The 67,219-nt window shown below is 41.5% G+C and overlaps 8 protein-coding genes across 9 annotated transcripts; 6 read left to right on the forward strand and 2 right to left on the reverse strand.

The window, feature by feature from the left end:
- The first annotated feature begins 1,205 nt into the window (after nucleotides 1-1,205).
- Nucleotides 1,206-2,620, forward strand: LOC139666788 (mpv17-like protein). The gene is made up of 5 exons (XM_071546105.1): nucleotides 1,206-1,289; nucleotides 1,611-1,969; nucleotides 2,113-2,183; nucleotides 2,298-2,327; nucleotides 2,486-2,620. Exons 2-5 carry the CDS (start codon nucleotides 1,618-1,620, stop codon nucleotides 2,618-2,620), a joined length of 588 nt encoding a protein of 195 aa, XP_071402206.1. The 5' UTR covers nucleotides 1,206-1,289; nucleotides 1,611-1,617.
- A 668-nt stretch (nucleotides 2,621-3,288) lies between these two features.
- Nucleotides 3,289-9,090, forward strand: rpl18 (ribosomal protein L18). Its single transcript, XM_071546110.1, has 7 exons — nucleotides 3,289-3,336; nucleotides 4,001-4,087; nucleotides 4,233-4,340; nucleotides 5,004-5,102; nucleotides 5,266-5,389; nucleotides 8,165-8,234; nucleotides 8,956-9,090. Exons 1-7 carry the CDS (start codon nucleotides 3,334-3,336, stop codon nucleotides 9,029-9,031), a joined length of 567 nt encoding a protein of 188 aa, XP_071402211.1. The 5' UTR covers nucleotides 3,289-3,333; the 3' UTR covers nucleotides 9,032-9,090.
- Nucleotides 9,091-9,468: 378 nt separating this feature from the next.
- Nucleotides 9,469-21,896, forward strand: LOC139666796 (sphingosine kinase 2-like). The gene is made up of 8 exons (XM_071546114.1): nucleotides 9,469-9,557; nucleotides 11,678-13,323; nucleotides 15,205-15,354; nucleotides 15,473-15,567; nucleotides 15,724-15,839; nucleotides 16,710-16,913; nucleotides 17,069-18,665; nucleotides 19,325-21,896. Exons 2-8 carry the CDS (start codon nucleotides 12,861-12,863, stop codon nucleotides 19,385-19,387), a joined length of 2,688 nt encoding a protein of 895 aa, XP_071402215.1. The 5' UTR covers nucleotides 9,469-9,557; nucleotides 11,678-12,860; the 3' UTR covers nucleotides 19,388-21,896.
- A 1,388-nt stretch (nucleotides 21,897-23,284) lies between these two features.
- LOC139666790 (cytohesin-2) lies at nucleotides 23,285-31,921 on the forward strand. 2 transcript variants are annotated; one of them, XM_071546109.1, is made up of 13 exons: nucleotides 23,285-23,458; nucleotides 25,351-25,501; nucleotides 26,219-26,285; nucleotides 26,366-26,484; nucleotides 26,574-26,654; nucleotides 26,849-26,961; nucleotides 27,068-27,216; nucleotides 27,369-27,480; nucleotides 27,998-28,000; nucleotides 28,155-28,231; nucleotides 28,411-28,482; nucleotides 28,577-28,731; nucleotides 29,105-31,921. In XM_071546109.1, the coding sequence occupies exons 1-13, from the start codon at nucleotides 23,392-23,394 to the stop codon at nucleotides 29,190-29,192; spliced, it is 1,254 nt and encodes a 417-aa protein (XP_071402210.1). In that variant the 5' UTR covers nucleotides 23,285-23,391; the 3' UTR covers nucleotides 29,193-31,921. The 2 variants fall into 2 exon arrangements, with proteins under 2 accessions (XP_071402210.1, XP_071402209.1); XM_071546108.1 differs by lacking the exon at nucleotides 27,998-28,000.
- Nucleotides 31,922-33,509: 1,588 nt separating this feature from the next.
- LOC139666789 (neuronal pentraxin-2-like) lies at nucleotides 33,510-38,500 on the reverse strand. The gene is made up of 5 exons (XM_071546107.1): nucleotides 37,802-38,500; nucleotides 36,270-36,708; nucleotides 35,464-35,717; nucleotides 34,068-34,247; nucleotides 33,510-33,719 (listed from the first exon to the last, which is right to left on the reverse strand). Exons 1-5 carry the CDS (start codon nucleotides 38,498-38,500, stop codon nucleotides 33,510-33,512), a joined length of 1,782 nt encoding a protein of 593 aa, XP_071402208.1.
- An 11,498-nt stretch (nucleotides 38,501-49,998) lies between these two features.
- Nucleotides 49,999-56,293, forward strand: LOC139666792 (BAR/IMD domain-containing adapter protein 2-like). The gene is made up of 14 exons (XM_071546111.1): nucleotides 49,999-50,081; nucleotides 50,276-50,351; nucleotides 50,749-50,835; nucleotides 51,534-51,595; nucleotides 51,710-51,781; nucleotides 51,917-52,054; nucleotides 52,771-52,923; nucleotides 53,029-53,205; nucleotides 53,661-54,309; nucleotides 54,727-54,925; nucleotides 55,017-55,082; nucleotides 55,598-55,766; nucleotides 55,936-55,976; nucleotides 56,221-56,293. Exons 1-14 carry the CDS (start codon nucleotides 50,034-50,036, stop codon nucleotides 56,291-56,293), a joined length of 2,010 nt encoding a protein of 669 aa, XP_071402212.1. The 5' UTR covers nucleotides 49,999-50,033.
- Nucleotides 56,294-60,928: 4,635 nt separating this feature from the next.
- On the reverse strand, nucleotides 60,929-62,125 carry LOC139666794 (NADH dehydrogenase [ubiquinone] 1 alpha subcomplex subunit 3-like). Its single transcript, XM_071546113.1, has 4 exons — nucleotides 62,083-62,125; nucleotides 61,733-61,807; nucleotides 61,276-61,353; nucleotides 60,929-61,127 (listed from the first exon to the last, which is right to left on the reverse strand). The coding sequence occupies exons 1-4, from the start codon at nucleotides 62,123-62,125 to the stop codon at nucleotides 61,036-61,038; spliced, it is 288 nt and encodes a 95-aa protein (XP_071402214.1). The 3' UTR covers nucleotides 60,929-61,035.
- Nucleotides 62,126-62,213: 88 nt separating this feature from the next.
- Nucleotides 62,214-66,356, forward strand: LOC139666793 (TCF3 fusion partner homolog). The gene is made up of 7 exons (XM_071546112.1): nucleotides 62,214-62,385; nucleotides 62,791-62,892; nucleotides 64,011-64,133; nucleotides 64,265-64,335; nucleotides 64,419-64,488; nucleotides 64,868-65,026; nucleotides 65,330-66,356. Exons 2-7 carry the CDS (start codon nucleotides 62,791-62,793, stop codon nucleotides 65,402-65,404), a joined length of 600 nt encoding a protein of 199 aa, XP_071402213.1. The 5' UTR covers nucleotides 62,214-62,385; the 3' UTR covers nucleotides 65,405-66,356.
- Nucleotides 66,357-67,219: the final 863 nt, after the last annotated feature.

Consider the following 67,219-nt stretch of genomic DNA (forward strand, 5'->3'; position numbering starts at 1 on the left):
AAGTGTGGGCACACGTCTCCATTGTGTGGCACACTAAAGGCAGCTTGTTAAATACTAGACACAAACGCACCAGTTGAGGCAGTTAACAAGCCCTTAATTGATCAGCTTAAACTCTGGCCCTAATTATCACATTCTCAGAGCGAAGAGCCAAGATGGTTGCTAGTGGCTTTAATTGCCCTTTGCAATTCTATGGCACACCTTCCAAGTACAGAATTTTACATATCTATGGCAGCAGATGGGTGAATAGGAGAGAGAGAGAGCAAGAGAGAGAGAAATGGAACAATGGACCAATTTATTTATTTATTGTTAACTTTTGCTACTTTTTTTAGTTTTTACTGTGGATGTTCAAACTGACCCAAACCTGATTTTTAAAGGAGCCTCGTTTTTGTCATACACATTGAGATGATCTTGCATGATTGATATCCTACTTATTGTTATTGATTTATATTTTGGTGCAAGGCTTGCAGCTGTGAATAGATCTTATCCAGACACTAAATCTCAATCAGCTTTATGATCCTGTGCTGGCCTGTCTTTACACTAATACATATAAAATTTTACTCATCTTAGTATGCCAAGCTTAATGTTGAATGAGAAAACTAATCAAAGGAAGGAAGCTTTGCTGCAGGAGTGGCATCTATTTATAGTGACAGCACATGTGCTTCAGACCAGGGGGCTGTACAGCTAACATTCTGGTGCACTTTCGCCTTTAACACTTCACTCATTGGGGCAAATTATCTGTGGTAAGTGACAACAACCGCTTTATACATGTTACACAGCCAGGAGGAGAAAATACTCACGCACATTTTCATTTACATAGGAAGGTATAAGACTAAAATATTTAAGCATAAATGCCTAAACTCATAATAACAATATCATACCTTCTGAGTGTGATGTTTCATGTGTACTGCTATTGGAGCTTCAGCCAATTATACTGGCCTAAATCTACATAAATCAAGGATAATAGAAGCTACAACAGTTTGCAGGCTGCTGTTTCTTTCATATCAGTTCTCAACAGTCTTCTGGAGATTATTGCTTTGTGGGTCATTCCTCACATGTGGTATTTTCTCAGATTCTTCTCCACTGGGCTGATAAAGCCTTATCACACATTCTCCGGCACAGTGGCAGAACTTTGACCGGCTGAGAAAACCTCCTTCACCTCTGGATTCATCTCTAACTGGCTGAGAGTTACTCAGCCCCTCCTCACCATCAAACTGAGCCAATCCGAAAACGGCTTGTGTCTCTGTGGCTTTGGTCATTTAAGAAGGGAGTGAGAAGAGCTGGGCTGAAAGGTAAGTTTAACTACTTCTTGGATGAAACAATGAGTTAGGGCAGCAGTTATAATTTTTCACATTTTATTCAGAATCTATGATGATATGCATCAACTTATGTCCCTCATGTATAAATACCTTGTTTTAGATTTTCTCTTGCATCAGAAAATTAATATATCAGTTTTATTTTTAACATTATTTTAAAAATCCTCCTCACTTCCAAATTTCGTATCGTAAAGCAGTGACACCTAGTGGCTTTATTATGAATGAACGAAGCAGAAGCACTCAGTGGTTTATGATCAATATTCCTTCTAACATTTTACGTCCCTCATTGATCAATAGTTCCAGCATGAACCGAGCCTGGGCCTTGTTCAAGGCTCACCCATACATCAGTAATGTGGCAGGATACACGGCGCTGTTTGCCTCTGCCGACCTCATACAGCAGAGCATGCTGGGAGGGAAACCTGCTGAAGGCTCCAGATCAGAGGATTCACCACAGCTGTATAGAGCAGCTGGCATTGACTGGAGTCAGACGGCTAGAGTGGCATTTGTTGGACTCTGTTTCCATGCCAACTTCAACTACCACTGGCTGAGGGGGCTGGAGAGGATGCTGCCGGGGGGCGGAGTCAAGACAATTACAGGGAAAGTTGTGCTGGATCAGGTGATTGCAGCTCCTGCCACCATCAGTGCCTTTTTCATAGGTGAGTGTGTTACAAGGCCCATACAACAAATCTGTTGTGGATATACTGAGCTGCTGTGGCTTTCTTTTCATTCTCACTGGGAAGCTTCGCTGCTGTCTGTTGTGCTGTTATTTTAACTGGATGTTACTGTCTCTCTCTCTGAGGTCTGAGTGTATTAGAGAACAAAGAGGATCCATTAGAAGACTGGCAGCAGAAATTCTGGCCTTCATACAAGGTACAGACAGCCACAGGTAGTCTAATTGGATTACATGCAACAGATGGTTACGTGTTCATAAAATGCCATGTAATAAGTTCTCTCTCTCTCTCTCTCTCTCTCTCGATGCAACAGACTGGAGTGGTTTATTGGTCTACAATGCAGGTGAGATATTCTTGTACATCCCATCATTCATCAGTTTCTGCATGCACACAGAGTCAGACAGACAGTCAGATGGACAGACAGTCAAACAGACAGACAGACAGACAGACAGATACAGATGCACAATGCAATATCCTTTTTGATCTCTCCCACTGTCTCAGGCTGTGAATTTTGCCCTGGTCCCCCCTGTGGCGCGGACAGTGTTTGTTGGAGGCATCGCACTGGTTTGGACCGTCTTCCTGTGTCACTTCAGACAGCAGGGGGGCCACAGTTCCCCAGGACCTTCATCTCAATGATACAAGCTATTGAACTGGACCAGAATGATTGTGATTTCAATAAAAACGTGTTGTTATTTGGGTGTGCATTTCATTTGAAAATAATCTAGAATATTTTCCATTAGGTGGGACTTCTTTGAAGGCAGACTCTAGTTATCACTTTTACTCAAGAAACAAGAAACATAATTTTTTTTAGGCAAAATGTACAAGCACAAGTACAGGCATTTACACAAGTAAATAAATTAATAATAATAACAAAAAAGAAAACAAAACAACCCCCCCCAAAAAAGCAGGTTATAGTCATGCAACAAGTCTGAGAGAGCATTCCTACTCTTCATAAACTAAAAGGATGAAAAGTAATGACAAAGTTCTTCATGGAATGTATTGAATGAAAGCTTCATCTTCGACCATTTAGCCCTATGAATGAAGAATTTACCCAAAATAAGTAAAATACTGACCAGAAAATCATCCTGTTTCTCATCTAGAATAACTCAGGTGATGTTATCCCTTGTGAACTCTGATTCTTGAATAAGATAATGGCCAGGTCCCAAAGGTCTTGACTGGTGTTTGTCGTGTCTGCCACTAGAGGTGCTATCTCAAATAGTCAAGCCCACAATCTGACCCCGGCGTGTTGGAAGTGCATGCTGTGCAGCCAATCAGAAGCCCGTGATTTCAGTGAATTGTTTATCGCGAGACCACGGCTCTTCCTTTTCCCTTTTCGCTCTGAGCCCAAGATGGTAGGTGAAGCTACTGGCATTTTTAAAATATGATAGCTTGACTATCCGCGATCATCCTCTCTGTTACACATTGTTATTCTCAAAATAGCAACATTTACTAGTTCACAACACCATCTACTTCGGATTCCCGTCATGATTTCGTGTTATTTGACCATATAAACCATGTTAGCTTACCTCTCTGCCGTCGGCGTCAGTGCTCTCTAGACAGCCGGTTCATGCCTTGAGGTTAATAATAGACGAATTCTGAAAACCTGTACAGAATGCGGACTGTTATTCCACATAATAAACGTTTCACATAAAATCCTGTGTTCACGAATTATTAACTTAATCATACACACAAGCTGTTAGCCCTCCTTGCTTGATCGTCAATGCTAGCTGCCTTGCTAAAGGCGGTGTGTCAACGTGTTAACTGGCCCATGTTAAATGTTCTGCTTATTAATTTAGATGTTAAGCACCTAATTTTCTCAACGATACTTCTAATTTTGCTGATAGTCCATGTCAGTTCCCGCTTGGCAACAGTAAATATGATTGGATGAAGCGAGCAGAAGAGCCCTAAAGTGTTAGGTGTAATCACAGCGTTATACTAAATATGCGACTCGTGCTGAAACCAAATGAAAGCCACTGGGCGATGTAGTGATGTTTTTGTGTTTGTTCACTTGTGAAGGGAGTTGACATCAGACACAACAAGGACCGCAAGGTGCACAGGAAGGAGCCAAAGAGCCAGGATATTTATCTGAGGCTCCTGGTCAAGGTGAGTACAGTTCACGTACCACAAGTATGCATTTCCTTGTTCTTTGTCGTGGTTAATTTTAACATGGAAAACGTGGTAATCTGCACTATCAAGCCAGTGTCTTAAATCTTCACTGATATGTAACCGTACTGCTATATCCTCTCAGTTGTACAGGTTCCTGGCCCGTCGCTCCAATGCTCCCTTCAACAAGGTTGTCCTGAGGAGGCTCTTCATGAGCAGGACCAACAGGCCTCCCATCTCCATCTCCCGCCTGGTCAGTCTCATTCCTCTCTTTCTCTATTCACTACATCAAACACCACATGATTCCTCCTCCATCCCCTTTCTTTTTACTGTTTGAGCAAGCTGCAGTATGTAGCATCTGTTTTGCGTTCAGACTTGAATACATTTTGGACAAACTGCATTGATTAGACATAAGTTGTTCTTGTTGGATTCCTCCCCTTCTTTCCAGTTGGTTTGGGTTTTGCGATGTAATTGACTGCATTTGTAAAGCTGAGTTTTGTAACTTTGATTAGTGTATTTGCAATTTGGTTTGGTTTTTTTTCATTGCCTCTCAACACTGATATTGGAAATGTATGGAAAACGAATTTGATCATTGGAACAGTTTGAAAAAGTATGTGCGGTAGTAGTCCTGGCGGCATGACCACACACTTGATGTTTTTGAAGACCCCACTGTAATTTCATGTTGACATATGTAGAATAAGCTTAATTTATATCCGTCATCCTAGTTGATTGTCATGTTGCTGGCATACACCATATTGAACAGCACACTAGCCAAAATCTTACTAGTCAAGAAATTAAGATCAGGGAAAAGTATGGAATTTTATCATTTAAACTATAGGAACCCTGTGGTAAGTTGTCTAGTCAGACATTTTCTTTTGATCACTTCCTTTCTGACTTTGCTTCTCCTGCCAACCAGATCCGCAAGATGAAGTTGCCCGGCCGTGAGAGCAGAACCGCCGTTGTTGTGGGAACAGTCACTGATGATGTCAGGATTCAGGAGATCCCCAAGCTCAAGGTAATCCTTCGTTTGTAGAATAGTACAATTCACCTATTAATTTTTTTTTGTTGGCTCAATGCAGAGATGTGGAATTATGGCTCTGTGCAGCATTTCTGCTCAAAACTACTAGGCAGTTTGCTTACTGAGGCAGTGTCATTATGTCCTGTTTCTTGTCCCTCAGATTTGTGCTCTGAAGGTGACTGACGGTGCCCGCCGTAGGATCCTGAAGGCAGGAGGTCAGGTGATGACCTTTGACCAGCTGGCATTGGCCGCCCCCAAAGGACACGGCACAGTGCTGCTGTCAGGTAACTGTCTTCACATTACAGTACAACCATGTAACAGGCTTTGTTGGTTTTAATGGATACTGTACTTTATTTTCCTGGGTAGATTTTAGGGCTGCACCAATTGCTCAGACACTTATCATAATCAACTGCTAAACGTTTTAAATAATTCAATTGGCAATCAGATTGGTTAAAAAATTGGCAATTGGAATCAGTCACAGAAAACCTGATTGGTGCATCCCTAGTAGATTTATACAAGTCTGTATTGAGTTTAGCTGATGAGGCTTTGCTCTAGCCTGACTGAACAAACCGATGGCTAAGAATCAACTAAATTCCATATTCGCATGCTTCAGTAGTTTAAATAAATAAATAAATAAATTATTTAGGCCATATAATCACTCTATCAAGGTAGAAGCGGCCAACATCTGGTAGGACTGCAGCACTGGAAAAGCAGACATGGGGTTGCACTGTTGTACTCATCTGAACCTGTAAATATTTCAACTGATCCTCGATATGAGAGGGGGGTATATAATATATTTCTACTGTGGTCCTGTAGCACAGTTAGTTGAGCATAGCACTAACTCGGCCAGAGTCACGGTTTTGATTCCCACTGGAACCACTCAAGCTAAAGTATGCACTGATGGTACTGTGAGGCACTTTGGATAGGTGCCCACAAAGATGGCAACGATAATGAATATATATTGGTGCTATTTTTTTTGCTTGAAAAGCTGTTTGGGAGCAGGAATGGCCCTTAGTCCAATTTACTGATGCCATTTCCACACCTGCATTGTTCAGTTGCTTTGGGAAGCTGATAACACCACAATCAAACATGAATGTCCACCAAAAACTGCTCCCTGGTGTACTTGAAGGATGTGCTGTTTCCAAGTGCAGTAGAGTGTTTCGTGTTGAGTAAAAATGCTATAGGTGAGGAGACAAGCTGTTAGGAATAGACAAGCAGCATTTCCTCTTTATTCTACCCTGGACGTGGGCAATTCACCACTTCCTATTAGGGCTGCACGATTCTGGTTAAAATGAGAATCTTGATTTTCTTGCTTAGAATTGAGATCATGATTCTCTCTCACGATTCTTAAGCAAAACATTTTTTTATATCAATTTTTACTGCACTCTTTTGCCTGATACAGACAAACAACAAAAAATATAATGACTGTAATGGGACTGTCACATCAACTTTGCGGGTCAAATGGGCTACACACAGTAGCCTACACACACAATGTAATTATAGACTAAATTCCAATGAAATTTAATTAACGGAATAAACTTCAACTGGTTTATCCCGCCATCCACATTCTGTGCACAGTGCAGCATTAAGTATAGCCTCAGTTACACAAGTCTTTGGAAAATTACCTGCCTTCCTGAATCTTGTTTTCGTGTTGCGGATCGTTTTCAGGTCTTTGTTTTATGTGTATGAAAATGGGTCGGGTGGGTCCGTTCTGTCTCTCTGGAGTTGTTTTCCTTTCTGCCGGTTTCTGCCCACTTTGCATGTGCGCATTGCGTGTTGTCACTTGTTAGGAGTGCTTGGTCCCTAATGAATCCAATGCAGAATCGTTGTCATTGAGGAATGAGATCGCATAGAGGTATGAATCGAGATCGCAATTTTAATATGATTAATCGTGCAGCCCTACTTCCTATACATTGATATTTCACATTTTGATTCATCTGTAGGCCTTTTGCACCTCACTTTTTTTTATTTTTGAGCACCTTCAGCCACTGTTTGTCAAGCCTAAGAGATCAAATTGCTCCAACTATTGCTGCATTGTATGGCTGGTGTATGCCTTTTCGTTCAAATAATTTTGTTCCCTCCATCATTTTAATTGAGCAGTGCTGCCTTGCTGCTTGTAGGCAAAGCATTCCAATTGTATGCTTTGTATTAAGTATGGGTTTCTGTTCAGCTCGTGTGCGATTAAAGGTAATGTACAATTAGATGTACAAGCTACCCGGCAATGGAAGAAATGTGTTTTGTGTGTAAATAAGATGCAACTTGTACAAGGTTTCCGAGAATTAATCTGTGCCTTGTACTGTACTGGGCACTGCAAGAGGAGGAGGAGCATCTGGTGCTTGCTGGTGTCAGTCAGACCATTGTATTGTCAGGCATTGGCCCATTGTATTGTCAGCTGTTGAAACACATTTTGGTGTTTTCCAACAAACAAAACCCAAAATATGAACCTTTTAAGCACGAGCCAGCTCACACATTGTAGGATCTGCACATGCGCATGGTTCTTCCATGAGGCAGATTGCAATTTAATTGTTAGGGTCACAAGTAAGAAAACTAAATTTAAACATTTTAAACTTTCACTCTACACATTAGTTGAGGTTTTAGAATTTCTTGTCATCTGGTGAACTATTTCCTGTTAGTGACACTGACATCGTCCTCAGTCACCCATAGCCACTCTGTTTAGGTCCATAAACTGTAGTAAGGGTAGAAATAAGCAATACAACTTAGAAGACTTGAATTTTATGGAGTGGTTTGTTTCCCATTTGATTTGCATTAGCACTGAATTAAATGTCTGCCACAACCAGCTACAAGCACTCAAATTGGGCCTTTTTAGATGTAGCAGCTTTGTCTCAACTTTAAGTGAATGGAGGCTACATTCATTAGACTGGAACTGGGCTGATGAGCTTTTTAGCCATTTAGGTTTGTGAAGGGGCTGCTGCATCTGGATTTCCAGGTTGTCTGACTAAAGTTTAATGTCCCAAAAGCACAAAAATATTGAAGCATGCTAGTCTGCTAGTGATCAGTTTTAAGCTGTGTGCCGTAACATTTACTTCTTTGTTCTCCAGGACCCCGCAAGGGCAGAGAGGTGTACAGGCACTTTGGAAAAGCCCCTGGAACCCCTCACAGCCACACCAAGTACGTGCCAAGTTCTTTTCTAGTAAACCATTGATGTGTTTCATTGAGCTCTTGCACACAGAAAAACTGAACAAAATGTAAACAAGTGTTGGAGCCAGCAGTGCTAAAGCTGTTTTCCACAAATGATTATGATGTTGTTGAACCAAATACTTAATCTATCTGATGCCAGGCTAATATGCCAGTGAATATATCAGTGAATTAAACAGAAAGTAGTACCCTCCATTTTTTTCTGTTAAATGATACTGAAAATATTACAGATAATTTACATCACAAAATTATAACTTACATTATTTGAGATCAAGTCTTAAATTGTCTGTGCAAAGATGTCTCCCGCTTTACAATTTTCTTTAGAATCCGGTAACAGTTCAGTTGTGAAATTAAAAGAAAGTATGACTCACAGTACTTAACAGTTGTACTCAATCAGCAAAAAAATTGATTGGTGCACCTCTAGGCATTGGAATTTGGACAAGGATAATTTAAAAGGAAATCTGGCTGCCACTGGATGCACTCTCCCCACATGTAGCTGAAACAGCTTTACAACAGCGCTTGAGTTCTGGTTTTAAATTGGCACATTATAATTCACTCTACAGTCATTGCACCTGTTAACCCTTTCAGAGTTGAGTGCTAGTATCATGTCAAATTTGAGATTTTCTTTTTTTTTTAGATTTCTAAATGTGTGTTCCTGTCAATTTTATACTAAACTATTGTTTCTACTCTCCAGGCCCTACATCCGCTCCAAGGGCAGGAAGTTCGAAAGAGCTCGTGGTCGCAGAGCCAGCCGTGGCTACAAGAACTAGTCTGTCTTTTTGTTTTCCATGCAATCTGATACAAATAAAGATTGGCGATACAAAATGAATTGTCTAGTGTTTTTGTGTTCATCTGATGGCTCACAAAAAATACTCTTCAAAATACATCTGTATTACATTGCCATTGTTGGAAAAGATGAGAAAACTTGTTAAAAGCAGCAGGTGACCTGCCTATTCACAACAGAAAAGTGACTGAGATAAAACAAATTCCTTTTTGCAGCCTGTGCCATTTACTATAATGTGAACATGTGACATGAATCTGTTGAGCAGTATAGATTTATTCCATGTAGCTATGTATTCCTCAACACGTTTTACCTCGGCCAGGAAGTGATACTCTGTCAATGATTGGAGAATGTCGGTGGGTGTTGCAAAGTTTTCCTTATCACCATTGGATTTCCTCTTCGCCGCTCAAAACTGCTGCGCCTCCAGTCTCGGACACTTCCTGGACGGACCCAGAGCTTTCAGAGCGAGGGGAGTACAAGCGACTTTTTGTCGTCGTGGGGGGAGACAAGATGAGGTAATGTCAAGTTCTCCGTTTGTTGATTGATGTATTATATTCAACTTTGTTTCTTGCAATGGTTGTAGTTAATTTTACACCATTTATAAAGAAACTCAGACTCGTATTACTCCGCCACACGCGCTTGTTGGAATTGTAACGCCCGTTAACGACAGCTAGCTAACAATATCATTTATCTCCCATTTCAGCGTAGTTGGATAACTTATGAACCAGACTGAGAGCCCAGACACAAAATATTGGAAATAATTGGGAGCTGTTTCATTTATTTATCGCTATCTCGTGTAACTTTGTGGAGAATAAAGTTTTAATAATGCAGCAAGTTGGTAGCCACAGCTAGCGTTAACTAGCAAAACTACTAGCTAACACTGACGTATGTCGTGGTTGTCAGGTAGCAGTTTACTGTACTGATGTTGTGTTAAAATGTTGGGTAGCGTTAGCTATGTTATTTATTGAAAAGTTAGGGTTTGTTCATTTTCTGAATCAGGATAAAGATGTCAAAAGACCATAGTGTTAGTTCAGTTAGCTTCTCAGATTGGGTCCATTGTGATTGTGTTGAACGCTTGTTGGTTAGCTGGCTAGCTAACAGCCTGTCAACAAGCTAACGTTAGGTGGATGACATCGGTTAAAGTCTAACGAACAAGCTTATTTTGATAATTAATGTTAGTTGACACGCTATCAACCAAGAGTCTAACCAGCTGATCGTCTGAGAGGGTCTTGAGTCCAAACTATGAACCAATTGAAATTTTGTCCAAAATAATCTGAAGTCACTCAGCAGCCTCATTGTGTGGGGGACAAAATTAGCCTGCTGATATTATTTCTGGGTGTCCCCGCCCTGCATTTCAAGGACGTAAGGTGCAACAATGGGCATCAGTGAAGTTGTTTTTTTCTATTTTATCAGACAAGGGCATCTGCCAAGTATTGATTTTGTCTACACCGCAGCTTGCACAACGTTCCACGGCTATTATAAAACTTCAGAGACAACTCTCTTTAATGTGCTGCAGAGATGTGATCAGTTTATTAATTTAGGGCTTAGTTGAGTCCAGTGGGTAATAGTCTAGAATCACATAACGTTTTGACGCACCAAGTCTCAAGAAGAAAGTCAAGTGAAGTCCGCTATCAAATTCATTCAGAACGCATGTATTGTACCATATACATTATAACAGGACAGCAATTATAGCAAATGTCATAACTAATATGGTTTGCATGCTACACAGAGAGAGCCATTTGGAAAATATGTAACAACTTATTAGTAGAGTTGTCAAATTGAGAACAAATCTTGTGACATCAGTCCCAGACTTGGTGGTTTTGTAAACGGAAGTAGCTGCTTGGAGTCATTTTAATCCTCAGTATGTTTCTGCTATGCAAATCCATACCCAAGAGCTGCTTGGGGTTATTTTGATTATCAGTATATTTCTGCTGTGAGACTCCATGCTCATGTTATATGGACTTCTTGTGACTAGTTATGTTTTTATCAAGCCCATTTTATGGGCCTAGCTCTTTTTAAATAGAACATTGTCAGGTGTTAATGTGTATTGCAAAACATCTCAGACACCCAGTACAGTCCAGGCCAGCGATTTTTATAATCTCAACTCTAGGTTCAAATTGTGAAAGAGATTTTATAGCTCCAAGCCCTTCTAGACAGAAGCCTGAATGTGCAAATATCAAAATCAGTTGCGCACATTTCTTACACAACCTTTCATCCAAATTAATCCGTCTCAGCATGGCTATTGAGGATGTGTGACTCTGAGTCATCGTGTGCTTCAACGAAGACATTACTGAGGTCAAGGGGCATAATGGGTCTTGCCTTGCCTCACCCTCTAACCATAATCTCTTCCTCTTATCAGAGTCCTACTCTGTCCCAATTCCACTTATCCTAATTGCAAAAATGTGATACTGAAATACTCACCTTTGCAACAATAAAATCCAAGTGAATTATTAGAAGAATACATGAATTAAGTTATTCAGTTCAGTATGCCACCACATAACGCTCCACTCTTTCATGTCTATTTCATGTATATCTGCAAACCACCTGTAGGTGGATAGCTCACTCTCATTACAGCTCTGCTTATTTTTTCCAGTCGGATTATTGACTCTTGTCCTTTCTCCTCTCCTTCGTTCAGGAACACACATCTATGGGAAGGAACATGACGCTTGACTCAAGGACACTACCATGACATAAACCAAGGACCCACCTGGAGCTGTCTCCTTGTTTGTCTTTTGTTTTGTTTTGTTTTTTTGTTGTCTAGTCTCCCATCTGTCTTTCCTCATGTCCACCCTCCTGTTTCGAGAACAAATTATAGAATTACGCCGGAATACTTGTTTGGATGAAACTTTTATGTATCACACTACTGTTAAGAGGACTGGCCCAGTCACTCCTCTCTGCTGCCTCCCGTATATCACTGAAATTAAACATAGCAATACAGGTATCTAAGACTTTGAAAAAGCCTGCTCTTATCATATTTTTGTGGCATTTATTACATTTTGCCCTGCACTTACCACGCAAAATATTCCACAAATCTTTTTTTGAAGAGTTAATTTAATTGCTGTAGCCTCCTTGTCCAAGCAAGGTGTGTTTGTTTATGTTTGTCTTTTTCATACTTAATTTTCCAATGCAACTTATAGTTTCAGTTGTGTTCATTTGTTGTATTATTGAAGTAGTTATTATTGATGTTGAACAACTGTTCTTAAACTGCCCTATATTGTTATCATAATAGGCGGTTTTGAAGTATAATGTAATATCTTTGTACTTATGCAATCTTTGTGAAAAACACTCTTGTTTAATGAAGGTAAATTTTTTAAGCTTCTTTTATCTGGGATTTGATATTTTGAAGTATTTTCTGTCCATTTTTCAACTGACAGTGCTGAGAAACTGTAGAAACTGACAACTGTGTCTGAATAGATGGGAGCTGGACACAAAGACTGGTCTTTAGCAAGTCCCATCTCCACTGGATTCATACTCTAAACAGAAGCACCTTCAAACTGGAAGCTGCTTTTTCCTCTCAGATGAAGAAGTACTTCTGAAATGGACAGATGGATACAGAAACCAGAACTCTATTTTTGGGACATTGTCTCTTGAATTCACGCACTGAAGAGGAAGAATGATTTTGAGGAGGCTTTAGGGATAAAGTTCTCAGACTGACATTCAGATACATTTTGAGTTTCCCGGCAAATCTTGAAGAGCTGCCTAATTCCATCCTTCAAGCCTCTGACTGTGTGAAATACTACCCTTTTAGAAGAAATATCTTTACAGTAGATCAATTTTTTTACTTCACCTGCTAAACCGTGTCCCACTAAACAGTGAGGATGCGATCTCCAGAACCTCCTACACCATCCCCAGCAGAAGCCCTCCTTCATGGCCAGTTTGCTAGCTGGGGATCAGGCAGTAACAGCAACAGTAACAGCTGTCCCAACAGCCCTGGTGGTCCGGGGGGGCTCTCCCCTACTGCCTCCCCTACGCTGGCTCCGGCCTCCAACTATGCCCTGACCCTCACCCACACCCATGTGCACGTCCAGCGCCTGTCACCGCGACCGGGGAAGGAAGCCCGTCTCCTGCTGCCGTTATCAGAGCTGGTGGGGTGCAGCTGCCCTCGTGCCCCTGCGCCCCCGCTCCTGGTGCTGTACTGGTACCCCCCGGGCAAGCGGCGGAAAGGGGTGTCTCGGCGCAGGCAGGTGAGGGCCTACCTGGCAGAAAGCAGGCCCGAAGCTGAGAGGTGGTCGGCTGCTGTGCAGTGCCTGCTCAGGGGGGTGACCGTCACTGCTGACACTGGTGAGTGTATGGATCTCTTAAGCCTTGCTTTTAAGTTTGTTGTCATGTCATGGTTTTGCCTTAAATTGTTTGTGTGCTGATCATTGATACATTCTTGTTACCAGATGGCTTTATTAGAAAAGGAGAAGCCTTTGATAGTTTAGGCCCACAGCATTTGTTGGGTTTACTTTGGCAATCACTGAGGAAGCACTGAGTTTGTCTTTGTAAATGAGTCTTTTATTCCTGTTATTTGCTACACGAAGCCACACAAGGCTGACTTATGCCTCCTTGATTTATGCCTCCTTTGTTGAGCATATGTTGGCTAACCATAGCTTATTGTCACACGGACCTTGATATAGCCAAGACCTTGTATGTACAGCGCATACTTCACTGAGGGCACACACAGTACCAAGAGCAGTTGAGCATTTTTGGCGTTATCTAGCAGAAAACAAATGGGGATTAATACTAATTCATCCTAATAGGCTGTGGGATTTATGCTAAGCCTTTTGTCTGGATATTTATTTGTTTGTTTGTTGACGTGAGAACATCATTTTCTTGGTTTATTTATCTAATGCTTTACTTCTTTCTCTCTTGGCCCTTATCTGTCCTGCACACACAGTCTGTATCGTTCAGTGTCTAATGTAGAGACAGAGAGGGTGGGGCCACTGCAGCTTCCCACCCCTTCCCATACGCTGTATCCCCCAGACCTCCATAATCGAACAGATAGCAAGGCCACGCTCAGTGTTTACCCTCTGTCTGTGTGTACGCCTCTTTCTCACCACTACCCGTTCCGTTCATGCATCACGCGTTTGCCTGCATCTCCATCTTTTCCTGTCTCCTTCCTCCCTTTTAGACTTAATCTTTACTCCTTAATTCTCCGTCTAATCTCTCTATCGTTTGTTTTCCTCAGTCTTTACCTATCACACCACTGTCTCCTTCCCTCCAGCACTGATACAGCTGTCTGTATCAGTCATTTTTATCTTTTCTCAATCCCCTGTTTTTCCCTTGTCTGCTCTCGCCTCATTCGTACTCCGTTGCCGTCCACCGTATTTTCCTCAATTTTGTCAACCCCCTTCCCTCCAGACTGTCTGACCCCTCTCTTTCTGTTCCACTTTGCTTACATAGCCTCCATTCTTTCTAATCTCTCTGTTGCAGCTCTCTTACCTAATCTCCCAATTTCTCAATTCCTTGCTCTCCTTTGTATAAAAATTTCCACTGATAAATATTAGGGTACTGGTTAGACAGGGTTTGCAGCAATTTTATTTGTCTTGGGTGAATTTGTGAAATGTAGGTTCCTGCATAATCCATGAATCTCTGATAGTGCAGTCATTTCATCTCTCTCCCTGAATCTGCACCCTTGACATGAGTAAATACTCAATCTAAGATAGTGCTTTAAAGCTTTCTGTAGGCAGCCTTTTCTTTCTCGTACCTCTGCTGATGTAGTAGAGAAAATGATGTTAATAGAATATGCTGGCATGTGTGCTTGTTTTACCGCGTCCCTGCACCAGTTTGATTGATAGATATTTGATGATTCACTTCTTACACAGCCATCTGGAATTCCCTGTGCTGATCCACCTTGTTTTCCCATCCCTGGATTTTGAGTGCTATATTTGTCCTCTACCATAGAGATGTATCTGAATTTAAATGATGAATAGATGCTCTCTCGAGCAACAGCATTGTGCAGTGTGAAGTGGATCCTATGAGGTGAAATAAAGGATGGTTGAACGGTCGGATGCACTCAAAGTCCAGGGTTGGGGAAAACTGTATAATGACAGCTTAGCTTACGTCGCAGTTGGTTGGTTTTGCAAATGCACTGAGCCTCTAGTTCTTTCCTTTGTTCTGTATGAAATTAGCCTGAGTATTAACTAATTGATTTTCTCCCATTCTTTTTTTTTTTTATAGAATTTTCAAGAAGTCTGCTACCTCGTCCCAGGCGGCTACTGTTATTGGTCAACCCCTTCAGTGGGAGGGGCCAGGCAATGCAGTGGTGTCAGACCCACATCCTGCCAATGATAAGAGAAGCAAACATCAGCTACAACCTTATACAGACAGGTAACACACAGAGGCCAGAGGCAGCCTCATCCATCGAGACAGATAATAAAGTTACATAAAGCATACATAAAACCAGTTTTAAGATTAATTGGACTGTCTCTAATCTCTGTTGGCTCAGAGCGTCAGAACCATGCCAGGGAGCTTATCAGAGAGATTTCGCTCCCAGAGTGGGATGGCATCATCATTGTTTCCGGAGATGGCCTACTGCATGAGGTGTGTAATGCTTTTGTGCGTGGGCCAAGTGAGATCGATTTTAGGGGATAGGATTATGGGGGAAATCTGGAAAAGTATATAACTGTGGGTGGAGACACTTGTTGTGCATATGTATAGCTCTGTCTTGTCTTTATTAATGTGCTGTGTGCCCCACAGGTAATTAATGGCCTGATGGAGCGATCCGACTGGGAACAAGCAATAAAGACGCCTGTCGGCATTTTGCCCTGCGGCTCTGGAAATGCACTGGCTGGCTCCGTCAACCACCATGCAGGGTAAGTGTGTCTCTCCTCTGCAAGAGTCAGTTTGGATGTGAAGGTGTGTCTGTCTCAACTGAGTCACTTCTGCCAACCAACTATGAATTTCTCAATTGGTCCATAAATTTCTCAGTGCGGCTCTAGATAAACACTCATTCAGCTCTGTGAAGGCAAGAAGTGCTAATCTTGGCTGATCTTAGGACTTAAGCCCCTTTTATTTCTCAAAGATAAGTCTTGTACCTATCATATCTCTGTGTCGGCTTTTTTGTTGAAATCATTGCAACTGCTTGAGTAATCAGTCATTTTCATTTTTCTTGTTGCCCCTCCATCTTTAACCCTCTCCCTTCAACTATCTCTGTGGACTTGTCAGTTTATATTCTGTTTACTGATGGATTGTCCTGTTATTATGTTTATGGGTTGTTGTGCGCCACTAGACCTTGGAATTATAATATTCTGTCTGGGTGGAGTGCAGTTCTGACATATTGAGCATTAAACGTTTGACATTTACTTTGGTTTGTCTTTTTAAATATTTAACTTCAAAATGTTCTTTAAAAAGGAAAAATAAAACACGAACATTGCAATAACACGCAAGTAACATTAAGAGATCATGAATATGTAGATAGCTCAATTTAGATTTAAAAAAACAAAAACAAAGATATAGCCTTACAATTCCAAGCTCACAAGTTGTTAAAGTTTTCTGCCCTAGTGGTAAAATGGAGTAGGGTAAACTACATCGTCTTCAAGTAAAAGAGCACAATATTGCCAGTGTTGTCTTTATCTTGACCTAGTTATCTAGACATAGATATCTTTGAATAGAGAAAGGACTCTGTCTTGAGTTCTGTCTTTATCTGACAGAAGACGGTGTTGTCTTCTTTGCCTTTCCCTCAGGTATGACATGTGCCTTCGGGAGCCGCTCCTTTTGAACTGCTGCTTTCTGCTCTGTCGAGGCGGGGTCCGACCCATGGACCTGGTCTCTGTGACAACAAGCCCTGCTCCGTCCCACAGCGGCCGTACTTCAACTCCCAGAAGACTGTTCTCTTTCCTCTCTGTTGCCTGGGGCTTTGTGTCAGATGTGGATATTGAGAGTGAGAGGTATGTGTATTTGACATATTATAGGTTTTAAAACTTTATCTATCTCTGTTTACAAGAACAGCCATTGTGGGCTTCAGCTGAGCACAACACGTTTCCTCATGTCACTTCACCTCATTACAACTGATAGCTTCACAAAAACTCTTCCGCTGTTCCAGGTATCGTGGCTTGGGTTCGGCTCGCTTCACCCTGGGCACCTTGGTGCGCATAGCTTCCCTCCGATCCTACAAAGGTCGTCTGTCCTACCTACCGCCCTCTATTGTCGCCTCATCACCAGATGCCACCCCTCCCCCTCCGAGGAGACCCCTCTCCCGCAGCATCACGGAGGGCTTGGAGGGCTTCTGCCGAACCCCCATCCACCGCACCTGCTCTGACATGGGCATCAGCGAACAGAGGAGCCTGCGCAAGGGCGAGGGAGAGAGGGAAAGGGAGATGGAGAGGCAGAGAGAAAGGGAGAGGAGAAGGGAGAGGGCCAGGGGAGGAGGAACTGGTGTAGTGAGGGCAAGCAGCCTGGCGGAGGATAGAGAGAGGGAAAGGGAGGGGGAGATTGAGATGGAGGGCGAGGAGGAGAGGTCGGGGACGAGTTCGGAATCGAACGAAAGGGACGAATGCAGTATGGGAAGGGATGGAAGGGTGGTGGGGAACAAGGATGAAAGGGAAGATGAGGGCAGAGTAGACCAAGACTCGAGTGAGATGGAGGAGGAAGAGAGGAGGAAGGATGGGGAAGGCAGCAGCGGTTCTGTGGAAGGGGAGGGGGTAATGCATGCTAGAGAGCTGGGGGAGAGCTATGGGGTAGACATTGGACGAGAGGCAGATGAGGAGGGTTTCAGTTACCAAGATGGCCTTCAGGAAGCCAGGCAAGCACTAAGAAAGAATTCAGCCCCTTCAAGCCAGATAGCCAACGCCTTGTTCAACCAGCCCCTCAGTCGGGAGGCTGACCCAGATTCTGAGACGTCGTATGGGGTAGAGGACATGGATCTGAATGGCACTTACTTCCAGAGAGAGCCCTACCCAATGGACATTGCTCGTGAACGAGCTCTCACTATCTCATCTCCCTTTCGACACTCTCCCTTCTCTTACAAGCCCAAGTCCCTGGACCAGAACCAGAATGCGTCCCGGCCCAGACCCCTCTCCCTCCTCCAACACTCCCACTCAAACTCCCTCCCCCCTAAGCTCCCCTCCCTCTCTCTCTCTCTCTCCCCCACACCCCCATCTTCCCCTTCTTGCGCCTCGCCCCACTCCTCATCCTACCTCACCCCCCGTCCCAACACCCCAAATTCCACCTCGCCCTCACCCTCTTTCCGTACACCATCCTCATCTTTCAACTTTGACATTGCCGAGCCAGCCGGGCCCCATAAGAACCGCCCCTTCGCCTCACTGCCTTTCAACCCCCCCAGGGATGACTTGCTGCCCCCCCTCGACCAGCCCCTTCCTACCAGAGACTGGGTCACCATTGAAGGGGACTTTGTCCTGGTCCTGGCCCTTTATCAGACCCACCTCGGGGCTGACCTCCACGCTGCGCCCCAGGCCAGGTTTGACGACGGGCTGATTCACCTGACCTTTGTGCGGGCAGGGATCTCCAGAGCCACTCTGCTGAGACTGTTCTTTGCCATGGAAAGAGGAACCCACCACTCCCTTAGCTCGCCATATGTGAGCCATGTTACTTGCAGGGCCTTCAGACTGCAGCCTCTGTCTACAAGGGGAACACTTACTGTGGACGGAGAACTGGTTCCCTACGGGCCTCTTCAAGCACAGGTCAGAAGGAGAACAAATGGTGCTTTGTACTGACTGTACTTGTTATGCAGAGATGTGATCTGTCGTCCTTTGTAGCTCATTGGCTAGAGCATGGGATTAAGGTAGCTAAGGTTAGGGGATTGATTCCTTTAACCCATACGTAAAGTGCATGCTCATGGTGCTGTAATGCGCTTTGGATAAATGTTTTTGCCAAGTAATGTGTATATAATGGCATTGGCAAGTATCAATCAAGTGAAGCCTAACTCAAATTCATTCATTAAATCCATGCAGCATCCTTGTTCAGGCCACAGTTGTATAACAACCATGGTGTGTTATCAGGACAGCTGGATAAGGAAATGCTGACACATTTTCAGAAAGATTCAAATATATTACATTTGCTGTTAAATGTAGAGGTTATATAACCACAAAGATAAGAAATAGAAACTTTTAATGCTTTGTGCTTCCTGAGGTGGGATAAAAGCTCTCTTTGGTTTAATGCTTTGTTTAAATATTTTCCAGTAATAAAGAGGTGAAGGTGTGTGTGGGTGGCTGTGTGTGAGCACGTGTGTACAGCAGATGTATTTTTTGTAGTAAGTGTTAATGCTGTCTGTGCTGATGTTAATCAGTAGCTGTGAGACCTATCGTGGTATTAATGTTCACAATCTCTCAATCTTCTACAGGTTCATCCTTCCATGGCCCGTCTCATCGTTGGTGACTCTGGGGTGAAGATTACCAGATTCTGACCAGGGATTGGTTGAGCTGATTGACCGATACAGCACTCTCCTGAATTATGTAATCTCTGTTGCCATCTATACTTGGAGAGAAAGAGCAAAAACCCCTGAGAGACTTAAAATAGCCTGGATTGCAGAAACTGCTTTTCTGGGGTTTAGTGAAAGGGATCACCCACCGAGCCACGCGTCAGCAGAGCATGACTGCAGGGATTAATAGTGAATTTGAAAATGGATGAAAAATGCGCCTCATTGCACAGCTGTTGGATTACGCTCAGCTTACCCTGAGAAGCGTGAAAACGGCACAGCCTGGGATAATAAGAGGGAAGAACAAGCGAATGTTTATGGAATTGTTTTTGCAGATAGTGCATGTGTTGGATGTATACATTGTAGTATGCATGCATGCAGAGAAGCACTACCTGATTTTTGCCTTACAATGAGATGGAGAGAAATCGGAATCAAATCAGAGAAAGCTGTTCTTAAAACATGAAATGCTCTAAAACACATTCAGATTCACTGGGCCAAACCCCCATACAGATGTTCCCTCCCCCCCCCCCCCTCTTTCCATGTAAAAACCTCCGTCCCTGAAAGGAATGCCTTATCCACCACTGGACAGTACAACTGCTGTGACTTTGCCCTTTCTTACTTATATAAGAAATCTAAATCTTCTTACTCAGCAAATCTCCATCCACTTATCAGAGCGTCCGTCCACTACATAAAAGCAAAGCTATGTTTATGTACTGGGAAGTACTGGTAGAACCACCATATACCATTATCTTTCAGCACATTATTCTATTGTCTCCACTGTTATACATCAGTGGATATAAGTAAGCCCTAAAGACCATTTTCTCATGAAAGTGCGAGTCGATTTAGAACAACACAGAAAGATCAAACTTTTCAGGGTCAGTGCAGTAGTAGGATCAATGGAACTGTTGAACGGTGACCATTACTGATATTTTTGCATAATCTGCCTGTTTTTCTTAGAAAATGGATGCATGATGATGACGTTGATGTCAATGATATCAGACTATTACTTTGCAACATATTGAACATAAAATTGTCTGAACAAAGCAAGCTTCTTTGTCAATGGTTTTAGATTTTCAAGAAATCTTTCACTATCACACACATTTACCCCTCAGCACTATTTTCTGTCTGGAAAGGATCACTTACTTGTGAGTTATCTTCTTTGGAAAGAGTAATCAGAGGGCATTATATGCCTCTATTGTCGTAACTGATGCCATTTATAGTGCGCAATAACTGGAGTTGGAGCAACAGAAAAGCAGAACACTAGAATTGGTTGTAGCTTTTTAGATAGACCTAAAGAGTAATACTGAACCAGATACATTGTCTTGTAGAAAATGGATAAGCTTAATATTTTTCCAGATTCTATATTGAATGAATCACATTAAAGTCCCAGTCTGAAATGGATTGAAAATATCAGTTAGATCACACATTGATTTTGAAGGGTAGGACTGGCTGATTAGAATAAAATCTATTTGCAACTTTCAAATCCCACTATAACACAAAATAGATTCATTTTTGTCCCATTGTATACAAACAAACACTTGAATAAAAAACAAACAAAAAAAAAACATTCAACAGCTCCTGTTAATGTTGTCACATACTGTCAGACCTTGGATCAAGAGATGAATCAGTTTGAGAATAAAAACTGGCAATATTCAACCAGAGAAATAACCAAAGCTCACAAGTGATGCATTTCAATTCTGGATTGGGCCTTTAACTAAGTACAGCTACCAAATGATGATGTGCTGCTAAGTGAAATCAAACAGCAGACATTGCAGCCCTACTAGGAACCGTGTCTACTTTGACATATTGAATGCATTTTTGTAAATTTTATAATAAAATTACTGCCTATGTACTTAGAACAAAGGATAAATCATTAGCATGTATCAATCAGTAAGACCATGTGTGGACTCCCTGGGCCACTGTCAGCATACTGTATGTATTGGTTATGTCTGGACAAATCAATGCCCTTGTAATCTTGGCCTGTGCATTTTGGTTATTGATCCTAAACTGTCCAAACCTGGCCACAGAAGAATATTGTAAAAAAAAAAAAAAAAAAAAAAAATGTTCACCATTCTGCTTGTTTTAGGTGCACAACGCAGCCAGATTACCACAACAACACCGTGCCTACACATCTACAAAATGGGAGCAGAGATTTCAAATCTAGGCTGGTATTATTATCAAATAGAAGAATCTGTACTTTTTGAATTTGCCCATGTTAAGAGATTTAGCATCTCAATATTAAGAGATTAGTTATGACAATTGACCCCACTAGACATTTTGTTGTCTATGGCCACAGTTTGGACCATGGTGTTTTAGACCAATTTGATATGACAATGTTGGGGTGTAACCCCTCAGTTGAAAATGCCAGTAAGATGTCTGTAGTGGACTGCCTGTAATGAAATTGTAATTATTACTAAAATTATGAAATATATACATATATGATGTACAGTTAATAGTTATATATGGTTTTGAATAAATTTAACTTGAAAAGTTTGTCTCAAGCAAATCCTCTACTGTGTTTTTGCCTTTGTTTTTGAGCACACCGCCATGTTTTGTCATTTAACTGCTGTAGATGTGAGCTGGTCATGTGACGTGTTGGGAAGAGAGGGAAACAGCTCTTATCAACAACATTCTTCAGATATCATTGTTTTACCATGACCTAATACACATAGATTAAAACATAATTTGTCTCCTGTGTCAGTAAGTTGCAGTACACGAATGTACAAGGAAGATAAGAACTTTGTCTAATGAACAATGTCAGCATCTGCTCCATGGAATTGCTCCCTCAACCATACCATTTTTACTTTCTATGCTCGACCCCTTGAACTGTACAGAACTACTTGTCATCTACATTTATTGTGGGTAGCACTGTAAGGAGTGGAAAGTGTCCAGCTCTAAAGATGTTCTCCCTGGATGCTGTAAGAGAGTAGGCATCAGTAAATATCCTCACCTCTACCATATCGGCCTATGTATTGGGGGATATTGCCCCTATATATAAGCAAACCAATATATTAGTCTAGTCTTTTCCTCAACCACTACACTCATCTGAGAGAATTAAAAACAAAAGTCAAGACTGTATTTCATGTTAAAGGTTTGCATTCTCTAGGTCTCCCTGAGTGTCTCCCTTTCTTTTTAAACCTTTGTATTTCATATCTGTACAGTAATTGGCCTGATCATTCTAAAAATTACTATTTCTACATTAAAGGAGCATTTAAAGTACATACTTATGGTTGCAAAAACAAATAACTACAAAAAATGTCACTTGTATATTTTGTGGGTTTCCTCTAGATACACGGGTATGACAACTGTTTTGATACCTTTACATCTCATGACATTGCTGTATAAGAGGCCTGAGCAGGAAAAATGACTCCTTTGACCTTATATAGGAGCTTTTATAATACAAAACGTACCCTATGAAAAGACAAAATGGCTACATTTTATTACAATATCTTCTCTTAGTACACCTGAAGACAGAAGCATCGTTTTGGTACTGATACCCTCATGTCTTGGCTGTCCAACTGCTCAGGCGGCCTGGAAGTATTCAGGGACTGCAATATTTTCCATGCAAAATGCAGAGGTCTAATTTTAACTTGTTCAGTATTCTGTAGCCCTCCACTCACAACACAGGGCTGCGTGACTTCTTGTGAACAATGTAAAAAAAAAAAAAAACATTCATCACATTCACATTCATCATGATCATAAAAAATATTCATTCAAAAGCACTGAGCTATTAATCTTTCATCATATATTTACAGCTTGTTTTCTATTTATATCAAACAATTTCATTATTGTGTAAAAATAAATTATTTTATTTTGAAAATAAATGACCGGAAGTAGCTGTACTCGTCAGCTCGAACGCCAGACACCACTTCCTGTGTCGCCACCTTCTTTGTCTCCGGCCCAAGATTTCGACACGAAGGATTGTTATCTATTTATTTCCCTATAATTTTGAGGATATATTTACACATATATCCATATTTTTCTGCTATTGAATGACAGTCGACTCTGAAATATTTATGCCTAAAAGCAAAGCGCCAAAAATGGATGACCTGGACTACAGTAAGTGGGCCTATTGCATTGCTAACAAGCTATTTGCATAAGCTATCGCTAGCAGACGTTAGCTAGCTATGTCGCTAGTTCATCAGCTTTTTGCTGAAATATGACAGTCAGTTCATTGAATATGTGAAATGAAACTGATTAATATAACTGATTTTGCTGTTTTCTCCAACAAGGATTACTAGCTGTAACCCACAAGCACCTATCTCGTTTCTTAAAGTAACGTTATCGCTAACTTAGCCTGACGCCAACTAAACATCGATTGTTTTCAGTGTGTACTGAGCTACGGCTAACGTCATGATGCTAACACTGTTGGACACTTCACGCTCTGCCTGACCAACTACATAAAAGCTTGTAAAAAAAATACGCTTTGCTTATTGTGTTGGAGGCGTCCACCTCCTTTATTAAGACAGTATACATTGATCTCTTTGAAGCTAACGTATAGCAAATCATCCATCACAGACTGTGTGGGCGTGGTTGGTGTTGAAGTGCAGCTGGTATTTTGCATAGTAAACAGTCGTCTGGGATATTGGTATTGCAGGCAGAGTGCTAACATGTTACACTGCGGCTCACAAGCTACACACTGTGAGCCATACATGTAGTTAGTCCGCCTAACTTTTGATACATCATCTCTAGTTACATGCGGTAAATCTCTATGGTTGACCGGTAAAGTCGTGTTGAAAGGAATAGCGTTTGCTAAAGGCGTCCAGCATTTCATCCTGAGGTGAGAAATTGTCATAAAATATGCATACCTCATACCTGAACAGCAGGTAATTTATAGTTACCTGTGTGTTCTCGCCAACTGCTGTTAAGTTTGTCCACTTTATTGCTATCACATTGGCCGTTTATATTCAATTGCTCCGTGTGTTGATTGTTTTTTTTGCTCTGGTCGGCATCCTAAAAAGTAGGGCCGCACAATTATTGGAATCAGTGAAATATTCATTACTGCAATTTCTGAATAACAAGGCTGCATTTTTTAATCAGAGGAAATTGTGTTTCAGATGGGCCCTAAACAAAGTATTCTGGTTGTCTGCAGAATCTCTGGCCTACAAATAAAGTTTAATTTTATTCAAACTAAGAAAATTACACACACAATCACAACGGTTGTCAAATACACTGCACTATTGCACATTTACATAAAAATACATTTCCGAACTATCTCCAACCACCTCCAATATATATCTCAGAAATTCAGTATTTCAGGGAATATTTCAGAGTAAAATCCCTGCAGCCAAAGTTTCGGGCTGTTTGACATAAGTTTGTTTTTCTCCCTTGGCGCCTCATGTTTTGGAGTAGCTTTGTTGCCTTTCTCCCTGCGTCTCTGTTGAGTCCATAAAGTTTTTATCCTCTTTAACTGGACTGTATCATAACTCAATCAATGGGCTGTGTGAATGCTCTGGTACATCTTGTTGCAATAACATATCATCAACCGAACCGGCTGACGCACTATGTTTCCATTTGACCACACACACAACAATGTTTGGAATTGTTGAATGCCATTGATTTATATGAGTAGTCATTGTTGTGAAGGAAGAGGCTTTTGTCTGTACAAAATAGGAAGCACAAAGCACTTGGGGAGAACACTTGAACACGCTCACCCCATTTCTTTCCACTGCATATTTTACATATTCACCCTAGTTAACTTGAATCATTGCCTTTACTATCCCACTTCCCCTCTTCCTTTCCATTATTAAATATCAGTCACAGGAATTGGTCATAAATTCCAAGAACAATACAAGTCTTAAAATAGTTGTATTTAACGGGTATTTACAGTTACTAATACAGATGACTTGTTCTGTGAATTCTTTGGGTTGTTTGGGTGTTACTTGTTACTTAATTTGTTGCATCTGAAGTAGCAACAGTAATGATGTTATTCTTCTACTCTTCCTGTCCAGTCCCAGTAGACCTGAGCCCAGAGGAGCGCTCTGAGCTGGAGGACATCCGTAGGAGGAAGGGCGCCCTGCTGCAGGAGATCCAGAGGCTCCGAGAGGAGTTACGAGAGGCCATTTTAGAGGTGGAGGGATTGGAGACCAGCACAGAGGGCAGGTGAGAACAAAATACACAGTAACTACTGTAGCCTATATTCACACCACTTATCCAGCCAAAGTCTATTAAATTAAGACTTTGGCTTAAATTAAAGGCATATTAAATTAAAACTATATTTGGCCTAGATTAAACAATTGGTTGTACCATAGCCCTCATACTCCTTTTAAATCGTGGGGAAAATTATATAGTATAATAGAGCAATACTTAGATATAGCAATACCCCATGCTAGTGTATTATCACATATAGGTATTGTGATATTTTTTAATATTTCAGTGTTATTAATGGAAGACCTTATAATGATGATCTGTGAAATTATCTTCTTAATAATGATCATTGAAAGTCTGAAAGGCCTTGAATTTCTGCTAGTAATTTGTTCATTGCTTTTAACTTCTAAGCACAGCTGTTTTCCATTTTATTGCCCAAAGGGATATTATTTCAGCTTTGGACTATAGTCAAATAAGTTGAACGATAACCTGCAGTGTGCCTCAGTGTCAAATTGCTCTACTTGCATTGCACATATTGCAGGATACTAGGATCCAATATTATCATCTCAAGTGACCCAAGTGCTGTGAAAATATTATACCAGGAGAGATCTGCAATTCTACTCTTTCCTCTTTAACTACCAAGCTATTAGCATTATTGATGGAGAGAGACATGATTTGAATGCTGCAAGATTCATTCATTCTCACTCTCCAGACTTTTCTTTTCTTCTACAGTAAAACTCTACAGAAAAGTAGGCATGTGGCAATGGGAAGGAAGAAATTCAACATGGATCCTAAAAAGGTAACATCCTTTAATGGTTGATTAGATCTTTCTCATGCTTTTTTAGTTGTGTGGTGACTGACTCTTTTCCCTCTCTGTAGGGCATAGTGTTTCTAGTGGAGAACGAGTTGCTCAGACACACCCCAGAGGACATTGCTCAGTTCCTCTACAAAGGAGAGGGCCTCAACAAGACCGCTATAGGAGATTACCTTGGAGAAAGGTGCCGGGTCTCTTGTAATATTTTTCTCCCCTCTTTCTCCTTACACTTTGGCCTTTTGTAACCATTCTCTCTCTGTTGCTGTGCTGCAGGGATGACTTCAACATCAAAGTTCTTCAGGCTTTCGTCGACCTCCATGAGTTCACTGATCTCAACCTTGTCCAGGCCCTCAGGTAAACTGCGTCCATGTTACGTTTTCCTGTTCTGCACCAAATGTCCTGTGGCATCCTGGTGTTCTCTGTGAAACAAACCTCTTGTCTAGTAGTGACTATTGCTCTGTTTGCTGTGTGTCTCTAGTTTGCATTAATTTCAGAGTTTGTTCTCTCTGACTTGACATAAACCCCTGACTTGTACCTGTCACCTGCAGACAATTCCTATGGAGTTTCCGTTTGCCTGGTGAAGCCCAGAAGATAGACAGAATGATGGAGGCCTTTGCTCAAAGATACTGCCACTGCAACCCCGGCGTCTTCCAGAGCACTGGTATACACACACACACACACACACACTCTGCATTTCATGTGCCTATCATTGTGCAGAACACAACTCACCGCTGCTGTGTTCTGTTGCATTTCTCCCCTGTTCCCAGACACGTGTTATGTGCTGTCATTTGCCATCATTATGTTGAACACCAGCCTCCATAACCCCAATGTGAGGGACAAGCCTGGAGTGGACCGCTTCATCTCAATGAACAGAGGCATCAACGAGGGAGGAGACCTGCCAGAGGACCTGCTTAGAGTATGGGGAGGGTCACACTGTTGTTCTCTATAGATGGCTAAATTAGGATGTTCTGGGGAAAGAGTCACAGTGGGGCAGTTAAAGCCACCCTAGTAATAAGAATAGGTGGTTGAGACTTTTCGTAAGCTCATTCTTTTATCGCATCCTTCCAGAATCTCTATGAAAGCATTAAAAACGAGCCCTTCAAGATCCCAGAGGATGATGGCAATGACCTGACACACACCTTCTTCAACCCTGACAGAGAGGGCTGGCTTCTCAAACTGGGTGAGTTGACGCCAGCGAGGCTTTGTGATTTTGTGGGGAACACTGCTACTGACACGTATGTTAGTGTTGCAGATGTAAGGAGTTTATACTGACCTGTTGTTAATGATGAATGTGATACATGCTGTGTGCTACTGTTCTCTGTTCTCTCCTAAGGCTTTGTGCTATGATGTACCCTCCTGTCTCTGAGGTTTACAATTAAGACCGCAATACGCTGGCACTTTGCTACTAATTGCGTTGCCAGCATACAGTATCGTGGCATTTGAACATTGCCATAGCATGATGGTGAAGCAGAGACGAGTTCAGCACTCACTTTCTTGCGAAATTTGATTGTTCTCTCTTGCATGGCGGGGCCTATAATCTGTTTGTCACTAATATCATCTCCCTTCCTCTCCTTCCCTCCCTCTCCTTTTCCACTCTCTTTCTCTATCTGTCAATTGTCTCCCTCTAAATCCTCTGGTCCCTGTTGTCTCTGCTTCTCCCCGATTTCCACACTCTACTGCCGCTGCTTGTTTCTCAGGAGGTATGTACTGGCAGAGTTGTTGTAGAAAAGAAGTTGTAGAAAAGTTAGCCACATTGAGCCTAATCAGCTGTAAGAATGTAGATTGTAGAGTACTATCCCTTTAACTTGGACCTCCTCCTCCTCTTATTGGCATGGCTGTATTCTTGTGTTTCAGGGGGACGGGTGAAAACCTGGAAACGGCGATGGTTCATTCTCACAGACAACTGCCTCTATTACTTTGAATACACCACAGTAAGTCTTTTTGCCAGTATGTCAAGTGTGACTGAATTTAACAATCGCACTCCTTGTAGATGCATCAGATGTGTTTACCCACGTTGATACGACTAATACACACAAAATTGAAGCCTTTATTGATGCTGAAACATACAGCTGGTACATAATGTGTTGTCTTTGTGTGTTTCTCTCCTCAGGATAAGGAGCCGAGAGGTATCATCCCCTTGGAGAACCTTAGCATCCGTGAGGTAGAAGACCCAAGGAAACCGGTAAGTTTGCATTCCCACTGAGCATTATACGGACATTATTGTTATTATTAGATTACAAACTCACAACGCAGTGTGTGTGCATTTCCGTTAACAGAACTGCTTTGAGCTGTACATCCCCAACAACCGCGGTCAGCTGATTAAGGCATGTAAGACGGAGGCGGATGGAAGAGTGGTGGAGGGGAACCATATGGTCTACCGCATCTCAGCTCCGACCCCCGAGGAGAAGGACGAGTGGATCCACAGCATTAAGTATGTAGCAGGCAGAGCACGGAAAAGGGAGGGTGATGTGGAAGGAAAATAGGGAGTAAAGTTAGACCAGACTGTTGACAAAAAGTGTCCTCTGATGTTCCTAATTGCTAAGCTTAATATTTATATATATTTCTCACCTTATCAAGAAATATTTCAAGCACTGCGCGCATGTATCTTTGAATAATACACATGCAAGCATTTAGATACATGTGCCTATGTGCATGTATATGTGCCTTTAGTCTTATAATTTTGGGGTGATCCACCTCACTCAGTAGTGTTATTTGTTTTTTTTAACAAATATTCAGTAATCAGACTGGCTCCATACCAAGGCTCTGTTCTTCGGTCTCATTTCTTTATCTGTCCATCTCTCCAGTTCTGCTGTCAGTGTGGATCCCTTCTATGAAATGCTTGCTGCCAGGAAGAAACGTATATCCCTGAAGAAGAAGGAGGAGCAACCATAGATAATTCCCTTCACTCATTTTTCCCTTTTCCTCCTCTGTCCTTCTCATCTCTCATTCCAACATGGGGCAAATGTTTGTTTGTCCCTACTCCTGCCTTCCTGTTCATACATTCTGTTACCCCACCTCCCCCCTTTCCAGCATGTCCTCTCTCTGATGTGAGGACTTTTCCTCTCCTGTCTATAAGACTTTTGAAAGGCACATTCAGAGTGAAGAACTCATCCACTGTGGCTGCCTCTACTACCTTGGTTCTTACACTACTGCTATGATATACACCTGACACACTACAGCCAGAGCACACTATCTGTCCCCTCTTCTCACCACATTCCTCTCCTGTTTGACATATAAGTGAACTGTGAAATTTGTATTATTCAGGGTAGCAAGCGCCTCTAGTACTCTTGAAATATTCTTTCACATTTATAGATGGCATCTCAATGGTCCAGAGAAGTCACCTTACTTCATTGTGCTTCCCCAGGATAAAATGTGAAATCACTATTAATTTGCTTCCAATTGGTGTAGTTAAAAGAGAATTGAGGAATCAATTGAAGTAAAGGATATGAACAAAGCGGCATTTAACTTTAGATTATTGAGATGTGCCTATTGTTTTCTATTGTACTCTTAATGGCTTTGCTACAGGTTAGTATATATACATTGGCATTATAAAAGTCACGCTTGAATACTGTAACCATTCTGTGAGGAAAATGTCACTGTTCATTGCTGTTTCTATTTACAAACGGTTTATATAGCCTAGTTACTGTCGGTCTTAATTCAAATACGGTCTGCTCTCAAGGCAAATTTTGGTTGCCATATTTGCAAAATTAGTGAACACAGTGATAAGCAGCTTCTCTTTGGAGATAGCTGCTTGTGTTGGCTTACTGAGACAGGATATATTTCTTAGTAACATGTATGAGCAATAGTGGAGTAGGGTACCATGGTACTAAATAATCAGTGGCTTGTTATAATGCCTTTATAACACTAAATTGAGCCATGAGTTATCCTCATGTCCTCTCAGACTCAATGTTATGGCATGCCACAAATGATTTTCTTCTTGCTCAAGACGAACACTGCTAGGTGAACACCGACATCTTTCTCACTAGTAATAACTCTCTTTCAGACATTTAACTGTTAAACCCAGGTCTATACGCTATAGTGAGTTTCAAGAAATTACAACGGCAGCTTATTATAATGTATACTTTTTTGTAAATAGATGTTAGCATATTTGTTTACAACACACATAGAAATGATTTAATTTATTCTTTATTTTTTGTTAAAATCAGGTTTTTGTACAAGCTACTGTAGGACTGCATGTTGATGAATCAAGGCATCTGTCAAAGGTACTCATGGACCATGGATTCATGCTAGTATTGGGTGCATTGATTTGAGAAGTGTTAGTGTTCCCTGTTGACTGAAAAACTGTCAGTTTCATGACTGAGCAGTTGAGGTGGAAGTTAATCTTATCCATAAAGTTAATTATCCTATTCAATTTCATTTACTTCTAGAGAATGAGAAGATGTTTTGTCAATGGCTCGGAGAAGTTTTGGAGGCTGATTTCACCCTGATATAACCCAGTTGGTGCTGGAGGGAATCAGACTTAGAAAGCACAAGCAGTGAGCGGTTTCAGTCTGTTGAAGTAGCATCCTCTTTGTTTCCTTGACCGCTCAATGTCCACAAGAAGTAAAAAGAAGCTGATCATAATAGGTGAATTAGAAACCTTTCATCATATACTACAACTAAAAAGCCAGGAGATTTCACTTGGTGATTAAATTGAAATGACAACAAAACAAGGAACACTAATAAATCTTTCATTCATTATGTAATAGTTAAATTATTCAAATGTAATGAATCAGTAACAATGTTAGATTTGTGTCTAATGATACATTTGCCTGACTTGCCCCATAGATATTTAATTATTTGCAATAGTTTGATTATAAAATTGACATTTTTAGATGTTAGGAAAGACTGCAGCGCTACAATAATTGTCTACTGCACTTTATCAATTTTAGCATTTTGGAGATCTTTCAAATGCTGTTATTTTGACTGACTATACTCACACTATTTAGCACCCTCTATTGGTGATCAAACAACACTACAGCATCTTCAAGGGGTGCACCATGAACTGTCAACAACAATGATTAAGTATTCTGACCAACATGATGTATTTGTTAAGCTTCATGTGCGCCCCTGATGAAGAACATTTTGCATGAAGGTGAATGGGGTCTTTTCTCTGTGATCACAAACTGTGGAGGCAAGCCTTGTGTTTGTGTTTTTAGGACGTAGCATCTGATTGGTCCTTGAACTACAGATCCAGGATTGCCTTTTTACTCTTCCCATTGCTTTCCAAAAGCATCAATCTAACAAAGTCCTAACTTTATATATTACTGTAGTTGTGAGCAACTGCTCAAACACTGCTTCCGCACGTCACATGGACTCTGTAGGCTTACACTCTCTGGGTATTCTTGAAGTGCAAAGTTGCCAAAAAATTGTTGGGACATCAAATGTTTTCACTCAACAAAACGTGACCACTGAAATGATCAGACACAGGACTGAAACTGGGCCTATATTTCTGATTCCATGACCCCACGACCACCTCTTTCAGAAAATGTGTTTATTTTGTATTTATTTATTTTTATTTACTGCGAGGTGAAGATGGATAGATCATCTGTAAATGTAGCAAAACAGAAACCACGGTACATTGGTGCCAGTAAACTACTGTGTAACAATAAAAAGTGAACCGAGATGATGGATTGGTGTATGTGTTTTTTATTCATCAAACTGGTTCAGAGAATTTGCCTACTTTTACACTAGGTTGTGGTTCTGTCTCTTTTAGCAGTGAGATAAAGTTGTTGACTTCAGTTCATTGATACAATATCTTTCTATATCTTTGTAGGTGCTGCTGTTATTTCAGCGATCCTTTAAGTCCTTTGGAGATTGTTAATTGTGGAAGGTTTTTCAAGGTGCTGCAGGTGTCACTGTGTCTCTGTGTTTGGTTCGGTTTGACTTAAGGAAGTCTGATGGGAATAGACTAATCACTGGATCCTCTCTGTGGCAGCCTGCACAGCAGTGAGCCAGAAAAGCTATTTGGGGCCAACTGGCTGTAGAAGATGTGAATGCATGTCTGACTGGGATTTAAATCAGGACAGGGATTTAAGATGCTTGCTCACCTGTATCAGGTTTGTGTTCAAAGCCCATAGAGAATGAAAAACTAGGACATGGATCTTAACACATTTTTGTTTATTTAGTGTCAAAATACTGTTCAAAGAATAACTTCAAGAAACAATGGCAGACAAAGTTTTAACCTGGCTAATGTAATACAATATTTCAAAGGTTTATGTACAAGAATAAATATACAGTCAAGGCCAGATCATTTAAGCAATCACAAAGCTACAAAACAAATACTCCATTACAAGAAATGTATAACAAATAGTACATACTGTGTTATGCCATATTTCAAAATGATAACATCTAATGGATTGTAAAAGAAATGTGAGAAATGTTATGAACAAAACAAACAAAATGCTTTTGAATGCATTTTAGAGGATATAAAAGTTGTGAAAAGGAGTCCATGTAATCATTGTAAAAGCAGCAGAATCTTTAAAATTGTGTAACCTAAGTGATTCCTGTCAAGCAATTATCATGGTCAGGCTCTCCATCAAGTCTCATGAAATATAATGAATGGCATTATATCAATAAAACATGATCAATCTATGATACACAGGTTAATAAAAAATATAAAACGGGCAAAACAAATTAATTCTAGTTTCTTTGGTAAATTAGCTGTATCTTCCATGGAAACCTCCTTAAAAGAGAATCCAGAGCACAAATTGATCCCCCAGCACACTTCTCAGTGTCTCTTCCCTCATTCAAAACTAACAACATAAGTCACTTCACCACGCAGACAAGAGAACCATGAGGCCTGCTAATGTCATTATAAGGGACCCTACAATATCTAGTCTTATTAACAATATGACAATATGTCACATACAGTATATTACTCGCTTGTGCGTTTAAAATAAAACACTAAGTCATCATTACATTGGATAGTGGCTCACAACTAAGGCCCAAGAACACTAAGTTCCTACACAGTATCTGTAAATACAGATTAATCATGTAATAAAAACACTTTAATTTTGTTTTTAAGAAAAAGTCACTGGTTGAGTTAAAAGGAAGGCATTGATTCAGAATTCAGAAGAAAGTCAGTGAGACTTGTGTTTTATCCTTCAGTTCCCTTCACTTTCTGTCGCTGCTGTTTGATGATGAACTGTCTCAGTGAGTTCCAGGATTTCTCCAAGGCGTCTCCACGGCGTTCACCGGCGGTTACCCTCAGTGACAGGGATCAAAGGGGTATTTTGTGACGCCTCCGTGCAGCTCCACCTCCGTCTCGGACCAAGCAATGACATCACCGCTGAGGTGGCTGCCGCAGGAGGCCAAGCTGTAGATGTCACTGGCGCTCAGGACGTGTGACCACATGTGCAGGTCCGAGATCTCACCCACGAATGACTGAGTTGCATCAAAGCGACCTCCCAGAGTGTCCTGAGGAGAGAAGAGGTACAGTTAAAATCTAACTTTTAGCACCGTTCTCATGGCTTTTTTTCATAAACTTGCAGCACATACGGGAGACATGAGAATAGTCAGCATTTCAGCTCAACGTGTTTGAGAAATAAGTATGTAAAACAGAATCAGTTAAATGGTACCTGAACTGTGGCGTTTAGATCAGATACACATGTAGGTTTAGAAACTTCCCACCACACTGATTTTTGCAATAATTAAATTATATGAAGAAGCCTATTGCAGAATAACACCGAACTCCCTCACAGGTCTCAACTCAGGCTGTAAAGGTTTATGTCTGTATCTACGGAGAATGGCTCTCTCAGTCTTTACCTGCTCCTGTCCGAGGATGAAGACCCCTCCAGGTCTGATGGGGTGCCAGGCTGACAGGTTCTCCCCGGACCCCCTCTGCACCCCGTCCTGGAAGACCTCCCACTGACCGTCCCGCGTCGACCACGTCACACACACATGGTGCCACTTCCCATCGCTCAGAGACAGGGGCAGCGTCACCGCCTGGGGACGGGATGGTCAAGATGGTGAGGCACTACAGTAAACATGTCCTGTGATAATACAGTTCAGTGCAGAAGTTATGAACATAGAGTTTGTTAATGAACAGTATGTCCGTCCCTGTGGCTGCTGCTGTCCATTCAACTCACCAACCAGTCAGAAACAAAAGATAGCACCCAGGTCAACTTTTCAGAAATCAAGAGCACTCAATCATTTTACGCAGATTGGAGTTTTAGTAAGATGTTTCACAGAGGTTCACAGAATTTCAGAGCACAAGTTAGCTAACTGGCAAACTTGAATGGCAAAGAAGGAACACTACAAAAAAAAAATACAAAACAAGGGACACTAATATTACCCTTCATGACCATAGCATTCATGATCGTCTAGGGTCAGTAGCTACCTAAATAGCTGCAGTTTGAACTTGGAAGGTCAGCTAGGCCAGTGACTCTCAACATTTTCCATATTAAGGACCCCTAATTTCGTACACATTAGGGCCACAGACCCCCATCTGAGAATATTTTTTATTGTTAGATATGATTTTGTCAGAATTCCATCCACCCTCTGGAACCCCATCAAGGACCCTTGGTGGTCCCTGGACCCCATGTTGAGAACCACTGAGCTAGGCTAACTAGCTAAACTTAATAACTTAATATGACTTGACTGCATTTTTTCAGTTCATTGCAAGAGTTTTAGGCTTCATAATATTAGCTACCTCCTCTCTTACCCTTTACTTTTTTCACTGAGTTTCAGTCTAATGTAACTTAGCCAGAAAAACTGCCCATTAAAGTTTGTCTCAGCTGATGAGATATTTCTGCCAGAGCAGCTCTGCCTCAGAGAAATGTTTGTGTAAGGGTGTAACTAAAATTTTCTCATTTTACACACACTGTATTTAGGAGGCGCAGAGAGCAGCTGAAACCCTGGAGCAAGTATCTAAAGGTTCAGTGTCTTGCTCAAGATCACTTCAAGAGCGATCTGTCAACAACTGCCTTGCCAAGGCAGTAGTTATATACTGAGCAATGAATTAGCTCAAAGGCCTTAAGTCAACAGGTTCTGTCGTACCACTGTCCCCTCCTATAAATTCATCCGTCTTAATGATGTGACATCTTAGAAGTTAAGAAGCAGCTTAGACAGCAGGTGGAGGCAGAGTCTTGGCTCAAAACACTGTCGCCACATACAGAGTTTAACTCAGAGGAGCTCTACAGGCTCAGTTTTCCTCTCTCACCTTGTCGTCTATCAGCAGCTCCATGGGGTTGTTGCCCCACTCAATGAGCACCAGTTCGTTGGCCTGTCCAGGTACAGAGTAGGAGAAGGGCGTCCCCAGGCCGGGCCCCACACCAGCCTTGATCCACAGACACAAGGTCAGAGCGAAGATCTCATGAAGCAGGGTCTTCTTCACTCGCCCGTACATGTAGTTGGTTCTCATGGGGAAGCCAATCTGGAAGGCATCAGGACTTTTGGTTTTCTTCCTGCTGGAACCTGTTAATGAAGAACACCATCATTACTGTCTTGAATAGGGGATATACACAACTCATTATCAGCTATTAATAGTGACTGCATGCTATAATGTGGCTAGCAGGGTTGGGGTCAATACATGAATTAACCAATTCAACTGAGGACTTTGAATTGGAATTTCAGGAAGTTGAAATGAAATTCTGTAAAACATGTTTTTTGTCACATATCTGAGATTACACCTAGTGTATATTGTCAATATCATAAAATGTTAAAGAGACCTTTCAGGTGGTATTTGATGTATAATGTTATTGTAATACATACATTATGATTAAATGTATTTGATTTGTTTAACTGTCTTTTATTTGATTCATAATGTTTGATTTATAATGTTTAGTCAAGACAACCTCTCTTAGAAGTGGAATTTCATGAAATTTAATGGAATTAAATTCTGTTTCCTGTCAGCTGGGTGCAATTCTAATTCCAATTCCAACTCCAGGAATTGAATTGGAATTTACCATGCATTCTCAGTTCAATTCATGAATGTCTCTGACCCTGGTGGCTGGAGTGGCTGTGTACCTGTGAGGTGCAGCTGACTCAGCATTGTTTCCAGTTTATTTGCGTGAAACCCTGAGCGGGACCCCGGCGCTCTGTATCCCGTGCGTGGCAAGTAACCATGAGTATCTGCTTCGTTACTGTGGCGATCATCATCATGATGGCCGTCATCATGGTCGTCATGGTCGCCATCGGCGTCATGGTGGTCATCATCATCATCAGTGCGGCTGTCATCGTGACGGTCGTTGTCTTGGTGGCTGTCATCGTGTCCGTCTTCATGGCGGTCGTTGTGGTGATCATCGTCATGGTGGTCTCCGTCATCATGGTGACTGCTGTCATCGTCGTGGTGATCTGGGCTGCTGAGGGCCGCAGTGCGGTGCTGCAGCTGCTGCTCCAGAGCGCCGATCTTCCTCTGGAGCAGCTCTTTCAGAGAGCTGGAGTATGTAGTAGATGTGTTCCTCTTCTGCAGAAATAACACCATACCTTGTTATGGAAATTTACATCTTTTCTATCAGGTCAGAGTGAAAAATGCATTTGTTAAAAATATGTTTCTTAATCCCTGTGGTTCCTACTTAATACAGAGAGGACACAGCTGATGTTTGGTATGGACACACACTTGAACCTCAAGCTCAAGGAGTCATGTGCTGGTTTGACACTCACAAGTCTTAGAGAGCATTTTGTGTGCTTTACTTCGTGTCATTGCCCTGCTAATGATGCGATTAACAATGTTGTGTTGTTGAATGTAATAGTCAATTATGCTTTGAGGCTCTGTGGGGCATCTACCCTATTTTGTCTGCTGCTGTCACATTCATTGTGTATGTGTCTTCCTGTATCTGCCTCTGTCTCTCTCCCTGCCAGGTAATCCAGGCTTTGTCCCGCTGCATGCCCTGATTACCAGTCTGTCAAGGGAGATCATGATAATTGACACTGATCTTAGACCTGTGCCCCCCCACAGCCCCTGACATCTGTCTGTGATCACGATCCAAGAAAGAGAGCGCATAGAAGATTGATTAATAGAGACATTATGGATGAATGTGCCAACAGACAGATAGAAACAGGGATTAACTGAGGAACCGAATAAATTAAGAGAAAGCAAGACTCACTCTAAGACAACCAAATTTACAACAAATCCAAATGTGCCCAATCCACTGTGACCTTGTGCTACATCCCTGTCTTTACCAGATCAGACAGTGACGTCCATCTCTGATTCGGCTGCTACCCACTTAGTCAATCAATCAGGCAGCTTCCTTGCCAATGTAATAGCTTTATGTGACTAAGTAATTCATTATTCCTTTGTCTTCAGTGCGTAGTGTACATACTATTTTGGGACTTGTGTTGATTATTCAATTAACAATCCTCTGACGACAGCATAACTGCATCCAGGCCTCCGTCTCTCTACCTCTCCCTCATTTCTCAGCTATAGTTCATATATTTTGAACTCATTTTTTTCATTTTTATCCATATCGCTTTTTCTTTTTTTCCCCATAGTTGTGTTCTACAGTTCTCTTTATTTGCGAGTACAAAGTTAAACAAAGTTTACTCCTCTCGCTGCTCACCTGCAAGTTGTCCAGCCTCTCCTTCAGTGCCTGTAGCATCCTCTCCATCTGCTCCGGTGATGATGTTATGTCCCCTAGTGTCATGTGTTTATCCTTCCCTTGGTTGTTGTTGCTATGCCCTCCGTCTGACCGGTGCCCCCCCATGGAGGGGTAGTGTGGCGAGTCCGGTATGAGGTTGCCGTTTCCATGGTGACCCGGCTGGTTGCTATAGTGCCCGCTGTCAGTGTACGTGTGAGGACTGCCTGCCCCTCCTTGGTGGGGGTGTGAAGCCGTGCCGTGGTGCTCGTCGTGAGCCGTCACGCCCCGTCCGAAGCCCTCGCACAGGGTGAGCTTGGCCGTCAGCTCCCGGATGGTCTCCCTCTGGTCCAGGATGGTCTCCTTCTGCTGGACAAGGCTCTCCCTGAGGTGGAGGATGGTGGCTTTGGCTTCCTCTGTCGCCCCCCACCAGCCGGTAGGAGGCCCCCCTAGTGTGCTTTGATGCCCTGGTCCGCTGGGCCCCGACCCCCCCATGCCAGGCCCCGCAGGTGGGAAGCAGGCGGGGTCTGCGTCCACTGGAATAGGGGTGCACACAAAGCGGGGGTGGGCTCCATAGTCATAGTCCGACCCTGAACTAGCAGAGGCAGGGCAGAGGAGTGAAAGTATGGAGAGCACAATAAGGATAAGGGAGGTGAACAGGTGTAGAGACTGAGAGTTCCTCATGCTTCCTATCTACAATTGGCTTCACTTCAAGATGTGTGATGCCACTTGAAGTAAAGGTTACGTTGATGTTTTTGTTGCTGTAACGGTGGCATCGGAGAGCAAGAGAACAAAGAAGACTGGCAACAATATTTCCATCCACTTAGTATTCACAGATCTGTAAGGAATTAATTGAAATTACAGTTTTCTGGTCAAAATTGTATCCTCCTTGGTTGTGTGAGAGAATTGTTATTGTTATCCTGGATGTCGTCTTGTGTGTTGCTGGAGAATGGAATAACCCTGTAAAACAAAACATCAGAGGTTAGATCATGGTGTTTTAGCAGCATCTATTAGCAGTAATCTGAGAATAAATGTGCTTGTTGCTGCTTGTGGTTTAGGCTATGATAGACTGCCCATTCTCTTTAAAACAAAAACAAACAAAAAAACAAGGTTTCTGAGGAAAGACACCTTTAGTCTGGTCTGACAAACATGAAGTCTCTCAGGTTCTTAGCAGGACCTGATGGTGGATTAACGCCGCCTCAGCACAATGTCTCTGGCCCCAGTTAGCTGCTCCTGTCTGCCCACTAACCTTACATGGCATGTGCCAAAGCAACAAGGAAGCCCTCCACTCAAGGATTAGTCACAAGTCAGAGGTGTGACACCCTGACCAGCACAAGGCTCCTATATAAGTGATATGTGGGCCACATTTTCATTGGTACCTTACATGGGAGTCGCTGGGACAGCTCTGATTTTGTGAACCCCACAGTGAGCCACAGTCTATTTGCTGTTAAACAAGAGTTTTATAGCAGCACAGACTAGTAGAGGAGGCAGTAGATCTGTGTATTTCTTCTCAAAGGCCAATTCATTAATTGGATTTGGGTGTTAGTGAAGGGATTGCCCTGGTAGACGATGAAAACACAGAGGATTGTTGTATACAGCAGATGGAACCAACACAGAAGAGAGTTCTGTTAAGCTCAAATGTATTTCTAGATAAGGTTTGTGGATGCATACTGCATAATAATACTGTTTTATTATTTTCAAAAACAGTAGGACTGGACATCCCGGTGGCTTAGTGGTCCAAGACGAACACCATGTAAACGCCCTGGGTTCGAATTTGGCCTTCATTGCATGTCATCCCAATCTTTCCTGTCTGTCTCTACTTTGATCTGTCTAATAAAGGGGAAAATAATAATAATAATAAAAACAGCAGGACTACCATAAAACTTTCTCTTTTTGTGGTTCCATGTTATATACTTTATACTATGTGTCTTTATCATAGAGAGTTGGTCATGTAAGACTAGGTCTGTGACAAGACATCTTTGAGCACTGTAACACGTTCTTTATTATTTCAAGTGGCACGTGATGTGAGCTAAACCTCACGCACCACCTGTGGCTTCTATAGTGGCCAGCCTCTTCCATGGGGTTTGCGTGCACATGTGTGTCTGTGTGTGTGTGTGTGTGTGTGCACGCGCATATGGTATGTGCCATGTGCTTGGGTAAACTTTTTGCTTGACAGTTGATACATGATTCACTGTAACTGATCAACAATCCCTTGTTTTGTAAACTTCTTTTTGTAACACTCTCCTTCCCAATCCCAAGGGTTTTCCTCAGCTTGGGAAACAGCCTGATTGTAAAGGGGTAGCTTGTCTCTGTCATTCCTGCTGATCCCTGTGATTCACGGGGCTTAGAAGAGAGACAGATGGTCGAGGTATAGAACCATGTCACGCCCAATCGCCACCATTTAGCCCTAAGTTTATTATCACCCACAGGTCACTCAATTAACCTAATTGCCAACAGTTGTTGGGCTAATTTAGTCAGAGATAAGTGGGCTTCCTCAGCCTTGCATGCTTGTCTGTGTGTGTGTGTGTGTGTGTGTAGGTAATCCATGAGTGCTGGTTTAGAAATACTGGGATTGTGCACCATGCCAGCACCATATGGCCAAAGCGGATATTAAAGTAGTGTGATTAGTCCCAAATTAAAAGCTGACAACTGCAATTAGCCCACAGTTGACCCTAACAAAATAAAGCACTCACCATTTGTAAACAAAGGAGAGGACAGAATCTCTCTAGACAGAGGATTTGGACAAGTCCATTGTTGATACTCAGCTATCAGGTGACAAAAAGTAGATGTTCAACAAAGTGTCACTTCTTTATTTGCTGCACTTTAGCCTAACCCCAATCCTAACCCTGACACAATTCTTAATCTTAACCCCAACCCTAACCTGACCCTAATTCTAACATTAACCCCCGCCCTAAGATTTACCCTAACCCAGACACTGAATATCTATAGACTGCTTTTCACACTATTGTGAGCATCACCTGAAACTTAGTAAACTTTTTAGTTATGCAGTATAGTCATTTTATAGTAAATTGAGTATCATCATTGAACTATCCAAATAAGGAAGGTTAGGGTGACAAACTATTTGTTGAAAGACACTTGGCCATTTGCGAAAGTAGAGCAAAATCTAAGAAAAGTGTATAAAAGTGTAAGTTATATGCAGTTGCATTATGTATTCACGTCTTTTATACTCTTGCTTCTCAGCTAAGACTTGGACTCTTTTATGATATGATGACATGTGGCCTATCATCAAAATTTCTATGTATGTATGTAGCCAAAACAACACATCAACGTATGGTAGATGGCTTATTTCTCAAATTCTCTTTTAGAGGCTGCTACTTTGTGTGCATTAAATAGATTATCAGTTCAATTAGCTGTGCACAAGACACTTCTCAACCATAAAGGTAATGCAAGTCGGAATGTTAATTATCAGAAATTATCAGTCTAAATATTTTTTTAATTTATACTATTTAACTTAAATATTCTATGACCAATTGTCAGTTAGGTTTAATTTGCATAGAGGCAGCTGCCTTTATGGCTTTGTAATGTTCTTGTTTCGTGTAGGCCTAGTTCAGCCCTGCATGCACTGGCATGCCTGGTTAGGAATAACATCAATACATTGTCATGGCCACTTACAATCAGAAACATAACTATTAGAAGAGTAAGATAAAGTAAGTCTATTCTGTTTTTGAAACATTACACACTGAAGGATGAATATAGGGCAAAAGAACACACCATGGCTCTTTACAGGCCTGCTTGTTACACCATATTAAAACAATGAAACTAAGATAAGACAAAGTTTAACACACTGGTCCAACTGTACTTATTCTTTTAAGCATGTTAATATTCACCCATATATTTTTGCTCATATGTCTACAATAAATCCACAAGCCTTTTGAATGCAAGAAAACTCTGGACATTCAACTCCTCATGTATCCTGCTGTGGCAAGATTCAAGCCTCAGTCAGTCACCAGTGATATTTATCTAACATCTATTAACAACTGTGAAAAACACTTCAGAGTTAGCTGAACAGAAGGGAAGAGCTGAGTCCTTACCTCGGCGTCTCTCCTGAGTCCACGTTGTGAAGCAGTAGTACGTTAGTCCAGCTCAGGCACTGATCAGATTGGGAGAGATTTACTCCAGAGCTGTGCATCACCTCAACTCTTTCTATCCCTTCTTCACCCTCTCTACCTCTCTTTTCTCTCCTCCTCTCTACCCCTCCCTCCAGCCTTTTTTTTCATGGATGACCACACCTCATTCCCAGTCAGACAGTCTTTGTGTTGACTTCTTGGCAGCTCGCTCAGTCGTCCAGCACCTGTATTTTTGTTGTAGCCGTTTTTGTTACAGATTATATAGTTGAATCTTTGATCAGATTACACCTGTCTGAACACCCACTCAGACACATTTTACTTCCGTTTCACACACACCATCACACCTCCCCTCTTGCTGGACACACACACAGGCCTCACGTCCAGTACACCCCCCCACACCGCTCACCTAGATCTTAACACGGGGGTAATTGGCCTGATTAATTCCATGTCGCTCCCAGTCTGACCGGCAGACAGAGAAGTGGCGGGATAGCAGATGGCTGCTCATATTAAGGTCAAAGGAAATCACACAAACAGCGGAGCCGGCCCAAACAGCCTGTTGATTACAGGACAGACACCTAATGCAGTACTTATGCCATATTAACATTAGATAAGGGTTTCAGACACATTAGCATATGTTGCATGTCTCCTCTAGCTGTCAGGCCTCTGGGTGTCACCTCCAGTACAAAACTGAAAGGTTTGAGGCAAACTTGCTGCAAATTTGTCACATTTGCAGCAAGTCTGCCTCAAACCTTTCAACTAAATAATTTGCAAGTCTGGTGACCAATATGTTGTAAAAGATTGTTCATGAATTAATATGAAATGAATGAATGAATGTGTAAATCAGATCAGATCCTCTCAGCATTATGTTTAACCAGAAATATTTTTTATTTCAAATCTGAATATGTGATGCTGCTAAATCCAGGCAACAGGCGGCAAATCGATGCTTCAAGGTGCAGCTTAGACAAAAATGTCTCTATTCTTGTTTCTTCAGTGAAGAATTTCATCAATCTTGTCAAAACTGCTCTTGACAAATTTGTGGAGAACTTTTGTTCTTTAAATAAATGTCCTTATAGCTCAACCCAGCTCTCATGATCAAAGAATCAGCCATATGATCCTATTCATTGTTGTTAATTTGTTTTTTTTGTTTTTTTTTTAAATGTAAGTTAGCATCATATCTGATGGCTGTTTTTTTGTTTCTCCTGGTTGCAGTTGTCACTGGGTGTAATTTTGGTTTTGGTTCCATATCTTATGTGGCTGGGTGATATAATAGATTTGTAAATGTTTCTTTAATTAGTTTCTAGCCTGTTAATTATTCATGTACAAGAGTGCTTATAATATGCAGCATTGCAAATATGCTCTTTTGTTCACCATAATGTCACCACAGCCATCTGCCAGAGAAATACAAGAATAAAAAAAAATACAAGAAAGAACAATCAGAAACTACAAGATGTCAGTGGTTTATCACAAGTTTGCCACAACTGTTTCCAGAATACCACCCAAAGTTTGCCATAAAAATAATTTGCATGTGAAAATATGAGCTTCACACAAACTTGCCACGACAGCATCAGAGGTTTGTCTGAGCTGTTTGCCAGAAGGCCTGTACTTTGTATTTTTGTAACGGCTGCTCACATCACAACACTAACTGCTCAGGTCCGCACCTTCATAAATGAAGAGTTTCTTTCCAAAATTAGATCTCCGCCATTTGAAAAAGTTACACATGATCTTACAAAATGATGATGAGGTAACACAAAACTAAAAGAAATGATGGTCGTTTTTGTTGGATAATACAATGGGTAACTTAATTCTGTAGTTGAAAAACGATAACACTTTTTCAGACTGAATCCTCCATTTCTTAAAATTAGTGATTTTAAGATTAACTGTAGGTAATGATTTTTCCCCCCAAAGTTGACATAAAGCATATTGGAACTGAATATCTATTTTGAGTTGAAAGGAATCTTCTGTTCCTTGTCTAAGAAAAACTGACGGTCTTTCATGGAATCTCTAATTAACTGATCAAATGATGGACTGGACAGTTGTGTGAGATCAGTCAGATGAAAATGCAGTTGAAACAAAGCAGCCTGACTGGATCAGATGTCCATGCTGTTCAGCTGAAACCTGTTGGAGCATCGAGGATTAAAGAAGTGAACTGCTGAGGTGAATCAGGTGAGGAGTCACAGTTCTGCCTGTCCCACTACATAGACTCTTACATCTGAATCAGAAGAGCCAACAAAAGCTAAAGTCCTACAGGGGAAAGCTGTATTGCTCAACCAAAAAACTCAAGAGCATGAAACTCAGCTTGTTCAGTACTAGCTGGAGGTACCTGGCTGCTGGATTCATTTCTCTGGGCTAAGTGACACACACACTATGCCACAGTATGTAATAATCATATCACATCTCATCAGATTAGCAGGATGGAAATTATCTGCTCAGATTATCCACAACACATGGCCTACTCTCCCAATATAGCCTTCCATATCACTGCACTGCCATCTAGACATGACACCTGTAAACACATTCAACGACAAATAAATGCAATATTCTCTATTTCTGTTTCCAGGTCTCTAGACTGAAGGTGCTGAAGTGGTGCTAAAGGCAGAACATAACAACAGAGGAGCAGGATGCTGGCTGTAATAAAAGATGGGTTGGTGAGACTGAAGGTGTAACATTGGCAGTATTCCCAGTGTATTTATAGCAGGGTGTGTTGATATGATAGACCTTGTTTCTTAACATATTTTTACCCAGCAGCGGAAAAGAGCAGACACTGAGCCACTTCAATAAACATGACATAAAAGGTAAAGGGAGTTAATTTGTTAGCCTTGAGATACCAGATCAAATCTCAGCTGCTCACATGTAATTTCACAAGTTTTACAACATTTGTTGAGATTCATATTGCATCAATTTGCCGAATTACCCCCAGGTACTCTTTCAGGCCAATGACTGTACTGTTGTTTATGATATTACACTGCATGTACAAAATATTAGGGAAAACTTCCTGATATTGAGTTGCAGTCCGTTTTGCACAATTCACATCTCAGTCTCAAAACTTAAAATTCCTTCTGTAACTCGTCTGCTTCTCCTTATCTACATTTTCTAATTTGTGATGGGTGTAGAGTTAAGGGAAATCAATAAGGGATAATGGCTTTTACCTGGATTCACCTCATCTGTGTACTTCATGAAAAAAGTAAGTGCCCCTAATATTTTGTATATTCAGTGTAGATTGTTTACAGCTGTGTTTCTCGACTGATGTTGCACCTCAGCAAGCTTCACTACAGGCTGATGTGTGAGTGTGAGCAGGCTTTGACACAACATTTTCTGGTCGAGATATTCTTAATCTTCTGAGACACTAATTGCGTGTGACGGATTTGGACAGAGTCCAAGGAAAAACGTGGACTAAGGCCCGGCAGACTGATCTACATCTAACTCAGACACACAGCAGGACCTGCTTCCGCTGCCAAGACAGACAACTGCTATGTGAAAACATATAGATAGATAGATAGATAGATAGATAGATAGACTGAGAGAGAGAGATGTAGGTGAGTCATGTTTATTGTTTATTAGGCCAGTGTGGGTGAGGTCTGTCTGTCTGTCAATCCCCTTATCGTGTGTCAATTAGGCCCCGAGGAAGTGAGCAGACACAAACAGCTTTGCGGCTCAGGTCCAAGGACACGGGACCACAGGCGCTCCGGCGTTTCCCACACAACTCAACCAAGTGACCCAGAACCCCACAGAGCTTGTTTGTCTGCTATGGCTGACAAACTGGAAGCAGCTCTAATGACTGAGAGAACTGACTTGAGATGCTGCTGGACAGTCTGCTATAGAGTAAACTTTGATCTAGTAGTTAATGTAGGTTTGTCTTGATGTGGTTTTGTTAAGTCAAACAGACTACGCTGTACGTAGACACTTATGCCTGTATTTGAATGTTTGTACTCTACAGCACTTTCAATACAGAGAAGCGATATGCTGCAGTGATGAGGTAAGGTCTAGTCAACACCTGATTATAAAGTGTCTTGTTGCTGTGCAGTGTATCTCAGTTGCTGGATTTATGCAAAACTAAACTTGTGACCCAACTTGTAAACATTATAAATTACATATATTCATACAGACTTGTGTGTTTGTGTGTGTTTTTGTGTGTGTGTGTGTGTGTGTGTGTGTCTGTAAACTGGCAGAGATGGGGTTCCCACTGGGCCACTGTCTGTTTTGGTCTCCACTTGTCGCACACAGGGGAAGTTGCGTCACACTGCTGCCTCCCGCTGGGGAAACTGTGTAACTGCAACACAAGTAGCTTCTCACACTGGACCACTCTCATAGAGATGGCTGTCTGCTGGTTTGACGCTAGTCGGTGCTCTCGCCCCAGTACACACACACAGCGTTGAATAGAATAGAATAGAATAGCATAGAATAGAATAGAATAGAATTGGACTTTATTGGACCGAAAATGTATCTTCAGTCTTACCTTAGATACAGTAAAAACCTCAATGAAAACACGCACATAATACAATAACAGTACAGATGCAGGACAGACACAAATCACAAACTTAAAAAAAAAAAAAAGGACGCTGTTAGATACCAGCTGGTGGTTCTGTCCCATAGGTAATTATGTCAAACTAGGAGGCGGACATTTTTATGGCCCTGGAAAAATAGACTACATGAACTGAATCAGAGCCAGTCTGAATTGAGCAATGTACATTAATACTAACCCACAATGACCAAATGCATAGACCTACATGATTCTTGCTTCTTGCTCTATCTGTTCTGTTAGTTTTCCTTATGTGTGCTGTATTGGTGTGTCTAAATTAATATATATATATATGTATTAATCTATCCCTTACCTATATAATATAAAGACTAGACCTATAGGCCTAGTGATATCACAGAAGATAAAAATATCAAGTTACTACAAAACGCACTATCGAGCCCCACAGACACACCAGACGTCCCTATAGGAATATTATGGCATTTAAAATAAATAAATAAATAAATATATATATATATATATATATATATATATATCATGTCTTATCCCCTCAAAGTTGTGTTGCACTAAACCAAATGAAAGGCTTCTGTCCCGGGCCTCCTCCTCTGTGCAGAATGGAGGCAGGAATGTGCGATGGGAAGGGAAGGGTGTATATAGGCCAGTGATATGCCTGTGCCGTTGTCTTTGGTTTAAAAAGTTCAAGTCATTATTCTCCCTGGCCGCTATTCAGGCAGGGTCCCGTTAGCTCATTGTTATTCTGTCCGAGTGAGCGAGAGAGGGAGAGAGAGAGTGAAAGAGAGAGAGAGAGGACATTGTCAGAGAATGGGAGGCTGAGGTTTCCAACGGCAGGGAGCTGCTGGCTTGCTGGGTTTATGGGGGTTTGTTGGTGATTTTCTGGCCGGTTTGCGGGCGTGAAGGCATGTTGATAATCGGCTCAGTAATGAGGAGAGGTACTGAGCGGCACCAAATATCTGACCCCGATTCCTGGGAGTAAAGAGAGAGAAAGTGAGAGTGTGTGTGTTTGTGTGTGAGAGAGAGAGAGAGAGAGAGAGCGAGAGAGAGAGAGAGAGGGCATGCAAAAAAAGGGGTGGAGGGGGTTTGAGATTTAGTGCACTGGTGGATGAAACAACCCCCCACTAACGAAGAGGGAAAGTAATAGGAAGAAAAGAGGGGGTGTTGTACTGTTCATTAAACAGTCAAAGACGCGCACGAACCTTTTTCGTGTCCAACAATGAGATCAGAAAAGGTATGTAACCTTTTTTTTTCCATTATTTATTACTATTTTACAAATGAAGTGCAGCAGAGTTGTTGAGATCAACAGGTACTGGACGGCAGTGTCGGCAGATGGCAGACTACATTTTCACACAGGAAAAAACTCCACAGTGTGGTTGACTAATGTCTATAGATGTACATTTAAAAGCAGACCTGCTATATTTCAGGATTCCTTCTTTGGTTTCTTCGCAGTTGCTTCAGTGATTCGGTTGATTTCACTCATTCAGCTGTAGATTCAATTATTTCCATGTGATCAGGGTTTAATCACCACGATGGTGTGGGAAAATGGAACATCTTGCATTCAGGTACTGTTTTACTGTGTTGCTTCATTAACTGATCTGTAGAGAAAGCTAAATCACATCCTGAAGAATGAATAAATGCCTTGTACGGATCCCCTCATGACTATCTGGCAGCAGTCTACTGCCAGATAGTCATTTTAATGTCATTCTACTGCCGGATAGCCAGTCTAATTTGCTTTGATTAACAGATAGCCTATCTTCAAATCTACCAAAACGTACAATTTATTCGTCTTCCATACATCCTTTAAACATTATGATACTACTTTACACAGGATGCTAAGGCTATTTGTACTTGGTTGAATCCTTTCATTGTAATCTATTGGATATTTGCATTGACAATAATGACATTTGATTCATTTTGTTGTTATTTGGATGATTTTTGGATGCAGCAGTGACATCAAGACCATTTAAAGAAATTTAGGCAAGCTTAACCAGTTGAATGCACCTTCTGTATGTAAACCCCTATCCAGCTACAGACGTTCCCATTGAGAAACAAAAAAACATTATTTCTAGGGCCAACCTAGAGTTAAACCACCTAGAGCGGGGATGTGTACACATATACAGTACACTGAATATACAAAATATTAGGAACACTTACTCTTTTCATGAAGCACACTGGTGAGATGAACCCAGGTAAAAGCCATTATCCCTTATTAATTTCCCTTATTAAATCTACCAATCACAAAGGAGGAAATGTAGATAAAGAGAAGCAGAGCAGGTTTTTAAGGTTGTAGACAGCTGAAATGTGGATTGTGCAAAAGCGGCTGCAGCTCAATATCAGGAAGATTTCCCTAATGTTTTGTACTCTTAGTGAATTCTTTACCTAGTGCTCAGTTATAGAGTCTATCAACCCAAACTAAAATGAACGAGTTAAGACACAACTCAAGGTGCTAATTCACCACCTGGGCAAGCCTGACCTAATATTCCCCAGTCTTACACCTAGACCTCACATCCTTCAGTCTGTGCCAGTGTGGCCTTAATGAGCAGCAGTCTGGAAATGTTTTCTTTGTGTCATATGCCATTACTTGATATGGGTCAAAGTTTTCCCTGTAATCTCGCTGTGATAACAAAGGAGGGCTGCGCAGGGAAAACTGAGTTGAGTGAGCCTCTTGCCTTCAAATCCAGGCTGGAATTCCTTTGACCCTGGAGCGCTTGCCTTGATCGTCCTCCCTGCCAAGGAAACATTGTTGTCCCGTGTTTATTCAGTGCCCTGACACTTGTGACTTGGATTGGAAAAGCCCATTGTTCTTATCTGAAATGGTATAACTGCTCTGGCACATGAATCTAGGAGAAATATTTGGGTTGCCTTAGTGTTGCGAAGCGATAGTGTAGGAACTGGCAACGGAGACACGGATGGGATCCATGTGAAGTAAGAGCCGGGGAAATAACACCGCCGCCTTCAGTCAAAACATAAAGACAGTCTGACCGAGTGCAGTCTGATTGTCCAACGGCCTGAAGTCAAGCTCCCTCACACTGCAGCATCCCTCGCATGTCCACTCACTGGCTTAAATGTCACACATGGACCTTTCAATCATTCATACATCCTCTGTATGTGTGTGTGTGTGTGTGTGTGTGTGTGAGAGAGAGAGAGAGAGACCTCATTGAATGATTGAGTAGACATGCAGTAGTTGACGAAGTTTCTTGTTTAGTGAATATAAGATTTTGCGAGATTTTGCAGTTGCTCCCTAATAGCCATAGATAATCCTTCCAGTTGGTTGTATACAGTATAATATCTGAAACCTCCCTCCTATTATCAATACAGTTGTTGGAGGAGGTCATCTTTATACTTGGATCAATGCGAATTTCTGACATGTATTGCTATGTAGATAAATGCAAGTAAGTGCTCTGAAGTCCTCTTTCCCCTGAAGGTAATGTACCTAGATTTGTTCTTTCTCTTCAAGTTTATGGGGAAAGTTTGAGTCATTACTCATTCATCGCTTTGTGTTTTTTCCTATGTTTTTTGGTTGTTGTTGTTTTTAGGGGATTTCTGTCTGTCGTAAAGCCTAGGGCCCTGATCAACAGGAGGAGAAGCCAATCCACACATACATAGTGACAATACATAAGTGAGGAGAGAGAGAGGAACCATGTCTCGCACTGAGGAGGTCAACAAGATGACAGAAAATGTCTATAAGGTACAACATGTCTGTCTGTTACTCTGTCTGTCTCGTCTGCCACAACAATGAAACTGTGTATGAATGTAGTCAGGCGAATGCCCTCATTTGTGCTCCTGTGGAAATGATCTCCCCTTTGGCAGCGCTTGCCACACAACGGTTTGCAATGTGGCCTCTGAAAAAACAAAATATGATTTGTGTCTGCTCTTGCACAGGGGATTCTGGACCAGTTCAACCCCAGTCTGAAGAACTTTGTGACCATGGGGAAGAACTATGAGAAAGCCCTGACAGGTTAGAGGAAGACAGGCTGATTCCACCATCATACATACATAGCATGCCATGAGGCCATTCAGTGAAACACTCAACATCATCTCATCACTTCATCTGATAAATCTATGCAGCACTTTGTAATGTAAACTCCTCAATGTCTCTAGTCATTTTTACACTATTACACTTGTTGTATTGATGTCTGGGACTTCGATTGATTCAAATGTGGTGAAGATATCCAGTAAAGTTGGATTTTTTTCTGACAGTTTTTGAACATTACTGGCAAGGGAAAAGTTTGTTCATGGAAAAGAAGCTTGAATATAAGAAAGCCAAGGCCCTAAACCTCAGTTTGACATGATAAATGTTGTACAGAGAACCATTACAGAAACATGTTTTTCTAAAAATGTGCTCTCTTCCTCAGGAGTGACCGTGGCTGCCAAAGGCTACTTTGATGCTCTGGTGAAACTAGGAGAACTGGCAAGTGACAGCCAGGGCTCCAAAGAGCTGGGTGAGTGGGCGGGCGGCAGAGAGGGACGGGGGTTATGGAGGAAAAATGAAAAAGGAATCGATAGATAGATAGACCTTTAAAAGTTTAGGGAGTCAATGTGACAGCAAGAGAGAAGTTGGAAAATCTGTGAGCCCGCCGCATGTGTCGGTGAGCGAGGAGATGAAGGCGAGAGGGAACAAGGAAATGTAGAGAGGGAGAGAGAGAGGGAGAGAGAGACATGAGAGAGAACAGAGGGAAAGGGAGAGAGTAGGGTCATTGTTGAGAGATTAACAACACCACATGATCTCATTGTAATGCTGAAAACAGCGGGGGAGGCAGGCAGGAGTGAGGGAGGGAGAGATGCCAGACACCACATACTACTGTGCTCTCTGAGCGAGGGAGGGACACAGACTCACAGCTGACCACCAGTTGGGTGGAAATGAGACACAAAACATGTGACATTTTTATTAGTGTGTTGTCTGTATGTGGAATATATGTTGATATCGAAATAAATGTGAACAGCAGATTATTGGTGCACAGATATACCCTTCAGACTCTAGATTAACAGCATTTGGCTCTTTTGGTAGAAGAGTAACAGCTTCTGGAGCAACTAAGGATACAATGTCAGAAATAAAGCAGCAGACTTTTTAGTTTTTTTAGTCCAAATCATGTGCTACTAATGCCCTCACTGTTTCCTTTTTCCTTACTGTTGCTTCCAGGAGACACACTGTTTCAGATGGCTGAGGTCCACAGACAGATTCAGGTGCAACTGGAAGACGTGGTAAGAGTTTGTATTGCTGTGCTCAGTCGCTCTATATGGAAGGCTGGTTTTCATGCAGATGTTGAAGTGTCAGTATGTTGTGTTTAAATTAATATGGATCCAATTCGTCAACAGTTGAAGCTGTTTCATTCTGAGCTGCTTGCCCAGTTGGAGCAGAAGTTGGAGTTGGACATCAAATACCTCACAGTGAGTTGGTCTACCTGAAGTTGGTACACCTGTAAATTGTCCTTAAAGATTAGCTCTCTTTAAGCTTGTTTCATCCCATGCTTCTTACATTTTTCTGACTGCAACTCCTTTTTTGATTCTTTGCTGTTCTCTCAGGCCACCTTGAAGAAGTACCAGAGTGAGCGGAGGTCTAAAGCTGAGTCTATCGAGCGCTGCCAGTCCCAGCTCAAGAAGCTTCGCAGGAAGAGCCAGGGAAGCCGCCACCCCAACAAGTATGGAGACCGGGAAATGCAGGTAACTGAACCCCAGCACTCAAACTGTGCAGTGATGAAAACCAAGAATAATGATACCTATAAGCATCATGATCATATTGTACACAAGCATACATAATACAAATAATATATATATATATAGACAGGTAAGCCTAAGTGACAAAGACCAAGTGACCTCTTTTATCTAGAATTGAGAAATAATAATCCTCCATACGCATGGATCCTAAACATCTTACTCAGCATTATAGGGGCTTAAAAAGCAGAGTTGTGTGTGTGTTTGTGTGAGAACCAGGCCACTGTGAATAAGATTAAAGGACAATCTGCCTCAGCTGATTCTTCAGGAAACAAGCAACTTAGTGTGAGGGTTTTTATTATTAGCAGAAATAAGGGTGATATAAGAGGGAGAGAGGATTTAGCGATTTGGAGGGGAAATAAAAAGGGGAGGGGGTACAATGGAAGAAAAGGTCAACAGGGTGAGGGACAATATTTTGTGATTTGGATTTTGTTATCATTGCTCAACAGGCAGGATATGATGTCACATCTTCCTCCTGGTCTCGCTGTTGTTGTTCTCTCCTTACAATGTGTATTAAAGGTTACTCTGTCTCCATTTTGTAGTGTGTGTGTATTTATGTGTAAATCGTCCATGCATGTGTGTGTGTGCTTGTGTGTGTGTGTGTGTGTGTGTATGCACAAGCATGTACATGTTTGTATTGAAACCTCTCTCGACTTTTCTTCCAGTTCGTGGAGTTGATGAGTCGTCGCCAGGGTGAGCTGGACACACTCGTTGCCGTGGGTTACAAGTCTGCGCTAACTGAGGAGAGAAGAAGATATTGCTTCCTGGTGGACAGACAGTGTTCTGTTACCAAGCTGCTTATCAACTACCATTGCAAGGTGATCTGCTAATATTTAAGCTTTCTGGCCTGTTGAGAACCTGAACATCATGTCGTGCTGTTCAGATTACTGACATTTTTATTTTCTCTTTTGAACACAACCCAGGTGAGAGAGCTCCTGTCCCAGAAACTGTCATCATGGCAGCAGTCGTGCTCCCAGCCCACCAAGCTGCCAGAGCGGGCGCTGAACCTGCTGCGTCACACCGCGCCTCAAGGCTCCGGGGCTGCTGGGATAGCCGAGGTCCTCCGCCACACCAAGCTGGGCTCCTCTCAGCCAGAGCAGGTGAGGGAATATTCATTTATAATGAGTCTGATTCTGTTTTATTTTTGAGCTAATAATTTTTTCAGTTGTGATTCCTAATCTCAGCTGCACTGTGGTTAGATACTCTTAAATGTTCACATAGTTGTGCATCAGATGTATCATTGCTGTTGTCATGTGGAAACCTTGTTAGTCCAAGTTAGATGATTTTCATGTTTTTATTTAAATTGAAGGATTACGTGGCCCTCTATGGATTGGGAGACTTCTCCTTGGCCTTATGAAAACCTTTCAAAACCCCATTGGATAAACTCAAAAATGCATGGTGGTCAAGCTAAAATCAAGGCTGTTTTTGTTAGTTCCTGGAAAGTTATTTTGGAAAAGTGAGGTTTTCAGTGACGATATGATAGTTTTAAGAATGAATTACTCCTGTCTGTCATTCTAATTGTTGGTATTTTACATTCTCCCTCCTCCTCTCTCAGCGGCTCTCTGTTCAAGAAGTCCCTCCTCTGCTGAACGGAGACTCCGCCCGCTCCCAGCAGCAGCGCTCCCTTCCCTCCTCCTCCACCTCCCAGAATGACACCTCCCCGCAGCAGGGTTCCCCCCAGACTTTCCGCTCCCCGGCTGCCGGAGGAGCGACCGGCGGTGTGTCACAAGGAGCCTCCCCTCAACACGCCAGCACCCCTCTCAGTGCGTCTGCTAGCCCCCTGGCTGAGGGCGGAGCCAGCAGGAGCGCCAGCCCAGCTACATCTACCCCCTCCACCTCCAGCATCCCGACCCAGCAGGGCCCTCTCCTCCTGGCCACCAGCACCTCCAACCTGTCCCCCAGCCTCATCCCCTCCACAGTGCTGTCACTCAGCCAGGTTTCCCCGGCCGGCAGCTCTCTGCAGGGCATGACCCTCCCCATCTCCCACAGCGCTCCGCACAGCCCTCCTCTGCCCCACAGCGCCCCTCTCTCCAGGGCCATGACTCCGGTGCAGCTGCTGCACCAACAGGTGGGACCCGGAGGAAGCACTGCTTCATCACTTTCCCATAATCCCTTGCTGATGAAGGCTGCCGAGATGTATGCAACGGCAACACTGCCGTTGCCGAGGAGACCAGTCAGTGAAATGAGAATGGCTGGTTTTCAGGGTAAGTTGTGATGTCTGGTCCGCCTGTTTCAAACTGTTGTGTGAGTATCTAATCCGGGGCGATATGGAAGAAACTATATATTATGATAATCATAGGGACGTTTTTTGATATCGATATAGATCACGATATCTGCTCACAGATATGAAATCACGTTACTTAAACCAACTGATGTTCATTACATTGAAAAGCATGGCAATGTCAAACCAAAACTATGAAAGTCAAATGATATCACTACAATATGACAGATGTCATTTTGTTAGAATTTTTTGTTTATTTATGGTTTGTAACATTAATTCAACAGAATTGGTTATCATATTGAATTATCGCCCAGCCCTGTGAGTGTCTCCAGTGGTTCAAGCTCTCTGTCCTCTCATCTCCACCCCTCCCTTCCTTTTTTTCTCTTTCTCCTCTATCCAGGGTCCAGTCTGCCCAGGATGCTGCCCCTGTCTGGACCGACACGTGTGGAAGCCGTGTTTGCGCACTCACCTGGAGGGTCAGAGGGCAGCATGGGGGGCGGAGCCTGCTTACTTCACTTCTTGCCTGGTGACAGCATCACCCTGCTCATCTCTGAGGCCAGAGACGGCTGGCACTATGGGCAGAATGAACGGACTGGACGGTATGTTTCACATACACTCAGACTTTTCTCCATGTTTAAATCCCTCATTCATTTATTGTTGATAACGTTAATATAAAATCTTCCCTCACAGGAAAGGCTGGTTCCCTTTCTCCTACACTCAGCAGAACCACAATAACTTGGAAAACCTCGACAGCAGGTCAGTCAACGAAGAAACATTTTACAAATACTGAAACCTGAGGGGTTTTGAGATTGATGAACCTTGACATTATTAATAATAGAAATCCTCTTCACTTCACTCCTCTTCAGTCTTATTACTTTGACAGTGTGTCAATATAATAGCAATAATGTGACAAGTAGGAAGTTATAACATTGGCTGATTCACCGAAATCTGAATGGGGTCGTTTTCTTGTTGAAATGAATGTGACATCTTTCCCTTTTTCCATCCTTGTTCTTGATAAATGAAAACAAATTTCGTTCCAGACAGACAAAGTGCACCGCTGCTCAAAAACTGCAGAATGATCCTTATTGTTTTGCTCTTTCAATCTTTCCATTCTCTATATCCTTGTCATTCAACGCCCTTTCCCCACAGATTCTCTTCGCTCTCCAACACCAACAGCATTGTTGATGAATTTACATGAAATTGTCATCCCTCAACTCAACTGATATTTCCTCTGTCTTTTTTCTTTCCTCTGCCTGTGTCTTTCCCTGCAGCTCTCTCTTCTTATCTAAGGCCAACAGCACCAGCACCGGCCAGCTCGACAAGCTTGGGTCTCCAGGTCTGACATCCCTGACCCCTGAGTCAGAGGAGGAGCGCTCCCTTCCTCCCCAGAGGGTCAGCACCTTCCGCCCGCGCCCGTACAGCATGGCCGACAGCAACCAGGTCAGCCTGAAGCCTTTTGGAAAAGGTCAAGGGTTGGAGTGGATGGGCCTTCCACACCGACCCACTCTGTCAATGCTAATGCAAGAGGTATAAACGCCTTATAATAATAGAACTTTACAACATAATATTAGATGTGGTTCTCATACCCTTCCTCTCTTCTGCATTACAGCTCTCCTCAGATTTGGCCTCTCCTCCGCCCTCTCCAACCAGGTAAATATATTTATATTTGGGGTAAAATTCCTACCAAACAGGGAATGACATACAGGATTCAACTTGCCAAGGTCTTGATAAACAGTTCATATATTGAACCATTAGTGTCAGTGGAACAAAAGTCAGACAGATGCCCTGTAGGATTAGAATTAGTCATAACAGATATAGTGGGATGAAAGACTATAGATTATCATGCCTTTTGAATATGTGGTACCTTTCTTTTTTTATCATCCCCTCCTTTCAGGTCCAATCCATTCGCCCACGTCCGACTCAGAAAAACCGTCACCAACGATCGCTCAGCTCCCATCATTGAGTAAGTTGTGGATTCCCACAGCAGGGATCTGGTTCTCTGTGATCTGCTGCTGTGTTGAGCCTCAGGTTGAATCCTGGAATTAGCATATTGGTTCATTTTGATTTGTTGGAATAGTATTTTAAATTAGATCTTTTTTGTTTTTGCAATTTAATCAAATACAGGTTAATGAGGTTTGTGTTTCTGACATATGCAAATTGCATATGTCTGCGTATGGGCACGAATAAAACATTGTTAAATTAAAAAATATCAAAGGTGTAAAGGTCGATCTGTTATGGATCTAATTACAGTCACATTCACTTTTAAGGTAATCCTCTCTGTTATCTTAGTTTCACAGCCTTTGTGTTGTACTTCTAATCATTTAATAGGACAAAAAAAGTAGAAACAAGCCCACTATAACATTTGAAAATTCTGTTTGAATGAAATGTGAGGATGAAAATGGAGATATCTAGGCTATAGTCTTTATGAAACACAAGGGTGATGTTTGGCTATAATGAACAGGTAGTTTAGTATTAGCGATCATAGTTTGCCCGTCCAGAAAAACTAACATTTTTCATTATAGCCAAACACACATGGGTGATGTTTGGCTATAATGAACAGGTAGTTTAGTATTTGCGATCATAGTTTGTCCGTCCAGAAAAACTAACATTTTTAAGCCCCTGACACTTTGCCCTGCCCTCTGAAGGATGCCTCTTGTTTTTCTAATTGTTTTGCATTGCATTTTTTTTTTTTGACATAACCCTTACTGTAGTTTTTTGTTTGTTTCTGTTTTTGTGCCAATATTCAGAAGAGTAGTTTTTTAGTTCAACCCAATTAGGGACTGGCTCCTAATAGCAGGTTGTGTGTTTGTAGTGTAATTTCACCTTCACTGTGATGAAGTGTCATGGAAAAGGACAGGCTCCTGTTTTAGAATTGTTATTATTTTATTTTTTTAGGATAGCTGCCAGGTTGTTGCATTTTCTCTATTCTAATGAAGGTGATCCAGGACCTTAAAATATGTTCACTGTCATTTACACTCTTTAAATGATTCAGCCTGTCTTTTCTATTTTAAACAGAGGTTTTTTGGTTGAGAGTTCTCCACACATTTTAATGAACTCAGCACACTAAGTTGTTTTTGTGTCACTTTCACTTCACCATTACAGAACATGGGCACTATATGAAACACAACTGGATACACAGCTAATATGGACACAGTGTATGATGTCAGTGAAATGATATCTAAAACTTGATGCCAGTTAATAAGATACATTCTGCTGCTTAACGTCACATATTACTTTATGTTTTGTGAGTGTAGATTAGATTGGATACGTTGATAAATTTACATATTGATCGCAAAATACAATGTAAAAACACATTCTACCGTAAATCTTTCAGAGTTTGAGATAATCTTCAGATTAGGGAAATGATTGAGAAACCCTCAGTATTGTATTTGTTCAATGTGGAGCAATTGCTAGAAAACAAGGAAATGCAAAAGAGTTCATGAGCTTCACAGAGGCAGACTGGGGTCTGGAGTTACTCTGACAGGTTGGATGGTGCTTTTTATTAAGAGAAGAGTATTTTAGAAGGTAGCATGCTGTTGAGGGTTGAGGTGTTCAGAGTGAGGGAGCTCAGCGCTTAGTCTTTGGATTTGATGTCTTCTTGATTCATTTTCAGTCCCAAATCAAAAGCTAGACAACATCTAGTCGATTGTAGTCGCATGTTTACCAATCAGACTGTACAGAATCTTTTAAAGAGATGTGAAAGCCAAGACTGATGATAAGATGGTGTTTTAATGGGGAAAGGTACCTTTGAAAGTGATGAAGAAAGTATATGGGAAGTTGAACAGCGTCTGAGCAAGTGTTAATGGTAAACTAGAGAAATCCAAAGTAGTTTTCTGCTCTGCCCAGTAGCTCTGCTGTGTCTTCTAGCAAACTGCAGTGTAAAAGTGAATTTGATGTCTGTGGAAATTGAGATGGTTTTTGTTTCCGTCCTAATTGCTGTGTCTAATGTACATCATCGTCATCAAAGCTGTCATGAGTTGAGTTGCTATGATCTTTTAACACCTTATAGATTCAAGAGAAATATGAAATAATTTCTAACAGCACATATATTACTTTTTTAGTAGTATGGCAATGTTAATAGAGGTTGCTGCAAATTTATATAGCTAATGCTTACTCATGCTTGTAAAGTGCTTAAAAACATCTGATTGTATGATTTTATTTGACGTTTTGTTTTTCCTTGATGTGATATTTCATTTTGGTAGAACATTTTGACTGTAGCATGCACATCTGTACAGAGGGTCAGAGGCAGCAAACCTCCAACACATTCAGACTTTTAACCCTCGCCTCTCAAGAAACAGGAAATATTAGCTCCTCTGTGGACACAGAGTTAAATATTATTACATAAGTTTCAATGTGTGTTATAAACTTAGAATTGTCGTTTATTTAGACTTCAATTTTTGAAACGAAAGTAAGCGGCAGCCATTATGACCACTGGCCAGTATTGGTGGTCCATCCTCATAAACTACAGTAAAATAAGATAAGATGAGATAAGATAAGATGAATGATCCCTATGGGTCATAGGATACAGCAAAGAAAAATAGAATATAAATAATGTAGCCAATGGGGGTTGTATGACCATACACAACCGACGATTTCAACAAGTAGAACATGTTAAGTAGAGTGTATGAATGAACAGTATGCAAAAGTTATGGTGTGCAAAGTAACAGCAATAAGACTTACTGAGACAATGAAAGAATGAATGCAGAATATGTACAACATGAAGATACAAAAACATGAAACATACAGTCTGAAATAGGTGGAAAAATTATGAAAATATCAATATATATGCAATATATGACAATGAGAATGATATGGGAATATGAAGAAAACAGACATGAATTTACAGCTAATATGCAGCAGGTTGTGCATGTGTACAGAAAGTACATCTTTATTTGTGCTTTGTAAAAACCATCCGCCTTGTCAATATATTCACTCTGCAGATGTAGATAACATTTGTACAGAAAGTGCTGATTTGGATATGTGCATGTCCAGCTGTTCCCTTATCAAAACCCTTATCCAGATGGAGGAGCTGTATATACAGAAAAATGCCAATGTGCAAAACACATGTGCATTATTGTCTGTTCAGTATAACTACCATTGAGAACAGAGGCTTGTTCAAAGTTCAAAACTCTTCTACCAACGTGAAATATTGCTTTAACATTGCACACTGATTTCTACACAGTTCCTTGATTCTGTAAAATATGCGGCAATGTAAACTATCTGTACTCTGAATTGCATTAATATGAGATCCTGGTGACTGCAGAAGACATTATATCATGAGGAATACTGCTGGGGAGGACATTCCTTACCTGAAATACTGAATATTGACATGTTTTGAAATAAATGTTCTATGAAGAAAAGAAAACAGTTCTCCGCTTTTGCTTTGTGTGTGCATTCTAACAAACCAGGGAAACTCTATTTCTCTAAAGGTACATTCATTATTGTGAGATCATTGTCAGAGACCCATCTATATGAGTGTATGTTTGGGGGGTGGAGGGGGCAATAAATGCACAGACACAAATGGACACAGGTGTTATATCGTTATAATGTCCACAAGGTGGCACAAGTTCGTCTTGTTGATTCACACGGTCCCATATTTTAACTCTGCCACTGCTGGGTCTACCTTTTAACAGGCTTCACACAGTATTACTGCACATGTTGTTCAGCTACTTATCTTACTTACTCAAGTAAGTTAATATGGGCATGAAGCAAGGAATTCAGTCATCAACCTAAGCCTCTTCTTAGGGATCAAGGTTGTGTTCAAGCTTAGTTTCAAAAATCTCATGATTAGTTCTGGGATCGCAAACAGAAATCTTAACTTTGAACCACCATGCTTTTTTACACTGTCTCTTAAATCAAGATTCAGTTTAGCATTTGTGAATGTTTTGGATGATTGGGATGTTGGTCAAGCAGCTTTACAGCAGCCTTAGGGTGAAAAGAAAAAAAAAAAGATTTCTTGCAGACCTCTTGAAATAATTAAACAACAAAGTTGAAGCTCCAGACTATGAAAAGAACCAGGACATAAGTTTTCCACCCAATGTTTCAATTTTATGTGGGACAGCCTAATGGGGGCTAATTATGGTCAAGTTAAGGTTTTGACCCACTTTGCCCCAATTAAGTTGTCCCACAACATTTAAAAAATCAGAGAGAAATTCCTAGTGTTTTTCTCAGAGTACCCTGACCTTTAAATTAGGCATGGACAACTTTGTGCATCAAAAAAGCAATTTAAAATGTCTGCTTTTGTTTTCCAAACAGCCTTTTTCTGCAATCTCAATCAGCTATAGATGTAGATACCCTACATCTGTGCCCTGTGTGTTGCACAGCATAAAACATGAACATGCCTTGGAATCTTATTTGTATCATCACTATATTGTTCAAAGATGAAATCAGTAAACATGTCTGTAACAAAATATATGGTGTTTTCTGCATATTTCAAAGGTTTAGACTAGAAATGATACTCTTACACCTTGTTTAACCAGACAAGTAGACTAAGAAAACATTGTCTAACATTGTCTTTAATAAGAGGTTATAATGTACTTAATCATGCATTCAATCCAAATTTAGTGAATGTATGATCCAAACCAAATCCATGCAGCACAAAGTGGTATTAAATAAAGAATCTTTATTGTGGGCCATTGACAAGTGGAGCAGCTATGCAGAGAAACAGGAACAGAGGTACAGCACAGGCTTTGATTGAGAGAATGTGAAGTTACAGTTTTTTAAGCCATTCCAGGTTCGGTCCTTTTGCTTCAGTGGGATGGGCGGGGACATCAGGCATGTTTCCATCGTCTCGCACAGGGACTGTATTAGGGAGACAACGAAAAGGAGCTTTGAATGTTTGGTTCAAGTGTATTCATTAGACTGGTGAGTGTTTTCAGACACTTCTCTATTGTGCAACATCTTTGGACAGCGGTGAAACACAATCTGCTGTAAAGTTACAAGTGTTTACCTGGGTAGTTGTATGGCACAGCTTCATTTATCATGCCTGAATACTTTGAGAGAGGACTGACAAATGGTAGAACAGCACCTGAGGAAATACAAAGATCGACTAACTCACATACAGTACATCACACATACACAGTCCCTACACTACAATTTGCACTAATCTAATGCATTTCAGTTCTTGTGGTGTTAATGACCATTGTTTTTCTCAACCATCTCATAGTAAATAGATCTCCAATCTAAAATGAGACTGAACAGAAGGTCAACCACTCCAACCCTGAGTGATAGATGAATACAGGCCCAATGTGATGTAATGAGACCATTCTTTGGGACAAGTCTCACTCACTCACTCACTCACTCACACACACACACACACACACACACACACACACACACACACACACACACACACACACACACACACACACACACACACACTTCTGAATTCCAGGTTGGTGACTGACCTAGAAGCCCCAGTGCACAGGACGCCAAGATAACTGGCTCCTTGTTCCATGCATTCTTTAGGAAGGCTCCAACCCCTGCAAACAGACAGGCAGGTAATGTAAAACACAATCCTCCACAGCTAACTAGCTTGCTAACGTTAGTTAGTGCTAAGTAGCCAACATTAGCAACACGTCCAAGGTCACATTTTTCGTTTTGTTTCGTATTGATAACATCATTTTAAAGAAAACAACTCTACGGTTTCATTGGCGTAATTGCTAATATTCAAACTATTTATGTAGGCTAGTCATAAATCAAATCAATCTAAATTCCCCTGCTTAGTTGCCCAAAAGATAACAAAATATGTACTAACGCGCCATGTTGTCTTCTGTAGTTTCAGCCCAGCTAGTGCTCATGGGAAATGCAGGAGTTAGAAAATGACGTATAATTATTGCGCCCGTCGCGTAAAAACATTAATCGGGAGTGTGTGTGTGTGTGTATGTGAATCCAGAAGAACTACGATTGATTGCGATATCTTTAATATTTCAGTCATGGATTGTGTTATTATCCTGTCTTAACTCTGCGTCTAGGAGACAGTTAGCAGCGGATCTTTGAAGACGCGGGAGGTTCACAGCTGCTGGGCAGACATCAGTTTTTGGACTGAGAACTCATAAATGTAAGTAGCTAGCTTGTTGTTGTAGCGAAGTCTGATGGTCCTCTGACTGCGAGACACTGGTGCGTCACGGTATTGTTTAATCGATGATACAAGTGATACTAAGAATAGTGAACTTGTCTTGACAAATATATCCGAAATGGATATGGAAATATTGATTCATAATTCTACTCAGTCTGATCGTTTTGTTTTGCATCACAGACGCAAAGAGATTACATTGTGTGTGTGTGTGTGTGTGTGTGTGTGTGTGTGTGTGTGTGTGTGTGTGTGTGTGTGTGTGTCTCACTGACTGCCCTGCTGTCTGTCTGACTGACTGTCTGACTGACTGTCTGACTGACTGTCTGTGTTTTTCTATTGTTTCTTAATTCAACAAACACAACAAAGAATCTCCTTCGTCTTGCCTCACAGATGATGGAGGATTTCTCAGGTTTGGCCCTGCCTCCTCTGTTCGGAGGACACATCCTGGAGGCAGAGCTGGAGCCAGGCGGTGTTGAGCTGGGACCTGGGGAGGTAATGTTGACTCTGACACCCCTAGGTGAGGGGGCTGGTAACTCTGGAACAGCAGGCCTGTGCTCCATAGGTCACAAAAACATGAGTAGAAGCACAAATTGATGGCTGTATTGGTACTTGCCTGGTACTACTAACTCAATATCAGTATTACCAGTTTCTCCTATGCCTGTTAGCAGTACAAAGTGATGAAATCTTAGTATTTTATATAATGTTAACAGCAGAGATATAAAAAAAAAACTCCCAACTGCCGCTTCTTGCATTTGAATATGTCTCTTCGAAAATTTCAAGCTTACCAGGTATGAAGCAGGTTTAGCTGTTTGATGTTAACCTGTGCACTCAGCGGATTCGCTCCCCTCCCCTCAGCCCAACCAGAGTAAAATCATACTATAAAGCAAGGAATCTCTGTCTGTGTGTCCGTCGCATATCTGGAGAACCGTTCGTCCGATCGACTTCACTCTTGGCAGGTGTACTGCTGGGGACCCAAGGAAGTGTAGTGTCGGATTTGGTGCAATTTGGACACACGACACGTTCAATATTAATAAACTTTGTATAAACAAACGAACAGTGCTCTGTGAAGCAGCGGCGTGAACGGGAGGCCAAGCAATCGGCCCATTCCGAACAGGCATGTTTTGAACGGGCACAGCACTAGTATAACAAAATCTGAAATACCTCCGAAAAGCCCGATCTTGCATCTAAATGCAAGATGCTACAGTCAAAGGCTTAATAGAGCATCTAAGTGGAATATGCCATGAACATGATCATCTATATAGGTGCAGTTGAAACACTAAATTTGAAATTTGACCAAAATTCAGCTTTGGAGACTTTTTGTCACCAATTATGAGAGCCATCTTTAAAGTATACAATCTATTACAGATAGAAAAGAAAAGTTATCTAAATGATTTTAATCCAGAGTCCAGATGCACTTTCTACTACAGCCACTCATGCTACTGACAGGCACTTTGGATAACAGCATTCACCTAATGACATTTTTAGCATGTAATATATATTATTGGAATATTTTTTTACAGAGTGCTAATAATATTGGAGGCCATTGTGTGCTGGTGCTTCTGTGCCACTTTAGAGCCAAGTGATTGCTTAATGGTGAGGTTTTTCCCCAGGTGGAGCTCGGGCCGGCAGGCAGTGAGCTGCTGGAGAGCGGAGGGCCAGAGGACGAAGAGAGAAGAGCGCTTGATAAGAGGAAATATCTGTCTCTGAGCAAGAGATGTAAAGAAATTGAACAGGTTTGTGTGTATGCGTGTTTTGTTTTGCACGCGTTTGTTGCTTGTATGTTTTGTGAAATTTAGATTTTAATGAGTTTATCTGGATTGAGCCTGAACTCTCACATAATTTCCATCTTGCAATCTCTGTTCAGGTGAATCAGAAGATCCTCGGTCGCCTTCACCAAGTACAAAGATTAACACGCCGCATGAAGAAAGAGAGACGGTACAAAACTCCACTCTTACTGAACGTTTTCTCAGAAGGTTCCCACTCGATGGCCCATTTGATGACTCTGTTAACCCTCACAGGTTCCTCATGAAGACTCTTGATGCTCATGGAGACGACTACAGAAACGCCCAGCTCACTATCCTGCTGGAGGTGAGAACTGGATGGATGGGTGAATATGATGTTTACTAGAGGAATGGACTCTGCAATCAGCTCTCTTTTTGAAAGTGATGATCAGACACAGAGCTCAATTGATTTTGTTGTTGTCTCCCACGCCATGATAATTGGTGGTAGGATGGGAGGAGAGGGGTCCAGTCGTTACAAAATTATATTAATTAGTCTCACTATATCAGTCAACTGAAAGCTTTGAACAAGCCTGTCTACTGCTTTTTTTGATTTACTCTAATAACTAAATAAGCTCAGATTTTCCAGGAATTAATGCTTTTGTCTCCCACATAATGGAAATTCTAATTGTCTAATTGGCTTTGAATCATTTGTTGGGGGCAAGATATTTACTGTAAACTTGTTTCAGGATGAGGCTGGAGCCCATTTAGATCCTGCTGCAGGAGCAGAGGATGACAGGCTGAACGGTGTGTCTGGTTCCAGCTCATCTGCTGCGCTGCATCACGCAGCCGGACCGAAGAAGAGGAGACATCGGATGCCAAGGCAGGAAAAGGATAAAGACCAACAGGTAGGTGCAGACTGCTGAAAAAGTCTCTGCTGGGAGATCATCTGGATTGCTGCTGTCCGCTTTGTGGTAACCAGTCAAGTGCATTGATAACACTGATCAATTTCTGAGAATGTGGTGTGTGTTTGTGTGTGTGTGCCTGCATGTGTGTGATTTTTGATGGACCTGTAGCTGTAGGAATGCGGGCAGGTGGATCTTTGTGTGTGTGTGTGTGTGTGTATGTGTGGCAGTAATATTAGCATTCAGACATCTGACACAGTAGTAAACTTGATTTGCTGTTAACTGAGTTTCTGCTCTCCTTCACAGACTGAACCAGACATGTCACTGTTGGCTGAGCCACAGTTTGGAGAATTGCCCAGCCCAACCTCTCTGTCTCACTGACCGCTGCGCTGCACTGCATGAACTGCCGGGATGAGATATAACGGAGCGCTTGCTGCTTGAACTGTACAGTCGATATGAAGCCTCTGTCCGGCCAGGTTTTGAATTGTATGTAGCTGTACTTGACCAGTGCTGAATTCATGTTATAACCACATCAATGTCATTTCCCTTCTGTGTATATATTTTTGTATATATTTGCTGTATTAATATTTTGTACTGAGAGTTGATGACAGCACAGAATTATGGCCAGTGGCAAATCCAAGTGCAAATTGTGATGGAGAAACTTGTTTGGTCACTATTTGGCAATCTAATTGCAATTACAACTGGGTAGCAAACCCATTTTATTAAGGCTTCCACAGTACAATCCTGTATTCTCTGAATGTTTACATGGCTCATGATTTTCTCTCAGTAAGCAGCTCTTAATCTGAAATCCATTATTAATGTTACAGTGTTGTTGACTCTGTTACTAGGCTGTACTATGAAAAGTAAAAACATTTTTAGAGGTGATTTGACAGGGCCAGTATGTATTATGATGTTGGCAGATGTAGAAGAGAACCAGAAACATCAACAACAAAAACAACAATCCTCTGGTGGTTACTCACCAGAGGATTTTTATGTTTTTTTTTATGTTTTTCTTTTTATGTTTGTATAACTAAAAAAAAAAGAAAAATATGGTTTGGTCAGGTGCACATCATGCTGCTACACAACAAAAATGTTTGATTTGCCTCATGGCCTCTTTTTACACTTGGCTAAAATATGTTTCCCATTTTGTTAATACAGGTCATATATTATTTTTTATACAAACCACTTGGAATCAGACAGCAATTAAAAGGATATGTGCTGTCATCAACATATGAAATGATACCTGGAAATACAATTTCTCCAAGACATCAATGATTGTGAACATCAGATTTGAGCTTGCATTAGCAGCATGAATCAATGAATAAATACATTATCTCCCTAAATATATAACGCAACATATGTATTATGATGGTTTGCAGGTGGTGATCACGAAATATTTTGAAAGGAAAAAAACAAATCCAATATTTGAAATGCCTCATTTCTGCTCCAAGTTTGGGTGAATGTCAATCATAATTCATCAGACTGCTGAGCCAATAGCTGGCTCCTGTTCCAGCGGATGTTTCCGAGTGAGAGCAGTGAGATCTGTCCAATCATATCTCGTAGATTGGATTTAGGGCGGAATCCAAACTTGGAGGTGGGATTTAGCTACCGTCCATCTTTAGCTAGAGTACAGCGAGATTGTCGAAAAGAAAACAAAAATTGGAAGTAAAGAAGACTTTTTGGAATTAGTTTTGGCTGTAATTGAAAAAAGACAAACGAAAGCCCAGACCCTAGGTAAATGTCGAAAACAAGTATGAATCTAGATGGTCGGGTTGACCCAATTTCCCTTTTTCCTAAATTTGGCTAGCTGGGTAGCTAAGCTGCTAGCTAGCATTTTATGCATTAGCTAGACAGTTAGCCATATTAGCTAGTAGGTTTATGATTAGAAACGATTCTGATATATTGTACCTTTCACAACGCAACAACCACCATATAAAGGCAATACTGCGCCCCGAAATATTAATGCATGAATATGAAATGTATCCACCAACATGCTCTTTGATAATTGCTTTGAAATGGGCCAGTAATCGAGCGGAGTGGACTAGCTAAGCAGCTGGCTAGCATTAGCTCAGTAACGTTAGTTGGCTAGGTAGCTAGCATTAGCTGACAAGCATGTCAAGCAGATTGGTAACGCGTAACGGTAACTAGATCAGCTACATTACCGAAAATATAGCGTTAGACGCAATAGATAGTAAT

Source organism: Centroberyx affinis, unplaced genomic scaffold (genome assembly GCF_046629955.1).
Source record: "Centroberyx affinis isolate AG114_WGS23_722 - 3 ecotype Tasmania unplaced genomic scaffold, CSIRO-AGI_Caff_v1 ptg005130l_1, whole genome shotgun sequence".
NCBI lineage: Eukaryota > Metazoa > Chordata > Actinopteri > Beryciformes > Berycidae > Centroberyx > Centroberyx affinis.

What these genes read in the sequence shown, in the direction of transcription:
- LOC139666788 (XM_071546105.1), top strand. Translation starts at nt 1,618, where the DNA reads ATGAACCGAGCCTGGGCCTTGTTCAAGGCTCACCCATACATCAGTAAT. An exon ending in AATTCTGGCCTTCATACAAG is followed by an intron (nt 2,184 to 2,297) that starts GTACAGACAGCC and finishes TCGATGCAACAG; the next exon opens with ACTGGAGTGGTTTATTGGTC. An exon ending in TTTATTGGTCTACAATGCAG is followed by an intron (nt 2,328 to 2,485) that starts GTGAGATATTCT and finishes CCACTGTCTCAG; the next exon opens with GCTGTGAATTTTGCCCTGGT.
- rpl18 (XM_071546110.1), top strand. An exon ending in ATCTGAGGCTCCTGGTCAAG is followed by an intron (nt 4,088 to 4,232) that starts GTGAGTACAGTT and finishes ATATCCTCTCAG; the next exon opens with TTGTACAGGTTCCTGGCCCG. An exon ending in CCATCTCCATCTCCCGCCTG is followed by an intron (nt 4,341 to 5,003) that starts GTCAGTCTCATT and finishes CCTGCCAACCAG; the next exon opens with ATCCGCAAGATGAAGTTGCC.
- LOC139666796 (XM_071546114.1), top strand. Translation starts at nt 12,861, where the DNA reads ATGCGATCTCCAGAACCTCCTACACCATCCCCAGCAGAAGCCCTCCTT. An exon ending in TCCGTCAACCACCATGCAGG is followed by an intron (nt 15,840 to 16,709) that starts GTAAGTGTGTCT and finishes CCTTTCCCTCAG; the next exon opens with GTATGACATGTGCCTTCGGG. An exon ending in GTGGATATTGAGAGTGAGAG is followed by an intron (nt 16,914 to 17,068) that starts GTATGTGTATTT and finishes CCGCTGTTCCAG; the next exon opens with GTATCGTGGCTTGGGTTCGG.
- LOC139666790 (XM_071546109.1), top strand. Translation starts at nt 23,392, where the DNA reads ATGACAGTCGACTCTGAAATATTTATGCCTAAAAGCAAAGCGCCAAAA. An exon ending in AATGGATGACCTGGACTACA is followed by an intron (nt 23,459 to 25,350) that starts GTAAGTGGGCCT and finishes CTTCCTGTCCAG; the next exon opens with TCCCAGTAGACCTGAGCCCA. An exon ending in ATTACTTTGAATACACCACA is followed by an intron (nt 28,232 to 28,410) that starts GTAAGTCTTTTT and finishes TTCTCTCCTCAG; the next exon opens with GATAAGGAGCCGAGAGGTAT.
- LOC139666789 (XM_071546107.1), bottom strand. Translation starts at nt 38,500, where the DNA reads ATGAGGAACTCTCAGTCTCTACACCTGTTCACCTCCCTTATCCTTATT. An exon ending in AGAGGCTGGACAACTTGCAG is followed by an intron (nt 36,709 to 37,801) that starts GTGAGCAGCGAG and finishes TTATTTCTGCAG; the next exon opens with AAGAGGAACACATCTACTAC. An exon ending in GAGTCAGCTGCACCTCACAG is followed by an intron (nt 35,718 to 36,269) that starts GTACACAGCCAC and finishes CTTCATTAACAG; the next exon opens with GTTCCAGCAGGAAGAAAACC.
- LOC139666792 (XM_071546111.1), top strand. Translation starts at nt 50,034, where the DNA reads ATGTCTCGCACTGAGGAGGTCAACAAGATGACAGAAAATGTCTATAAG. An exon ending in ATGGAGACCGGGAAATGCAG is followed by an intron (nt 52,055 to 52,770) that starts GTAACTGAACCC and finishes CTTTTCTTCCAG; the next exon opens with TTCGTGGAGTTGATGAGTCG. An exon ending in GCATGGCCGACAGCAACCAG is followed by an intron (nt 55,767 to 55,935) that starts GTCAGCCTGAAG and finishes TCTGCATTACAG; the next exon opens with CTCTCCTCAGATTTGGCCTC.
- LOC139666794 (XM_071546113.1), bottom strand. Translation starts at nt 62,125, where the DNA reads ATGAGCACTAGCTGGGCTGAAACTACAGAAGACAACATGGCGC. An exon ending in TACAGAAGACAACATGGCGC is followed by an intron (nt 61,808 to 62,082) that starts GTTAGTACATAT and finishes GTCTGTTTGCAG; the next exon opens with GGGTTGGAGCCTTCCTAAAG. An exon ending in CTGTGCACTGGGGCTTCTAG is followed by an intron (nt 61,354 to 61,732) that starts GTCAGTCACCAA and finishes GTATTTCCTCAG; the next exon opens with GTGCTGTTCTACCATTTGTC.
- LOC139666793 (XM_071546112.1), top strand. Translation starts at nt 62,791, where the DNA reads ATGATGGAGGATTTCTCAGGTTTGGCCCTGCCTCCTCTGTTCGGAGGA. An exon ending in GATGTAAAGAAATTGAACAG is followed by an intron (nt 64,134 to 64,264) that starts GTTTGTGTGTAT and finishes ATCTCTGTTCAG; the next exon opens with GTGAATCAGAAGATCCTCGG. An exon ending in AGCTCACTATCCTGCTGGAG is followed by an intron (nt 64,489 to 64,867) that starts GTGAGAACTGGA and finishes AACTTGTTTCAG; the next exon opens with GATGAGGCTGGAGCCCATTT.